At 46.3% G+C, this 72,089-nt stretch overlaps 1 long non-coding RNA gene across 1 annotated transcript; it reads right to left on the bottom strand.

Moving 5' to 3' along the window:
- Positions 1 to 21,088: 21,088 nt before the first annotated feature.
- LOC149982713 (uncharacterized) lies at positions 21,089 to 57,769 on the bottom strand. Its single transcript, XR_016496482.1, has 3 exons — positions 57,653 to 57,769; positions 57,458 to 57,523; positions 21,089 to 21,414 (listed from the first exon to the last, which is right to left on the bottom strand). It is a non-coding gene; the product is annotated as an uncharacterized LOC149982713 (long non-coding RNA).
- Between the last annotated feature and the right edge of the window lie 14,320 nt (positions 57,770 to 72,089).

Consider the following 72,089-nt stretch of genomic DNA (forward strand, 5'->3'; position numbering starts at 1 on the left):
CCCTCCTCTCCCATCCCTTCCTCTGCTCTCCCCTCCCTTCCCCTCCCTCTCCTCTCCACTCCCCTTCTCTCCTCTGCTCTCCCCTCCCTTCCCGCCCCCTCCTCTCCCTTCCCCACCCCTCCTCTGCTATCCCCTCCCTTCCCCTCCCCCTCCTCTCCCCTCCCTTCCCCTCCTCTCCCTCCCCTCTTCTGCTCTCCCCTCCTCTGCCACCCCCTCCTCTGCTCTCCTCTCCCCTCCCTTCCCTCTCCCTCCTCTCCCACCCCCTCCTCTGCTCTCCCCCTCCCCTCCCTTCCCCTCCCCCTCCTCTCCCACCCCCTCCTCTGCTCTCCCCTCCCCTCCATTCCCCTCCATTCCCCCCCTCTCCTCTCCCATCCCCTCCCCCTCTCCTCTCCCTTCCCCTCCCCCCTCCTCTCCCATCCCCTCCTCAACCTCCTCTCCCCTCCCTTCCCCTCCCCACCTCTGCTCTCCCCTCCCCTCCCCCCTCTCCCCTCCCTTCCCCTCCCCCTCCTCTCCCACCCCCTCCTCTGCTCTCCCCTCCATTCCCTTCCCCTCCCCCTCCTCTCCCATCCCATCCCCTCCCCCTCCTCTCCCATCCCCTCCCCCTCTCCTCTCCCTTCCCCTCACCCCTCCTCTCCCATCCCTTCCCCCCTCTTCTCCCATCCTCTCCTCCCCCTCCTCTCCCTTCCCCTCTCCCTCCTCTCCCCTCCCCTCCTCTGCTCTCCCCTCCCTTCCCCTCCCCTCTACCCTCCCCTCCTCTGCTCTACCCTCCCCCTCCTCTGCTCTCCCCTCCCTCCCCCTCCTCTCCCACCCCCTCCTCTGCTCTCCCCTCCCTTTCGCTCCCCCTCCTCTCCCACTCCCTCTCTCTCCTCTGCTCTCCCTTCCCGCCCCTCCCCTCCCCTCCCTTCCCCTCCTCCCTCCTCTCCCACCCCCTCCTCTGCTCTTCCCTCTCCCCTCCTCTGCTCTCCCCTCCCTTCCACTCCCCCTCCTCTCCCATCCCCTCCTCTGCTCTCCCCTCCTCTGCTCTCCCCTCCTCTCCCACCCCCTCCTCTGCTCTCCTCTCCCCTCTCTTCCCCTCCCCCCCCTCTCCCACCCCCTCCTCTGCTCTCCCCTCCCCTCCCTTCCCCGCTCCCCTCCTCTCCCACCCCTTTCCTCTATCCTCTCCTATCCTCTGGATTCCATCTAAACAGGGTGGGATTCAAGTCAAAACAACATGGAACATGGAAATACACAGAAAAACATGGAAATACACAGAAAAACATGGAAATACACAGATAAACATACACAGATAAACATGGAAATACACAGATAAACATGGAAATACACAGATTAACATACACAGATAAACATGGAAATACACAGATAAACATGGAAATACACAGAAAAACATGGAAATACACAGAAAAACATGGAAATACACAGATAAACATGGAAATACACAGATATACACAGAAAAACATGGAAATACACAGACTGTATTTACATCAGTGTTTTATTATAATTTATTTTATTTTAATAATGACGTACATTCATTACACACAAAAGCAACAACAGAAAAACAACTATAGAAATACACAGTTTTATTCAAACATAAGATGTCGATTTGTCGCTAATATATTATCACCCACATTGATTTCATTACTTTGGTCCATTATAAGTCATTGTAATATACTGTATATATTGTTTCACCTCTGCAAAGCTGGCATCGCTCTCAGTCCAGTGTGTGTGTGTGTGTGTGTGTGTGTGTGCGCGCGCACAAAAGAGGGCAGGGGGTTTGGGAGAGGGCCAGCTGACTCTCGGGTAGAGAGAGTGAGAGAGAGGGGGGGGGGGAGGTAGTTTTCTAGCTGAGAGAGAGAGAGCGAAAGAGAGAAAGAGACAGAGAGAGAGCGAAAGAAAGAGAGAGCGAGGGGGGGGGGTAGTTTTCTAGCTGAGAGAGAGAGAGCGAGGGAGGGGGGGGTAGTTTTCTAGCTGAGAGAGAGAGAGCGAAAGAGAGAAAGAGACAGAGAGAGAGCGAAAGAAAGAGAGAGCGAGAGAGGGGGGGGGGTAGTTTTCTAGCTGAGAGAGAGAGAGCGAGGGAGGGGGGGGTAGTTTTCTAGCTGAGAGAGAGAGAGCGAAAGAGAGAAAGAGACAGAGAGAGAGGGGGTGGTCTTTCTCTAGCTGTCACACTCTCTACTGTTCAGCAAATGTACTGTAGGGTTCATTTAACCCTCAGTTGTGATACCTGACAGAGCAGCTACATCAGGGCTCTCCAACCCTGTTCCTGGAGAGAGACCCTCCTGTAGGTTTTAACTCCAACCCTGTTCCTGGAGAGAGACCCTCCTGTAGGTTTCAACTCCTACCCTGTTCCTGGAGAGAGACCCTCCTGTAGGTTTCAACTCCAACCCTGTTCCTGGAGAGAGACCCTCCTGTAGGTTTTAACTCCAACCCTGTTCCTGGAGAGAGACCCTCCTGTAGGTTTCAACTCCAACCCTGTTCCTGGAGAGAGACCCTCCTGTAGGTTTTAACTCCAACCCTGTTCCTGGAGAGAGACCCTCCTGTAGGTTTCAACTCCAACCCTGTTCCTGGAGAGAGACCCTCCTGTAGGTTTCAACTCCAACCCTGTTCCTGGAGAGAGACCCTCCTGTAGGTTTCAACTCCAACCCTGTTCCTGGAGAGAGACCCTCCTGTAGGTTTTAACTCCAACCCTGTTCCTGGAGAGAGACCCTCCTGTAGGTTTTAACTCCAACCCTGTTCCTGGAGAGATACCCTCCTGTAGGTTTTAACTCCAACCCTGTTCCTGGAGAGAGACCCTCCTGTAGGTTTCAACTCCAACCCTGTTCCTGGAGAGAGACCCTCCTGTAGGTTTTAACTCCAACCCTGTTCCTGGAGAGAGACCCTCCTGTAGGTTTCAACTCCAACCCTGTTCCTGGAGAGAGACCCTCCTGTAGGTTTTAACTCCAACCCTGTTCCTGGAGAGAGACCCTCCTGGAGGTTACGTTCCTGTACCAGGGTTGGAGAGCCCTTGGCTACAGTATGACAGCAACACACACACACACACACACACACACACTTTATATGTGTGGGAGAGCGATGGGGATCAGTTAGCTATTGTTTTTGGGAACAAGCTGAAGTAGATTGTATATGGTAGTGAGTCTACCTCTTTGTGAAATTAGACTAATGAATCTAATTATAGTTACGGTGATTACAATTTATTAAAATGAAGTGATTGGAGAATTACCCAGGTTGCAAGGTGGGATTTAATTTTGATTACTGTGAGTTCCTGCCCACCTCTGGAAGACAAATGCATATGTACTGAACTCAGCGAATGCAATGAAGACTAATGAGGTTGTTGGGAAAAACAGGAAGTGCAAACAACCATAGCATATGGTGAAAAGGAAGCATTGGCTTGTGTGTGTGTGTGTGTGTGTGTGTGTGTGTGTGTGTGTGTGTGTGTGTGTGTGTGTGTGTGTGTGTGTGTGTGTTGTGTGTGTGTGTGTGTGTGTGTGTGTGTGTGTTGTGTGTGCGTCTGTCTGTCTTTCTGTGTGTGTGTCTGTGGCATTGGGAGCTATTTTAACCATGCCTCCCAGACAGCAGTCTGAGAGCTGACACTGGTCTTCACACAGTAAATTATTGAGTGCACACAGAAACGTATGGAGCGAGAGCTGGAGGGAGGGAGGGAGGGAGGGAGGGAGGGAGGGAGGGAGGGAGGGAGCGAGAGCTGGAAGGAGGAAGGGAGGGAGGGAGCTGGTGGGTGGGGGTGGGGGGTGTTTACAGGGGAACTGAGTATACCAACCAACCAACCAACCAACCAAACTTGTCATAGTGCTCGACGACTTCAAAAAATTAGTCAGAGTGCTCATCATCCCTGTGTGTTCCAGAGGACAGACACCCTCGGCTATTACAACACACCCTCGGCTATTACAACACACCCTCGGCTATTACAACACACCCTCGGCTATTACAACACACCCTCGGTTATTACAACACACCCTCGGCTATTACAACACATCCTGAGGCTATTACAACACACCCTCGGCTATTACAACACACCCTCTGCTATTACAACACACCCTCGGCTATTACAACACACCCTCGGCTATTACAACACACCCTCGGCTATTACAACACACCCTGGGATATTACAACACACCCTCGGCTATTACAACACACCCTCGGCTATTACAACACACCCTGCGGCTATTACAACACACCCTCGGCTATTACAACACACCCTCGGCTATTACAACACACCCTCGGCTATTACAACACACCCTGGGATATTACAACACACCCTCGGCTATTACAACACACCCTCGGCTATTACAACACACCCTCGGCTATTACAACACACCCTCGGCTATTACAACACACCCTCGGCTATTACAACACACCCTCGGCTATTACAACACACCCTCGGCTATTACAACACACCCTCGGCTATTACAACACACCCTGGGATATTACAACACACCCTCGGCTATTACAACACACCCTCGGCTATTACAACACATCCTGAGGCTATTACAACACACCCTCGGCTATTACAACACACCCTCGGCTATTACAACACACCCTCGGCTATTACAACACACCCTCGGCTATTACAACACACCCTGGGATATTACAACACACCCTCGGCTATTACAACACACACTCGGTTATTACAACACACCCTTGGCTATTACAACACACCCTGGGATATTACAACACACCCTCGGCTATTACAACACACCCTCGGTTATTACAACACCCTCGGCTATTACAACACACCCTCGGCTATTACAACACACACTCGGTTATTACAACACACCCTCGGCTATTACAACACACCCTCGGCTATTACAACACACCCTCGGCTATTACAACACACCCTCGGTTATTACAACACACCCTCGGCTATTAAAACACACCCTCGGCTATTACAACACACCCTCGGCTATTACAACACACCCTCGGCTTTTACAACACACCCTTGGCTATTACAACACACCCTTGGCTATTACAACACACCCTTGGCTATTACAACACACCCTCGGCTATTACAGCACACCCATGGCTATTACAGCACACCCTCGGATATTACAATACACCTTCGGCTATGACAACACATGTTGCTATGTTGGCTATTACAACACACCTTTGTTTATTAGAACACACCCTTGGTTATTACAACACACCCTTGGTTATTACAACACACCCTGGGATGTTACAACACACCCTGGGATGTTACAACACACCCTCGGCTATTACAACACACCTTTGTTTATTAGAACACACCCTTGGTTATTACAACACACCCTTGGTTATTACAACACACCCTGGGATGTTACAACACACCCTGGGATGTTACAACACACCCTCGGCTATTACAACACACCCTTGGTTATCACAACACCCCCTCGGCTATTACAACACACCCTGGGATATTACAACACACCCTCGGCTATTACAGCACACCCTTGGTTATTACAACACACCCTCGGCTATTACAACACACCCTCGGCTATTACAACACACCCTCGGCTATTACAGCACACCCTTGGTTATTACAACACACCCTTGGTTATTACAACACACCCTGGGATGTTACAACACACCCTGGGATGTTACAACACACCCTCAGCTATTACAACACACCCTCGGTTATAACAACACACCCTCGGCTATTACAACGCACACTTGGTTATTACAACACACCCTTGGGTTGTGTGGATTACTGTCTCTGGAACTATTCCCTGTACACATCTGTCACTGCTCCTCTTCTCCGCTCTTCTCCTCCGCCCCTCTCCTCCTCCCGCGCCTCTCTTCGTGTCTCTCGGTGTCTGCATTAAAGTTTCAGGTGGCATGGGCCGAGGGCCTGATGTGTCTGCTGTGTGTGGCTGCTGTTAAACACGGGTCTGCCTCGTAGGACGACGCACGCTGTCGCAGCTGGAAGGGAGCCATGGGCAACAGCATGTTAGAGACATTGGACTCCCGGTCTCCTGGTGCCGCTGTGGAAGATACAAGTGTTCAATTAGTGCCACGGGGACGCAGGTACACGCTAACATTGGCAGCTAACATAGCACGGGGACGCAGGTACACGCTAACATTGGCAGCTAACATAGCACGGGGACGCGGGTACACGCTAACATTGGCAGCTAACATAGCACGGGGACGCAGGTACACGGTATCATTGGCAGCTAACATAGCACGGGATGCAGGTACACGCTAACATTGGCAGCTAACATAGCACGGGGACGCAGGTACACGCTAACATTGGCAGCTAACATAGCACGGGATGCAGGTACACGCTAACATTGGCAGCTAACATAGCACGGGGACGCAGGTACACGCTAACATTGGCAGCTAACATAGCACGGGGACGCAGGTACACGCTAACATTGGCAGCTAACATAGCACGGGATGCAGGTACACGCTAACATTGGCAGCTAACATAGCACGGGGACGCAGGTACACGCTAACATTGGCAGCTAACATGGCACAGGATGCAGGTACACGCTAACATTGGCACCTAACATAGCACGAGATGCAGGTACACGCTAACATTGGCAGCTAACATAGCACGGGGACGCAGGTACACGCTAACATTGGCAGCTAACACAGCACGGGGACGCAGGTACACGCTAACATTGGCAGCTAACATAGCACGGGGACGCAGGTACACGCTAACATTGGCAGCTAACACAGCACGGGGACACAGGTACACGCTAACATTGGCAGCTAACATAGCACGGGGACGCAGGTACACGCTAACATTGGCAGCTAACACAGCACGGGGACGCAGGTACACACTAACATTGGCAGCTAACATAGCACGGGGACACAGGTACACGCTAACATTGGCAGCTAACATAGCACGGGGATGCAAGGGAAACTGTTTCTGCTGTGACGATTAGAACTTCTCCAACCCAAAAAACCCTGGATAGATGCCAGCATTCACACCAACTGAAAGCGTGAACCACGGTATGGTGGTGAAGCTAGGTAACAACACCTCGGCAACGCTGACCCTCGACCCTCAACACGGGGGCCCCACAAGGGAGTGTGCTCAGCCCCCTTCTGTACTCCCTGTTCACCCATGACTGCGTTGCCACGGAAGGAAAAAGGTGAAGGCCCTGGCTGAGTGGTGCCAGGAAAATAACGTCTCCCTCAACGTCAACAAAACGAAGGAGCTGATCGTGGACTTCAGGAGACAGAAGAAGGAGCAGGCCCTCATCCACTTCGACAGGGCAGCAGAGAGGGTGAAAAGCTTCCCTCGGTGTGCAGACAACCTGACATGGTCCAGCCACACAGACAGTGTGGTAAAGAAGGAGAAACACCGCCTCTTCAACTTCAGCCGGCTACATTTTTTTGGGGCTTGCCCTCTAACACCCTCACGAATGTCTACAGATGCACCATCGAGAGCATCCTGTCGGGCTTTATCACCACCTGGTATGGCACCGTCCACAGCCGCCTCCTGACAGAGCTGGTGTAACTGAGTCAGGTTTGTAGGCCTCCTTGCTCTCACACGCTTTTTCAGTTCTGCCAACAAATTATCTATAGGATTGAGGTCAGGGCTTTGTGATGGCCACTCCAATACCTTGACTTTGTTGTCCTTAAGGCATTTTGCCACAATTTTGGAAGTATGCTTGGGGTCATTGTCCATTTGGAAGACAAGCTTTAACTTCCTGACTGATGTCTTGAGATGCTGCTTCAATATATCCACATCCTTTTCCTACCTCATGATGCCATCTATTTTGTGAAGTGCACCAGTCCCTCCTGCAGCAAAGCACCTCCACAACATGATGCTGCCACCCCCGTGCTTCACTGTTGGGATGGTGTTCTTCGGCTTGCAAGCCTCCCACTTTTTCATCCAAACATAAAAATGGTGATTATGGCCAAACAGTTCTATTTTTGTTTCATCAGACCATAGGACATTTCTCCAAAAAGTACGATCTTTATCCCCATGTGCAGTTGCAAACCATAGTCTGGCTTTTTCATGGCGGTTTTGGAGCAGTGGCTTCTTCCTTGCTGAGCAGTCTTTCAGGTTATTTAAAAAATATATATATATTTCACCTTTATTTAATCAGGTAGGCTAGTTGAGAAGAAGTTCTAATTTGCAACTGCGACCTGGCCAAGATAAAGCAAAGCAGTGTGACACAGACAACAACACAGAGTTACACATGGAGTAAACAATAAACAAGCCAATAACACAATTAACAAGTCAATGACACAGTAGAAAAAAGAAAGTCTATATACAGTGTGTGCAAAAGGCATGAGGAGGTAGGCAATAAATAGGCCATAGGAGTGAATAATTACAATTTAGCAGATTAAAACACTGGAGTGATAAATGAGCAGATGATAATGTGCAAGTAGAGATACTGGTGTGCAAAAGAGCAGAAAAGTAAATAAAATAAAAACAGTATGGGGATGAGGTAGGTAGATTGGGTGGGCTATTTATGTCGATATAGCACTAATTTTACTGTGGATATAGATACTTTCGAACCCGTTTCCTCCAGCATCTTCACAAGGACCTTTGCTGTTGTTTTGGGATTGATTTGCACTTTTTGCACCAAAGTACGTTCATCTCTAGGAGACAGAATGCGTCTCCTTCCTGAGTGGTATGACAGCTGCGTGGTTCCATGGTGTTTATACTTGAGTACTATTGTTTGTACAGATGAACGTGGTACCTTCAGGCGTTTGGAAATTGCTCCCAAGGATGAACCAGACTTGTGGAGGTCTAAAAAGCGTTTTTTTTCTGAGGTCTTGGCTGATTTCTTTAGATTTTCCCATGTTCTCAAGCAAAGAGGCACAGCGTTTGAAAGTAGGCCTTGAAATCCATCCACAGGTACACCTCCAAAAGACTCAAATTATGAAAATCAGAAGCTTCTAAAGCCATGACATCATTTTCTGGAATTTTCCAAGCTGTTTAAAGGCAGCAATTTAGTGTATGTAATCTTCTGACCCACTGGAGTTGTGATACAGTGCATTTTAGTGAAATAATCTGAAAGTGAAAAATGACTTGTGTCATACACAAAGTAGATGTCCTAACCAACTTGCCAAAACTATAGTTTGTTAACAAGAAATTTGTGGAGTGGTTGAAAAACGAGTTTTAATAAACAACGTGACATAGTGCTTGGTTGTCATACACACGTTTTAATAAACAACATGACATAGTACATGCTACTTTTAATCACAAAGAGAGACAGTATCTTCAGAAAGTACACACACTCCTTGACTATTTCCATATTTTGTTGTGTTTCAAAAGTTGTCAATTTTTTTGTCAACGATCTAAACAAAATACTCTGTAATGTCAAAGTGGAAATAAATAACATAATAACGTTAAAAAAAAGTATCTATCAAATTAGTTGTGGGTTTTTTAAATGTAACTTGGACACTCAGGAATATTTACTGTCTTCTTGGTAAGTAACTCCAGTGTAGATTCGGCCTTGTGTTTTAGGTTATTGTCTTGCTGAAAGGGGATTTCATCTCCTAGCGTCTGGTGGAAAGCAGACTGAGACAGGTTTTCCTCTAAGATTGTGCCTTTGCTTAGGTCCATTCCGTTTCTTTTTATCCTGAAAAACTCCCCAGTTCTTAACAAGTACAAGCATACTCATAACATGATGCAGCCACTGCTATGGTTGAAAAAAAATGGAGTGATACTCAGGAATGTTTTGTATTGTATTTGCCCCAAACATAACACTTTGTATTCAGGACAAAAAGTTAATTGCGCTGCTAGATTTGTTTCAGTATTATGTTAGTGCCTTGTTGCAAACAGGATGCATGTTTTGGAATATTTTTATTCTGTACAGGCTTCCGTCTTTTCACTCTGTCATTTAAGTTAGTATTGTGGAGTAACTACAATGTTGTTGATCTATCCTCAGTTTTCTCCTATCACAGCCATTAAAAATAAATATTCTTAGGGCTAGGTGTCCCCCTGTCGACAACTTCCGGTGAAATTGGAGGGCGCGCAATTCAAAAAATAATCATACAAATTATGGATATTAAACATGTAGGTACATTCAAGGGTGTTATATCGGTTAAAAGCTTAAATTCTTGTTAATCTAACTGCATTGTCCGATTTACAATAGGCTTTACAGCGAAAGCATGCCATGCGATTGTTTGAGGACGGCACCCCACATCAAAATATTTTTCAATCAACACAGGCTTCATAAAATCACAAATAGCGATTAAATATTCACTTACTTTTTAAAAATCCTCTGATTTGCAATCCAAAGGGTCCCAGCTACAACATGCATGGTCGTTTTGTTAGATAAAATCATCCTTTATATCCCAAAAAGTTAGTTTAGTTGGCACCATTGATTTGAGTAATCCACTCGTTCAACATGCAGACAAAAGAATCCAAAAGCTACCGCTAAACTTTGTTAAAAGAAGTCAAAATACTTTTCTATTTAATCATCATCCTAAAATGTAGTTAAACTATAATATTTCATACGGAAAGAAGTATGTTCAATAGAAAAGTAAAATTAGCAGGTGCGTGTCCTCTTCGTCGCCCGCCCACAGACTGATTTCCAACTCTGACTCTCAAAACTCAAAATTCTTCCTCGTTTGAGAAGAAACAAGCCTGAAACCTTGAACAAAGACTGTTGACATCTCTTAGGAATTGCAATCTGGGAGCTGGAATTGCATAGCTTCCCATTGTAAGAGCATGGGCTCTCTCTCTCAAAAAAAATCCAGGTGGTTTTTCTTTGGATTTTCTCCTACCGAATCAATTGTGTTTTAGTCTCATACATTATTTCTACAAACTTCAAAGTGTTTTCTATCTAATGGTACCAATTATATGCATATCCTGGCTTCTGGGACTGAGTAACAGGCAGTTTACTTTGGGCACGTCAGTCAGACAGGAAGTGGAGAAAAATAGACCCTTGCCTGTATATGTAACTGCTGTAAAGTCACCATGTATGGTTGTAGTGACTGTGTGTATTGATACAACGGCCAAAGTGTATTTAATAACTTCCGCAATTAATTAAAAAAACACTGTGGAAATATTGTACAATCCAGGTGTGCAAAGCTCTTAGAGACTTACCCAGAAAGACTCACAGCTGTAATCACTGCCAAAGGGAGTCAAACATGTATTGACTCATGTGTGTGAACACTTAAGTAAATTAGATATTTCTGTATTTAATTTTCAGTAAATTTGGAAACATTTCTGTAAGCATTTTCACTTTGTCATTATGGGGTTTTCCGTCTACACTATATTCCTTCTACACTCTATTCTATTCACACTCTATTCCATTTACACTCTATTCCATCCACAATCTACTCAATCTACCCTCTACTCTATTCCATCTACACCCTACTCTATTCCATCTACTCTCTACTCTATTCCATCTACATTGTACTATATTCCGTCTACATTCTACTATATTCCATCTACACAATACTCTATTCCATACACACTCTACTATATTCCGTATACACTCTACTATATTCTATATACACTCTATTATATTACATCTACACTCTACCATATTCAATCTACACTCTACTATGTTCCATCTACACTCTATTCCATCTACACTCTACTCAATTCCACCTACACTCTATTCCATCTACACTCTATTCCATCTACACTTTACTCTATTCCATCTACACTCTATTCCATCTACACTCTACTTTGTTCCATCTACACTCTATTCCATCTACACTCTACTTTGTTCCATCTACACTCTATTCCATCTTCACTCTATTCCATCTACACTCTACTCTGTTTTATCTTCACTCTATTCCATCTACACTCTATTCCATCTACACTCTACTCTATTCCATCTACACTCTGTTCCATCAACAGCCTAGTCAATCTACACTCTACTCTATTCCATCTTCACTCTATTCCATCTACACTCTACTCTATTCCATCTACACTCTACTCTATTCCATCTACACTCTTCCATCTACACTCTACTCTATTCCATCTACACTCTACTCTATTCCATCTACACTCTATTCCATCTACACTCTACTCTGTTTTATCTTCACTCTGTTCCATCTACACTCTACTCTATTCCATCTACACTCTACTCTATTCCATCTACACTCTGTTCCATCTACCCTCTGGTCCAGCTGGGCCATTATCCTGCTAACACATCTCATGTCTGACTAACTGGTACCAACAACACCAAGCTTCAGGTTTGAACACACACACACACACACACACACACACACACACACACACACACACACACACACACACACACACACACACACACACACACACACACAGACACACACACACACACACACACAGACACACACACACACACACACACACACAGGAGGAGGAGTGCATAAAAATATGAATTCTATGTGTTCATTAAATAATCATCATTGTAAAAGCAGAATAGCAGGCTTGGTGAATAGGTCTCCCACTGCCCACCCCTGCACTAACCAAACCTATCTAATGAAACCAGATTGAAAACACACAGAAATACCACAGGCCCGGAACAGCTACTTCACTCCCTCCAAGAGCTCTGAAGTGGTGTTTTCATCCAATTTTGGCCAAAATAAATGTGTATTTTTATAATGTCGGGAGGGTCGCTAATGGATTTTGAATAAAAGGAAACATTGTGTGTGATGTGAGGTGCCGGGTGTCCGCGGCACATATACCTTTCTCCCCCCCCCCCCCCCCCCCCCCTCCGAGCTCATTTAAAAGCCCTCGCTGCCTTGTTGTGCTTGCCTTGGGTTAGCCGTTCCACACGCCGTTGCCTCTCCTCTCCCCCCTATCATTGGTTGAATGAGTCAAAGATGACGACCCGTCCATGTTTTAATGCTTTGTCTGCCCGGTTGCAAGTGATTCCCTGACGGGAACAACAACACACACAAAAAAAAAACCTGGCTGGCTGATGTTGCCTCTATTCAGAGCTGTGTGAAAGGAAGAGTACTGCTCTACTTCCTGTGTTCTGGATCATATGCCAAAGACATTCACTTGCAGGGATGGGTATGGCACGAAGGCTGGTTTCTCTTATCTTCTTCCCGTGTATCTGAAGTCGTGTGTCCCCCCCCAAAAAAATATGTATATACAGAAAACACGGTTAAACGTTTGACACTGGATTTTTTTTTTTTTTATCTTTCTTCTTCTCTATCGTTGAGTTGCAAATATTTAAATGTTTGAATGAGCCTGGACTAATATCTACCAACCAATCACAATTCAGATGAAATCACTTTCAATTATTTAGAATTACAACACCATTTTTTTAAAATTAGAATTACGTTATAATAACGTCAACATTATAACCACAAATACAACTATGTCCTATACAGCGTTTTATGTAATTTTACATTGTCGACTGGAGGCAGTTTGTTTCTGTTTTGTTTATTAAAATTTGTTTTTTTGTTGTGTTGCTCCGTTTAAACAAATGCATAAGGCAAAGAGCAAGGTAACAGGATGGGGCAAAATATTCATCAAATCTGCAGCCTGCGGGACATCAAAGCCACCCCCCCCCCCCCCCCAGCAGTTGATTTACTAGGCTGTTGTTACATTACAATGCATAATGGTTAGAAAGAGAGGCCAATATAATAGAGTTGGCAGAGAAAAGCTCCATTCTCTAGCCAGGGGTTTGTTGTTATCAACCAATGTTAGTATGTCAACAAAAGCTACTTCAATGAGGTTGGACATTTGTTGGCAAGGTCAGAGACATGTTTTTTTATTATTAGGTCTGGGATTTGCATGATTTGAGGCGTATGTTGACATGTTAACAAAAGCTTGTATTTACACGAATTAGAAGGTGTTGGTGTCTTTTTTTGTGTGTGTGTGGGTATTGTGTATATATGTGTGTGTACATTTTGTTTTCTCTACATTGCCAATATATTGTTACGTGTGCAAGAGACAATTGAAACAATTGTAACGTCGGCAAAAAATGTAGCTTCCTGAATCTGACTGGCGTTTGTGAGTTGATGTGCCTTTGGTTAAAGACTCTAATTCCACAAATACATAGTACATACACATCACAATACAACCGAATAAAATATGATAAAACTTCCATGGTGAAATATGTTTCCTCCAACCAGAGACCGTATTTATGCCTCTCTATCCCCCTAAAGGGGTGAGAAGTGTCAGTCTCAGCGTAGGAGAAAGATAGACAGGCATAGTCCCCTAATCATTATCTTAACATTTCCCCTGGCCATCAAAACCAACAATAGTTCTATAGAGGGAACATTAACAATGTCACTACGTTTCCAGTGTGACGAACCTGACCTCTATATTTCTGGGACCTGCAGAGACTGACCGTGAACTATAAGATGTTAAGATGCGTGTGTGAACTAGGAGATGTTTAGGATGTGTGTGAACTTGGAGATGTTTAGGATGTGTGTGTGAACTAGGAGATGTTTAGGATGTGTGTGTGAACTAGGAGATGTTTAGGATGTGTGTGAACTAGGAGATGTTTAGGATGTGTGTGTGAACTAGGAGATGTTTAGGACGTGTGTGTGAACTAGGAGATGTTTAGGATGTGTGTGTGAACTAGGAGATGTTTAGGATGTGTGTGTGAACTAGGAGATGTTTAGGATGTGTGTGTGAACTAGGAGATGTTTAGGATGTGTGTGTGAACTAGGAGATGTTTAGGATGTGTGTGTGAACTAGGAGATGTTTAGGATGTGTGTGTGAACTAGGAGATGTTTAGGATGTGTGTGTGAACTAGGAGATGTTTAGGATGTGTGTGTGAACTAGGAGATGTTTAGGATGTGTGTGTGAACTAGGAGATGTTTAGGATGTGTGTGTGAACTAGGAGATGTTTAGGATGTGTGTGTGAACTAGGAGATGTTTAGGATGTGTGTGTGAACTAGGAGATGTTTAGGATGTGTGTGTGAACTAGGAGATGTTTAGGATGTGTGTGTGAACTAGGAGATGTTTAGGATGTGTGTGTGAACTAGGAGATGTTTAGGATGTGTGTGTGAACTTGGAGATGTTTAGGATGTGTGTGTGAACTAGGAGATGTTTAGGATGTGTGTGTGAACTAGGAGATGTTTAGGATGTGTGTGTGAACTAGGAGATGTTTAGGATGTGTGTGTGAACTAGGAGATGTTTAGGATGTGTGTGTGAACTAGGAGATGTTTAGGATGTGTGTGTGAACTAGGAGATGTTTAGGATGTGTGTGTGAACTAGGAGATGTTTAGGATGTGTGTGTGAACTAGGAGATGTTTAGGATGTGTGTGTGAACTAGGAGATGTTTAGGATGTGTGTGTGAACTAGGAGATGTTTAGGATGTGTGTGTGAACTAGGAGATGTTTAGGATGTGTGTGAACTAGGAGATGTTTAGGATGTGTGTGAACTAGGAGATGTTTAGGATGTGTGTGTGAACTAGGAGATGTTTAGGATGTGTGTGTGAACTAGGAGATGTTTAGGATGTGTGTGAACTAGGAGATGTTTAGGATGTGTGTGAACTAGGAGATGTTAACAAGGGCATTTGTTTTGCAGGTGCTTAACATAAACGATGGGGTCAAACCTTAACCCTAACCATAACCCTAACCCTAACCCTAACCCTAACCTTCCTTTAATTTTACTGTAGTACAGATCGCAAACAACGTTGTTTTTTTTTGCAAGTCACTAAAGTGCAGTGCAGTTAAAAATATATATAGTGTAATTAAAAAAGACACCATTTGAACCACAAAATTATTTCAATATAAACATAAATCCTGAGACAGTGCTGCATTTAAAAACAATATATGTTGTGTATGTTGTCTCTGTTATATCCCGATGGATCAATACAGATACCAACTGTATGTTGTCTCTGTTATATCCCGATGGATCAATACAGATACCAACTGTATGTTGTCTCTGTTATATCCCGATGGATCAATACAGATACCAACTGTATGTTGTCTCTGTTATATCCCGATGGATCAATACAGATGTATTGAATACAGAAAAATGACATTGTTGAGGACACTAGCTTGTGATCCTCCCTGTCATGTCCTATCCCCTGGTCAGGAATAGTGGGTGTAGTGGGTGTAGTGTGTAGTGTGTGTGTGTGTGTGTGTGTGTGGGTGTGGGGGGGGGGGGGGGGAATTCATACCAGTCCATCTGTCTTTTCACAATCCGTCCGTGGCCCAGTTCACAAAGCAGCACAGCTCTAACACAGCTCTACAGCATCTAACACAGCTCTAACAGAGCTCTACAGCATCTAACACAGCTCTAACACAGCTCTACAGCATTTAACACAGCATCTAACACAGCATCTAACACAGCTCTAACACAGCTATACAGCATCTAACACAGCTCTACAGCATCTAACACAGCTCTACAGCATCTAACACAGCTCTAACACAGCTCTACAGTATCTAACACAGCTCTAACACAGCTATACAGCATCTAACACAGCATCTAACACAGCATCTAACACAGCTCTAAACACAGCATCTAACACAGCATCTAACACAGCTCTAACACAGCATCTAACACAGCACTAACACAGCCCTATCACAGCTCCAACCTCAGACTGCGTGTCATACTCTAATTTCTGTGTGTGTGTGTGTGTGTGTGTGTATTGTTTTTCTGTGTAACTCTCAGAGGATAGCCCAGTCTGTCTCATGTTATAACAGGAGATGACATGCAGTCTATTGTAATCAGTGTTATGTTAGACCAGCCAGATTGCTGAGGCCTGGGCTTGACACTGCATGTCACTGTGTGTGTTTCTTTCACCAGAGACCCACTAGCAACACGATTGCTGCCACACATGATGCCCTCAACATTTTTTATTCAAACATAAAATCAGGAAAAAGAGGAGGAGAGGCTGAGAGGTGGAGAGGATGAGAGGTGGAGAGGATGAGAGGTGGAGAGGATGAGAGGTGGAGAGGCTGAGAGGTGGAGAGGATGAGAGGAATGGAAGGAGGAGAGATTGAGAGGATGAGCGGAATGGAAGGAGGAGAGATTGAGAGGCTGAGAGGATGAGAGCCGGAGAGGATGAGTGGCTGAGAGTTTTAAAGGAGGAGAGGCTGAGAGGTGGAGAGGCTGAGAGGATGAGAGGCGGAGAGGATGAGAGGAATGGTAGGAGGAGAGATAAAGAGGATGAGAGGATGAGAGGAATGGAAGGAGGAGAGATTGAGCGGCGGAGAGGCTGAGAGGCGGAGAGGGGGAGAGGGGGAGAGGCTAAGAGGCTGAGAGGCGGAGAGGGGGAGAGGCTAAGTGGCTGAGAGGCTGAGAGGGGGAGAGGAGAAGAGGCTGAGAAGCAAAGAGGAGAAGGGGATGAGAGGCTGAGAGGCTGAGAGGAGAAGAGGTTGAGAAGCGAAGAGGAGAAGGGGATGAGAGGCTGAGAGGCTGAGAGGAGAAGAGGTTGAGAAGCGAAGAGGAGAAGGGGATGAGAGGCTGAGAGGCTGAGAGGAGAAGAGGTTGAGAAGCGAAGAGGAGAAGGGGATGAGAGGCTGAGAGGCTGAGAGGAGAAGAGGTTGAGAAGCGAAGAGGAGAAGGGGATGAGCGGCTGAGAGGCTGAGAGGGGAAGAGGTTGAGAAGCGAAGAGGAGAAGGGGATGAGAGGCTGAGAGGAGAAGAGGCTGAGAAGCGAAGAGGAGAAGGGGATGAGAGGCGGAGAGGCGGAGAGGCTGAGAAGCGAAGAGGAGAAGGGGATGAGAGTCTGAGAGGCTGAGAGGCGGAGAGGCGGAGAGGCTGAGAAGCGAAGAGGAGAAGGGGATGAGCGGCTGAGAGGCTGAGAGGCGGAGAGGCGGAGAGGCTGAGAGGCTGAGAGGAGAAGAGGTTGAGAAGCGAAGAGGAGAAGGGGATGAGAGGCTGAGAGGCTGAGAGGAGAAGAGGTTGAGAAGCGAAGAGGAGAAGGGGATGAGAGGCTGAGAGGCTGAGAGGAGAAGAGGTTGAGAAGCGAAGAGGAGAAGGGGATGAGCGGCTGAGAGGCTGAGAGGGGAAGAGGTTGAGAAGCGAAGAGGAGAAGGGGATGAGAGGCTGAGAGGAGAAGAGGCTGAGAAGCGAAGAGGAGAAGGGGATGAGAGGCGGAGAGGCGGAGAGGCTGAGAAGCGAAGAGGAGAAGGGGATGAGAGTCTGAGAGGCTGAGAGGCGGAGAGGCGGAGAGGCTGAGAAGCGAAGAGGAGAAGGGGATGAGCGGCTGAGAGGCTGAGAGGAGAAGAGGTTGAGAAGCGAAGAGGAGAAGGGGATGAGAGGCTGAGAGGCTGAGAGGAGAATAGGTTGAGAAGCGAAGAGGAGAAGGGGATGAGAGGCTGAGAGGAGTAGAGGCTGAGAAGCGAAGAGGAGAAGGGGATGAGCGGCTGATGTCTCTGGTGACCGAATGGAACCCACTGGAGAATACCCACCCGCCTTTCCTGCCTAGCGAACCTCAGCTAAATGCACTCTCATATTAATATTTTACAATGCCATAATGCATCTGGAATAAACCTCAGAGGAGAGATACATCAATTTACGAAGGTCTCTTGCTTTACTCCTCTCTCTTTTTTGGGGGGGAGGGGTAATTTAGCAAACACTCTTATCCACAACCCTGGCGTTGCAAGCGCCATGCTCTACCAACTGAGCCACTCCTCTCTCTCTCTCTCTCTCTCTCTCTCTCTCTGTCTCTCTCTTGCTCTCTCTCTCTCTCTCTCTCTCTCAGAAACTGGAGGATAATTTGCCATTAGAAGAAATAGTTAATCATGCCGCTTGGGAGCACCATAAACCCAGCTGCCTCCCCTTATTCACTTAAGGAGCAAAGACACACTTTCAAGTGGATGATCTGCATTCCAAAAGGTACCCTATTCCCTGTATAGTGCACTAATATTGACCAGAGTCCATATGACTGGACTAGTGGACTACATAGGGAATAGGGTGCCTTTTGGGACACGCTCATGTAAAATATTGACCAGGAGCCTTAACTGTCCCTGGGCTGATTAGCACAGAAAGCTTTCCTGAGGTATTAAACCTGCAGCATGTTGCAGAGATCAATCAACATAAAGGGAGCTTCCCACTAAAGCCCTATCGGGGGGTCATAAATAAATCAGCTAACCCTAACTCACTAAGGCCTGATCAGGGGTTAGCATCAGCTAACCCTAACTCACTAAGGCCTGATCAGGGGTTAGCATCAGCTAACCCTAACTCACTTAGGCCTGATCAGGGGTTAGCATCAGCTAACCCTAACTCACTAAGGCCTGATCAGGGGTTTAGAATCAGCTAAGCCTAACCCACTAAGGCTTGATCAGGGGTTAGCATCAGCTAAGCCTAACTCACTAAGGCCTGATCAGGGGTTAGCATCAGCTAAGCCTAACTCACTAAGGCCAGATCAGTGGTTAGCATCAGCTAAGCCTAACTCACTAAGGCCAGATCAGTGGTTAGCATCAGCTAAGCCTAACTCACTAAGGCCAGATCAGTGGTTAGCATCAGCTAAGCCTAACTCACTAAGGCCTGATCAGGGGTTTAGAATCAGCTAAGCCTAACCCACTAAGGCCTGATCAGGGGTTAGCATCAGCTAAGCCTAACTCACTAAGGCCAGATCAGGCGTTAGAACACACAATGGATCCACAATACCTAAGGTTATCCCATCCCAATTAGCCTCAGAGATCAGGACGGATCCTTCTTGAAGAACTTTCTGGCACCTCAGTGGATCCACAGTCCAAACATAAAATTTACACTAAAATCCTTAAGTAATATTTTGACAAACGTATGACAATGTAATTACATTAACTATAATACTAATATGAATAATTTAAATCCATGTGATGATCATCAGTAATATTACTAATATTTGTAATTTTAACAGATAGGTCTAACCTGTCAATCAGTCACTCAATTCTGTATATAGTCGACATCTCAAATAGCACCCTATTCCTTACGTAGTGCACTACTGGAGTCCTACGAGCCCTGGTCAAAATGAATGCACCACATAGGGAATAGTGTGCCATTTGGGACACAGACCTCTTCTACCTCCATCGCCAGTGTCTATTGACAGCTCTGCTTTAGTGTTGTAGGGTCTGTTCACCTTCATTGAGAGTTACTTTTCCGTATGTTTTATGCGTTACTCATTAGCATATCATTGACTGTGACCGTAATTGCTTAACGAGCCGTTAACGAGCCACACAATAATTAGCATCAGTGGAGTAATTATGTGTAGTGTTTGAACATTTGCTTTCAATAATTATTGCCGTAGCTGGCCTTATCACAAACACCAAAACAGAGTGTCAAGAGAATATGTAAACACATGGAAAACCATATAAGAACAGACATTATTATTATTATATGAATTATATAACAAACATAACTATAGTTAATATCTATTGGAGCACACGTCACACTGAACAGAAATACAATCACACCATGTAAAGTGTTGTTCCCATGTTTCATCAGCTGAAATAAAAGATACCAGAAATGTTACAAACGCATTAAAAAGCTTTATTTTGCTCAGATTTTGTGCACAAATGTGTTTCTGTCCCTGTTTGTGAGCATTTATCCTTTGCCAAAAGACAGTGGGGTTATGGTATGGGGAAGACATAAGCTACGGACAACGAATACAATTGCATTTTTTCGATGTCAAATTGAATACACAGAAATACCCGTGAGGCCCGTATTTAAGGTACTGTGACCAACAGATCCATATCTGTATTCCCAGTCATGTGAAATCCATAGATTAGGACCTAATGAATTTATTTAAATTGACTGATTTCCTTATATGAACTTTAACTCAGTAAAATCTTTGAAGTCTTTGATTTTTGTTCAATATATATTAAACTTGCACTACATATAAATACAGACAAAATTGACAGATAAGTTGAAAATATATTTTAGAGCAAAAACTCCTCCACTCTCCCTCTTGGGGCGGCAGGTAGCCGAAAGGTTGCTGGATCGAATCCCCGAGCTGACCAAGGTAAAAAAAAAAATCTGTCGTTCTGCCCCTGAACAAGGCAGTTCAACCCACTAGTTCCTAGACCGTCATTGTAAATAAGAATTTGGTTCTTAACTGACTTGGCTAGTTAAATAAAAGGTTCAATCAAAAAATAGAAATCCTTCTATCACCATGGCTAACAGAAGTTTTATTTGGGTAGATACTTTATAAAGCAAACAGATTTCATTTTTAATGCTACCTACAGTTCATACTGCCAACAGACCAATACAAACAAACCACGTTGGCTTAGGCACTTAGGGAGCTCCAGTACCCCCCCCCCCCCCCCCCCCCCCCCCCCACACACACACACACACACACACACACTACCACCCCACCCCCAGTCCCAGTCCCCAGACAAAGGCATTGGAAAACATTATAAAACCGTACCACTTCACCAGACCCCGCCGAGCGTGCCCGCTATCTGCCAGCTTTCCCCAGACAACACAATTATGTGGCCCGTAGACAAACAGTGACCCACTAAACTGGTCCGTTTCTTCTATCCCAACACCAGATGGTTCCATTGAGAGAGGGGAGAATCCCGAGCACGGCTGTCTGCCCGTCGCATGCTGGGCGTGTGCTGGTCTTGTTTACCTTCCACTCAGGGTTGTAATGGAGTCGCCAATGATAATAAAACACCTGCTCTGCAAATAAAACAAACAAAACATGACTTTTAGTGGGGCTTAGAGCTAAATACCTCTGTGATCAGGTTGAGAAGAGGATGGCCCTCTGCTCGGGGCTCGGGGCCTGGTGCTCGGAGCCTGGCGTTCGCCACTTGACAAACAGGAAGCCTCAGCAGATGTCCTTTGCTAACCTCACTCCACCAGCCCTAGGGTTTGACCTCTCGCCACCAGCCCCAAGGTTTGACCTCTCGCCACCAGCCCCAGGGTTTGACCTCTCGCCACCAGCCCCAAGGTTTGACCTCTCGCCACCAGCCCCAGGGTTTGACCTCGTCACACCAGCCCTAGGGTTTGACTCCACGCCACCAGCCCTAGGGTTTGACCTCACGCCACCAGCCCTAGGGTTTGACCTCACTCCACCAGCCCTAGGGTTTGACCTCACTCCGCCAGCCCAGGGGTTGACCTCACTCCACCAGCCCAGGGTTTGACCTCACTCCACCAGCCCTAGGGTTTGACCTCACTCCACCAGCCCTAGGGTTTGACCTCACTCCACCAGCCCTAGGGTTTGACCTCACTCCACCAGCCCAGGGTTTGACCTCACTCCACCAGCCCAGGGTTTGACCTCACTCCACCAGCCCTAGGGTTTGGCCTCACTCCACCAGCCCTAGGGTTTGACCTCACTCCACCAGCCCAGGGTTTGACCTCACTCCACCAGCCCTAGGGTTTGACCTCACTCCACCAGCCCTAGGGTTTGACCTCACTCCACCAGCCCAGGGTTTGACCTCACTCCACCAGCCCTAGGGTTTGACCTCACTCCACCAGCCCCAGGGTTTGACCTCTCGCCACCAGCCCCAAGGTTTGACCTCTCGCCACCAGCCCCAGGGTTTGACCTCGTCACACCAGCCCTAGGGTTTGACTCCACGCCACCAGCCCTAGGGTTTGACCTCACGCCACCAGCCCTAGGGTTTGACCTCACTCCACCAGCCCTAGGGTTTGACCTCACTCCGCCAGCCCAGGGGTTGACCTCACTCCACCAGCCCAGGGTTTGACCTCACTCCACCAGCCCTAGGGTTTGACCTCACTCCACCAGCCCTAGGGTTTGACCTCACTCCACCAGCCCTAGGGTTTGACCTCACTCCACCAGCCCAGGGTTTGACCTCACTCCACCAGCCCAGGGTTTGACCTCACTCCACCAGCCCTAGGGTTTGGCCTCACTCCACCAGCCCTAGGGTTTGACCTCACTCCACCAGCCCAGGGTTTGACCTCACTCCACCAGCCCTAGGGTTTGACCTCACTCCACCAGCCCTAGGGTTTGACCTCACTCCACCAGCCCAGGGTTTGACCTCACTCCACCAGCCCTAGGGTTTGACCTCACTCCACCAGCCCCAGGGTTTGACCTCACTCCACCAGCCCCAGGGTTAGACCTCACTCCACCAGCCCCAGGGTTTGACCTCACTCCACCAGCCCTAGGGTTTGCCCTCACTCCACCAGCCCAGGGTTAGACCTCACTCCACCAGCCCCAGGGTTTGACCTCACTCCACCAGCCCAGGGTTAGACCTCACTCCACCAGCCCCAAGGTTTGACCTCACTCCACCAGCCCCAGGGTTTGACCTCACTCCACCAGCCCAGGGTTTGACCTCACTCCACCAGCCCTACGGTTTGACCTCACTCCACCAGCCCCAGGGTTAGACCTCACTCCACCAGCCCCAGGGTTTGACCTCACTCCACCAGCCCCAGGGTTTGACCTCACTCCACCAGCCCTAGGGTTTGACCTCACTCCACCAGCCCTACGGTTTGACCTCACTCCACCGGCCCAGGGTTTGACCTCACTCCACCAGCCCTAGGGTTTGACCTCGTCACACCAGCCCCAGGGTTTGACCTCACTCCACCAGCCCCAGGGTTTGACCTCACTCCACCAGCCCCAGGGTTTGACCTCACTCCACCAGCCCCAGGGTTAGACCTCACTCCACCAGCCCCAGGGTTTGACCTCACTCCACCATCCCAGGGTTTGACCTTAACCCACCATTCCACCAGATACTGTATGGACTTTTCTGTTCAGGTAGCTTTTTCCTCAAGTTCGTTTGGTGGCAGATAAATGGGTCTATTTATTTAGCTCAATTTTAGTCTCATTTAACCAGAGTACCTTCTTCCATATGTTTGGGGGAGTCTCCCACATGCCTTTTGGCGAACACCAAATGTGTTTGCTTATTTTTTTCTTAATAATGCAGTGTCTTTTCTCTTGACACTCTTCTGTAAAGCCCAGCTCTGTGGAGGGTAAGGCTTAATGAGGTCCTACGGACAGATACTCCAATCTCCGCTGTGGAGCTTTACAGCTCCTTCAGGGTTATCTTTGGTGTCTTTGTGGCCTCTCTGATTAATGCCCTCCTGCCTGATCCGTGAGTTTTGGTATGCGGCCCTTTCTTGACATGTTTGATGTTGTGCCAAATTCTTTAAATTTTTAATAATGGATTTAATGGTGCTCCGTGGGATGTTCAAAGTTTCTGATATTTTTTTATAACTCAACCCTGATCTGTACTTCTCCACAACTTTGTCCCTGACCTGTTTGGAGAGCTCCTTGGTCTTCATGGTGCCGCTTGCTTAGTGGTGCCGCTTGCTTAGTGGTGCCGCTTGCTTAGTGGTGTTGCAGACTCTGGGGCCTTTCAGAACAGGTGTATATATATACTGAGATCATGTGACAGATCATGTGACACTTAGATTGCACACAGGTGGACTTTCTTTAACTAATTATGTGACTTCTGAAGGTAATTGGTTGCACCAGATCTTATTTAGGAGCTTCATAGTAAAGGGGGTGAATACATATGCACACACCACTTTTCAGTTTTTAATTTATTTAATGTTTTTGAAACAAGTAATTTATTTAATTTCACTTCACCAATTTGGACTATTTTGTGTATGTCCATTACATGAAATCCAAATAAAAATCCATTTAAATTACAGGTTGTAATGCAACAAAATAGTAAAAACGCCAAGGAGGGTGAATACTTTTGCAAGGCACTGTAGTGCACTACTGGAGTCCCTACAAACCCTGGTCAAAATGAATGCACCACATAGTGAATAGTGTGCCATTCAGGACACAACAGACCTACTTCCATCACTAGTGTCTATTGACAGCTCTGCTTTAGTGTTGTAGGGTCTGTTCACCTTCATTGAGAGTTACTTTTACGTATGTTTTATGCGTTACTCATTAGCATATCATTGACTGTGACCGTATTTGCTTAACGAGCCGTTAACGAGCCACACAATAATTAGTATCCAGGAGCCAACTTACGTAGCAGGTTAGGAGAAATGGGTTATGGTTTTGAAAAGGGTTAGGGTTAGTTAAGATGCAAAAACAATCACCAGATACTACTGGAATATGCAACCTTTGGCATCACTTTGACATTGGCTGCATCTCTTCTAGCCGTGACCCTGACGGCTATGCATTTCAATAGTGTACACTTTTTCCTGAAGTGTGCACTTGTCCACTATCCACATGGTGGTCCTCTGTAGCTCAGTCTGAAGAGCACGGAGCATTCAACTTCAAATTGGAGATTGCCTCATTTGTGCTGTCTCTGCTGTCACAGGTGTGGTGGCAAGGTAGACTCGTGGTTAGAGCATTGGACTAGTAACCGAGGAGTTGCAAGGCAGTTAACCCACTGTTCCTAGACCAGTTAACCCACTGTTCCTAGACCAGTTAACCCACTGTTCCTAGACCAGTTAACCCACTGTTCCTGGACCAGTTAACCCACTGTTCCTAGACGAGTTAACCCACTGGACCAATTAACCCACTGTTCCAAGACCAGTTAATCCACTGTTCCTAGACCAGTTAACCCACTGTTCCTAGACCAGTTAACCCACTGTTCCTAGACCAGTTAACCCACTGTTCCTGGACCAGTTAACCCACTGTTCCTAGACGAGTTAACCCACTGGACCAATTAACCCACTGTTCCAAGACCAGTTAATCCACTGTTCCTAGACCAGTTAACCCACTGTTCCTGGACCAGTTAACCCACTGTGCCTAGACCAGTTAACCCACTGTTCCTAGACCAGTTAACCCACTGTTCCTAGACCAGTTAACCCACTAGACCAGTTAACCCACTGTTCCTAGGCCAGTTAACCCACTGTGCCTAGACCAGTTAACCCACTGTTCCTAGACCAGTTAACCCACTGTTCCTAGACCAGTTAAACCACTAGACCAGTTAACCCACTGTTCCTAGACCAGTCAACCCACTGTTCCTAGACCAGTTAACCCACTGTTCCTAGACCAGTTAACCCACTGTTCCTAGACCAGTTAACCCACTGTTCCTAGACCAGTTAACCCACTGTTCCTAGGCCATTATTGAAAATAAGAATTTGTTCGTAACTGACTTACCTTGCTTAAATAGAAGGTAAAAGTTTTTTAAAAAAAGAAAAAAAGATGCCATAATGACACAGATACAAAGATGAGACCTCTATATATCTCTATGGTTTCGATTGTGACCGTCTCGGTCTGGACAATTTTTGACTGATTTTGTACTTTAAGAATCCCTATAGCTGTAGTGTAAGAGAGCCAAGTTCTACACTAACTAATGGCAAGCTGTGCAGTAGTAGTACTAAAGACATATGGCTGCCTATCTTTCATTTGAACAGATCCAAGTAAACATACATTTTAATATTTAAAAAAAAAACATACTTTACATATTTCTAAATATATTAGACTATATTAAACTATTAACAGGAAGATGTTTCCAACTTGCTAGTTCATTTTCTCCAAAATGTTTGTAGACAGACGGGTCACCATGTGGCCATGATGGAGAGACTATTTGCCATGTGGCCATAATGTAGAGACTAGTCACCATGTGGCCTTGATGGAGAGACTAGTCACCATGTGGCCATGATGGAGAGACCAGTCACCATGTGGCCATGATGTAGAGACTAGTCACCATGTGGCCTTGATGGAGAGACTAGTTGCCATGTGGCCTTGATGGAGAGAATAGTTGCCATGTGGCCATGATGGAGAGACTAGTCACCATGTGGCCTTGATGGAGAGACTAGTCACCATGTGGCCATGATGTAGAGACTAGTCACCATGTGGCCTTGATGGAGAGACTAGTTGCCATGTGGCCATGATGGAGAGACTAGTCACCATGTGGCCATGATGGAGAGACTAGTCACCATGTGGCCATGATGGAGAGACTAGTCACCATGTGGCCATGATGGAGAGACTAGTTACCATGATGGAGAGATGAGTCACCATGTGGCCATGATGGAGAGACTAGCCACCATGAGGCCATGATGGAGAGACTAGTCACCATATGGCCTTGATGGAGAGACTAGTTACCATGTGGCCTTGATGGAGAGACTAGTAACCATGATGGAGAGACTAGTCACCATGTGGCCATGATGGAGAGACTAGTCACCATGTGGCCTTGATGGAGAGACTAGTAACCATGATGGAGAGACTAGTCACCATGTGGCCATGATGGAGAGACTAGTCACCATGTGGCCATGATGGAGAGACAAGTCACCATGATGGAGAGACTAGTCAGCATATGTCCATGATGGAGAGACTAGTCACCATGATGGAGAGACAAGTTACCATGTGGCCATGTTTGGAGAGACGAGTCACCATGTGCCCATGATGGAGAGACTAGTCACCATGTGGCCATTTTTGGTTAGACGAGTCACCATGTGGCCATGATGGAGAGACTAGTTGCCATGATGGAGAGACTAGTCACCATGTGGCCTTGATGGAGAGACTAGTCAACATGTGACCTTGATGGAGAGACAAGTCACCATGTGGCCTTGATGGAGAGACTAATCACCATGTGGCCTTGATGGAGAGACTAGTTACCATGTGGCCATGACGGAGAGACAAGTCACCATGTGGCCATGTTTGGAGAGACGAGTCACCATGTGCCCATGATTGAGAGACTAGTCACCATGTGGCCTTGATGGAGAGACTTGTCACCATGATGGAGAGACTAGTTACCATGTGGCCATGATGGAGAGACTAGTCACCATGTGGCCTTGATGGAGAGACTAGTTACCATGTGGCCATGATGGAGAGACAAGTCACCATGTGGCCATGTTTGGAGAGACGAGTCACCATGTGGCCATGATAGAGGGACTAGTCACCATGATGGAGAGACAAGTATCCATGATGGAGAGACTAGTCACCATATGTCCATGATGGAGAGACTAGTCACCATGTGGCCATGATGTAGAGACTAGTCACCATGTGGCCTTGATGGAGAGACTAGTTGCCATGTGGCCATGATGGAGAGACTAGTCACCATGTGGCCATGATGGAGAGACTAGTCACCATGTGGCCATGATGGAGAGACTAGTCACCATGTGGCCATGATGGAGAGACTAGTTACCATGATGGAGAGATGAGTCACCATGTGGCCATGATGGAGAGACTAGCCACCATGAGGCCATGATGGAGAGACTAGTCACCATATGGCCTTGATGGAGAGACTAGTTACCATGTGGCCTTGATGGAGAGACTAGTAACCATGATGGAGAGACTAGTCACCATGTGGCCATGATGGAGAGACTAGTCACCATGTGGCCTTGATGGAGAGACTAGTAACCATGATGGAGAGACTAGTCACCATGTGGCCATGATGGAGAGACTAGTCACCATGTGGCCATGATGGAGAGACAAGTCACCATGATGGAGAGACTAGTCAGCATATGTCCATGATGGAGAGACTAGTCACCATGATGGAGAGACAAGTTACCATGTGGCCATGTTTGGAGAGACGAGTCACCATGTGCCCATGATGGAGAGACTAGTCACCATGTGGCCATTTTTGGTTAGACGAGTCACCATGTGGCCATGATGGAGAGACTAGTTGCCATGATGGAGAGACTAGTCACCATGTGGCCTTGATGGAGAGACTAGTCAACATGTGACCTTGATGGAGAGACAAGTCACCATGTGGCCTTGATGGAGAGACTAATCACCATGTGGCCTTGATGGAGAGACTAGTTACCATGTGGCCATGACGGAGAGACAAGTCACCATGTGGCCATGTTTGGAGAGACGAGTCACCATGTGCCCATGATTGAGAGACTAGTCACCATGCGGCCTTGATGGAGAGACTTGTCACCATGATGGAGAGACTAGTTACCATGTGGCCATGATGGAGAGACTAGTCACCATGTGGCCTTGATGGAGAGACTAGTTACCATGTGGCCATGATGGAGAGACAAGTCACCATGTGGCCATGTTTGGAGAGACGAGTCACCATGTGGCCATGATAGAGGGACTAGTCACCATGATGGAGAGACAAGTATCCATGATGGAGAGACTAGTCACCATATGTCCATGATGGAGAGACTAGTCGCCATGATGGAGAGACAAGTCACCATGTGGCCATGTTTGGAGAGACGAGTCACCATGTGCCCATGATGGAGAGACTAGTCACCATGTGGCCATGTTTGGAGAGACGAGTCACCATGTGCCCATGATGGAGAGACTAGTCACCATGTGGCCTAGATGGAGAGACTAGTCACCATGAAGGATAGACTAGTCACCATGTGGCCATGATGGAGAGACTAGTCACCATGATGGAGAGACTAGTCACAATGTGCCCATGATGCAGAGACTAGTCACCATGTGGCCTTGATGGAGAGACTAGTAACCATGATGGAGAGACTAGTCACCATGTGGCCATGATGGAGAGACTAGTCACCATGTGGCCTTGATGGAGAGACTAGTAACCATGATGGAGAGACTAGTCACCATGTGGCCATGATGGAGAGACTAGTCACCATGTGGCCATGATGGAGAGACAAGTCACCATGATGGAGAGACTAGTCACCATATGTCCATGATGGAGAGACTAGTCACCATGATGGAGAGACAAGTTACCATGTGGCCATGTTTGGAGAGACGAGTCACCATGTGCCCATGATGGAGAGACTAGTCACCATGTGGCCATTTTTGGTTAGATGAGTCACGATGTGGCCATGATGGAGAGACTAGTTGCCATGATGGAGAGACTAGTCACCATGTGGCCTTGATGGAGAGACTAGTCACCATGTGGCCTTGATGGAGAGACGAGTCACCATGTGGCCATGATGGAGAGACCAGTCAACATGTGGCCATGATGGAGAGACTAGTCGCCATGTGACCTTGATGGAGAGACGAGTCACCATGTGGCCTTGATGGAGAGAATAGTCACCATGTGGCCTTGATGGAGAGACTAGTTACCATGTGGCCATGATGGAGAGACAAGTCACCATGTGGCCATGTTTGGAGAGACGAGTCACCATGTGCCCATGATTGAGAGACTAGTCACCATGTGGCCTTGATGGAGAGACTTGTCACCATGATGGAGAGACTAGTTACCATGTGGCCATGATGGAGAGACTAGTCACCATGTGGCCTTGATGGAGAGACTAGTTACCATGTGGCCATGATGGAGAGACAAGTCACCATGTGGCCATGTTTGGAGAGACGAGTCACCATGTGGCCATGATAGAGGGACTAGTCACCATGATGGAGAGACAAGTATCCATGATGGAGAGACTAGTCACCATATGTCCATGATGGAGAGACTAGTCGACATGATGGAGAGACAAGTCACCATGTGGCCATGTTTGGAGAGACGAGTCACCATGTGCCCATGATGGAGAGACTAGTCACCATGTGGCCATGTTTGGAGAGACGAGTCACCATGTGCCCATGATGGAGAGACTAGTCACCATGTGGCCTAGATGGAGAGACTAGTCACCATGAAGGATAGACTAGTCACCATGTGCCCATGATGGAGAGACTAGTCACCATGTGGCCATGTTTGGAGAGACGAGTCACCATGTGCCCATGATGGAGAGACTAGTCACCATGTGGCCTAGATGGAGAGACTAGTCACCATGAAGGATAGACTAGTCACCATGTGGCCATGATGGAGAGACTAGTCACCATGATGGAGAGACTAGTCACAATGTGCCCATGATGCAGAGACTAGTCACCATGTGGCCTTGATGGAGAGACTAGTAACCATGATGGAGAGACTAGTCACCATGTGGCCATGATGGAGAGACTAGTCACCATGTGGCCTTGATGGAGAGACTAGTAACCATGATGGAGAGACTAGTCACCATGTGGCCATGATGGAGAGACTAGTCACCATGTGGCCATGATGGAGAGACAAGTCACCATGATGGAGAGACTAGTCACCATATGTCCATGATGGAGAGACTAGTCACCATGATGGAGAGACAAGTTACCATGTGGCCATGTTTGGAGAGACGAGTCGCCATGTGCCCATGATGGAGAGACTAGTCACCATGTGGCCATTTTTGGTTAGATGAGTCACGATGTGGCCATGATGGAGAGACTAGTTGCCATGATGGAGAGACTAGTCACCATGTGGCCTTGATGGAGAGACTAGTCACCATGTGGCCTTGATGGAGAGACGAGTCACCATGTGGCCATGATGGAGAGACCAGTCAACATGTGGCCATGATGGAGAGACTAGTCGCCATGTGACCTTGATGGAGAGACGAGTCACCATGTGGCCTTGATGGAGAGAATAGTCACCATGTGGCCTTGATGGAGAGACTAGTTACCATGTGGCCATGATGGAGAGACAAGTCACCATGTGGCCATGTTTGGAGAGACGAGTCACCATGTGCCCATGATTGAGAGACTAGTCACCATGTGGCCTTGATGGAGAGACTTGTCACCATGATGGAGAGACTAGTTACCATGTGGCCATGATGGAGAGACTAGTCACCATGTGGCCTTGATGGAGAGACTAGTTACCATGTGGCCATGATGGAGAGACAAGTCACCATGTGGCCATGTTTGGAGAGACGAGTCACCATGTGGCCATGATAGAGGGACTAGTCACCATGATGGAGAGACAAGTATCCATGATGGAGAGACTAGTCACCATGTGGCCTAGATGGAGAGACTAGTCACCATGAAGGATAGACTAGTCACCATGTGGCCATGATGGAGAGACTAGTCACCATGATGGAGAGACTAGTCACAATGTGCCCATGATGCAGAGACTAGTCACCATGTGGCCTTGATGGAGAGACTAGTAACCATGATGGAGAGACTAGTCACCATGTGGCCATGATGGAGAGACTAGTCACCATGTGGCCTTGATGGAGAGACTAGTAACCATGATGGAGAGACTAGTCACCATGTGGCCATGATGGAGAGACTAGTCACCATGTGGCCATGATGGAGAGACAAGTCACCATGATGGAGAGACTAGTCACCATATGTCCATGATGGAGAGACTAGTCACCATGATGGAGAGACAAGTTACCATGTGGCCATGTTTGGAGAGACGAGTCGCCATGTGCCCATGATGGAGAGACTAGTCACCATGTGGCCATTTTTGGTTAGATGAGTCACGATGTGGCCATGATGGAGAGACTAGTTGCCATGATGGAGAGACTAGTCACCATGTGGCCTTGATGGAGAGACTAGTCACCATGTGGCCTTGATGGAGAGACGAGTCACCATGTGGCCATGATGGAGAGACCAGTCAACATGTGGCCATGATGGAGAGACTAGTCGCCATGTGACCTTGATGGAGAGACGAGTCACCATGTGGCCTTGATGGAGAGAATAGTCACCATGTGGCCTTGATGGAGAGACTAGTTACCATGTGGCCATGATGGAGAGACAAGTCACCATGTGGCCATGTTTGGAGAGACGAGTCACCATGTGCCCATGATTGAGAGACTAGTCACCATGTGGCCTTGATGGAGAGACTTGTCACCATGATGGAGAGACTAGTTACCATGTGGCCATGATGGAGAGACTAGTCACCATGTGGCCTTGATGGAGAGACTAGTTACCATGTGGCCATGATGGAGAGACAAGTCACCATGTGGCCATGTTTGGAGAGACGAGTCACCATGTGGCCATGATAGAGGGACTAGTCACCATGATGGAGAGACAAGTATCCATGATGGAGAGACTAGTCACCATATGTCCATGATGGAGAGACTAGTCGACATGATGGAGAGACAAGTCACCATGTGGCCATGTTTGGAGAGACGAGTCACCATGTGCCCATGATGGAGAGACTAGTCACCATGTGGCCATGTTTGGAGAGACGAGTCACCATGTGCCCATGATGGAGAGACTAGTCACCATGTGGCCTAGATGGAGAGACTAGTCACCATGAAGGATAGACTAGTCACCATGTGGCCATGATGGAGAGACTAGTCACCATGATGGAGAGACTAGTCACAATGTGGCCATGATGGAGAGACTAGTCACCATGACGGAGAGACTAGTCACCATGTGGCCATGATGGAGAGACGAGTCACCATGTGGCCATGATGGAGAGACTAGTCACCATGTGGCCATGATGGAGAGACTAGTCACCAAGTGGCCATGTTTGGAGAGACAAGTCATCATGTGTCCATGATGGAGAGACTTGTCACCATTTGTCCATGATGGAGAGACTAGTCACCATGTGGCCCTGATGGAGAGACTAGTCAACTTGTGTCCATGATGGAGAGACTAGTCACCATGTGGCAATAATGGAGAGACTAGTAACCATGTGGCAATGATGGATAGACTAGTCACCAAGATGGAGAGACGAGTCACCATGTGGCCATGATGGAGAGACTTGTCACCATGTGGCCGTGATGGAGAGACTAGTCACCATGTGGCCATGATGGAGAGACTAGTTACCATGATGGAGAGACTAGTCACCATGATAGAGAGACTAGTCACCATCTGGCCATGTTAGAGAGACAAGTCACCATGTGGCCATGATGAAGAGACGAGTCACCATGTGGCCATGATGGAGAGACTAGTTACTATGATGGAGAGTCCAGTCACCATGATGGAGAGACAAGTAACCATGTGGCCATGATGGAGAGACTAGTCACCATGATGGAGAGAATAGTCACCATGAAGGATAGACTAGTCGCCATGTGGCCATGCTGGAGAGACTAGTCACCATGTGGCCATGATGGAGAGACTAGTCACCATGTGGCCATGATGGAGAGACAAGTCACCATGATGGAGAGACTAGTCACCATATGTCCATGATGGAGAGACTAGTCACCATGATGGAGAGACAAGTTACCATGTGGCCATGTTTGGAGAGACGAGTCACCATGTGCCCATGATGGAGAGACTAGTCACCATGTGGCCATTTTTGGTTAGATGAGTCACGATGTGGCCATGATGGAGAGACTAGTTGCCATGATGGAGAGACTAGTCACCATGTGGCCTTGATGGAGAGACTAGTCACCATGTGGCCTTGATGGAGAGACGAGTCACCATGTGGCCATGATGGAGAGACCAGTCAACATGTGGCCATGATGGAGAGACTAGTCGCCATGTGACCTTGATGGAGAGACGAGTCACCATGTGGCCTTGATGGAGAGAATAGTCACCATGTGGCCTTGATGGAGAGACTAGTTACCATGTGGCCATGATGGAGAGACAAGTCACCATGTGGCCATGTTTGGAGAGACGAGTCACCATGTGCCCATGATTGAGAGACTAGTCACCATGTGGCCTTGATGGAGAGACTTGTCACCATGATGGAGAGACTAGTTACCATGTGGCCATGATGGAGAGACTAGTCACCATGTGGCCTTGATGGAGAGACTAGTTACCATGTGGCCATGATGGAGAGACAAGTCACCATGTGGCCATGTTTGGAGAGACGAGTCACCATGTGGCCATGATAGAGGGACTAGTCACCATGATGGAGAGACAAGTATCCATGATGGAGAGACTAGTCACCATATGTCCATGATGGAGAGACTAGTCGACATGATGGAGAGACAAGTCACCATGTGGCCATGTTTGGAGAGACGAGTCACCATGTGCCCATGATGGAGAGACTAGTCACCATGTGGCCATGTTTGGAGAGACGAGTCACCATGTGCCCATGATGGAGAGACTAGTCACCATGTGGCCTAGATGGAGAGACTAGTCACCATGAAGGATAGACTAGTCACCATGTGGCCATGATGGAGAGACTAGTCACCATGATGGAGAGACTAGTCACAATGTGGCCATGATGGAGAGACTAGTCACCATGACGGAGAGACTAGTCACCATGTGGCCATGATGGAGAGACGAGTCACCATGTGGCCATGATGGAGAGACTAGTCACCATGTGGCCATGATGGAGAGACTAGTCACCAAGTGGCCATGTTTGGAGAGACAAGTCATCATGTGTCCATGATGGAGAGACTTGTCACCATTTGTCCATGATGGAGAGACTAGTCACCATGTGGCCCTGATGGAGAGACTAGTCAACTTGTGTCCATGATGGAGAGACTAGTCACCATGTGTCAATAATGGAGAGACTAGTAACCATGTGGCAATGATGGATAGACTAGTCACCAAGATGGAGAGACGAGTCACCATGTGGCCATGATGGAGAGACTTGTCACCATGTGGCCGTGATGGAGAGACTAGTCACCATGTGGCCATGATGGAGAGACTAGTTACCATGATGGAGAGACTAGTCACCATGATAGAGAGACTAGTCACCATCTGGCCATGTTAGAGAGACAAGTCACCATGTGGCCATGATGAAGAGACGAGTCACCATGTGGCCATGATGGAGAGACTAGTTACTATGATGGAGAGTCCAGTCACCATGATGGAGAGACAAGTAACCATGTGGCCATGATGGAGAGACTAGTCACCATGATGGAGAGAATAGTCACCATGAAGGATAGACTAGTCGCCATGTGGCCATGCTGGAGAGACTAGTCACCATGTGGCCATGATGGAGAGACTAGTCACCATGTGGCCATGATGGAGAGACAAGTCACCATGATGGAGAGACTAGTCACCATATGTCCATGATGGAGAGACTAGTCACCATGATGGAGAGACAAGTTACCATGTGGCCATGTTTGGAGAGACGAGTCACCATGTGCCCATGATGGAGAGACTAGTCACCATGTGGCCATTTTTGGTTAGATGAGTCACGATGTGGCCATGATGGAGAGACTAGTTGCCATGATGGAGAGACTAGTCACCATGTGGCCTTGATGGAGAGACTAGTCACCATGTGGCCTTGATGGAGAGACGAGTCACCATGTGGCCATGATGGAGAGACCAGTCAACATGTGGCCATGATGGAGAGACTAGTCGCCATGTGACCTTGATGGAGAGACGAGTCACCATGTGGCCTTGATGGAGAGAATAGTCACCATGTGGCCTTGATGGAGAGACTAGTTACCATGTGGCCATGATGGAGAGACAAGTCACCATGTGGCCATGTTTGGAGAGACGAGTCACCATGTGCCCATGATTGAGAGACTAGTCACCATGTGGCCTTGATGGAGAGACTTGTCACCATGATGGAGAGACTAGTTACCATGTGGCCATGATGGAGAGACTAGTCACCATGTGGCCTTGATGGAGAGACTAGTTACCATGTGGCCATGATGGAGAGACAAGTCACCATGTGGCCATGTTTGGAGAGACGAGTCACCATGTGGCCATGATAGAGGGACTAGTCACCATGATGGAGAGACAAGTATCCATGATGGAGAGACTAGTCACCATATGTCCATGATGGAGAGACTAGTCGACATGATGGAGAGACAAGTCACCATGTGGCCATGTTTGGAGAGACGAGTCACCATGTGCCCATGATGGAGAGACTAGTCACCATGTGGCCATGTTTGGAGAGACGAGTCACCATGTGCCCATGATGGAGAGACTAGTCACCATGTGGCCTAGATGGAGAGACTAGTCACCATGAAGGATAGACTAGTCACCATGTGCCCATGATGGAGAGACTAGTCACCATGTGGCCATGTTTGGAGAGACGAGTCACCATGTGCCCATGATGGAGAGACTAGTCACCATGTGGCCTAGATGGAGAGACTAGTCACCATGAAGGATAGACTAGTCACCATGTGGCCATGATGGAGAGACTAGTCACCATGATGGAGAGACTAGTCACAATGTGCCCATGATGCAGAGACTAGTCACCATGTGGCCTTGATGGAGAGACTAGTAACCATGATGGAGAGACTAGTCACCATGTGGCCATGATGGAGAGACTAGTCACCATGTGGCCTTGATGGAGAGACTAGTAACCATGATGGAGAGACTAGTCACCATGTGGCCATGATGGAGAGACTAGTCACCATGTGGCCATGATGGAGAGACAAGTCACCATGATGGAGAGACTAGTCACCATATGTCCATGATGGAGAGACTAGTCACCATGATGGAGAGACAAGTTACCATGTGGCCATGTTTGGAGAGACGAGTCACCATGTGCCCATGATGGAGAGACTAGTCACCATGTGGCCATTTTTGGTTAGATGAGTCACGATGTGGCCATGATGGAGAGACTAGTTGCCATGATGGAGAGACTAGTCACCATGTGGCCTTGATGGAGAGACTAGTCACCATGTGGCCTTGATGGAGAGACGAGTCACCATGTGGCCATGATGGAGAGACCAGTCAACATGTGGCCATGATGGAGAGACTAGTCGCCATGTGACCTTGATGGAGAGACGAGTCACCATGTGGCCTTGATGGAGAGAATAGTCACCATGTGGCCTTGATGGAGAGACTAGTTACCATGTGGCCATGATGGAGAGACAAGTCACCATGATGGAGAGACTAGTTACCATGTGGCCATGATGGAGAGACTAGTCACCATGTGGCCTTGATGGAGAGACTAGTTACCATGTGGCCATGATGGAGAGACAAGTCACCATGTGGCCATGTTTGGAGAGACGAGTCACCATGTGGCCATGATAGAGGGACTAGTCACCATGATGGAGAGACAAGTATCCATGATGGAGAGACTAGTCACCATATGTCCATGATGGAGAGACTAGTCGACATGATGGAGAGACAAGTCACCATGTGGCCATGTTTGGAGAGACGAGTCACCATGTGCCCATGATGGAGAGACTAGTCACCATGTGGCCATGTTTGGAGAGACGAGTCACCATGTGCCCATGATGGAGAGACTAGTCACCATGTGGCCTAGATGGAGAGACTAGTCACCATGAAGGATAGACTAGTCACCATGTGGCCATGATGGAGAGACTAGTCACCATGATGGAGAGACTAGTCACAATGTGGCCATGATGGAGAGACTAGTCACCATGACGGAGAGACTAGTCACCATGTGGCCATGATGGAGAGACGAGTCACCATGTGGCCATGATGGAGAGACTAGTCACCATGTGGCCATGATGGAGAGACTAGTCACCAAGTGGCCATGTTTGGAGAGACAAGTCATCATGTGTCCATGATGGAGAGACTTGTCACCATTTGTCCATGATGGAGAGACTAGTCACCATGTGGCCCTGATGGAGAGACTAGTCAACTTGTGTCCATGATGGAGAGACTAGTCACCATGTGGCAATAATGGAGAGACTAGTAACCATGTGGCAATGATGGATAGACTAGTCACCAAGATGGAGAGACGAGTCACCATGTGGCCATGATGGAGAGACTTGTCACCATGTGGCCGTGATGGAGAGACTAGTCACCATGTGGCCATGATGGAGAGACTAGTTACCATGATGGAGAGACTAGTCACCATGATAGAGAGACTAGTCACCATCTGGCCATGTTAGAGAGACAAGTCACCATGTGGCCATGATGAAGAGACGAGTCACCATGTGGCCATGATGGAGAGACTAGTTACTATGATGGAGAGTCCAGTCACCATGATGGAGAGACAAGTAACCATGTGGCCATGATGGAGAGACTAGTCACCATGATGGAGAGAATAGTCACCATGAAGGATAGACTAGTCGCCATGTGGCCATGCTGGAGAGACGAGTCACAATGTGCCCATGATGGAGAGACTAGTCACCATGTGGCAATGATGGAGAGACTAGTTGCCATGTGGCCATGATGGAGAGACTAGTCACCGTGATGGAGAGACTAGTCACCATGATGGAGAGACTAGTCACCATGCTGGAGAGACTAGTCACCATGCTGGAGAGACTAGTCACCATGTGGCCATGATGTAGAGACTAGTCACCATGTGGCCTTGATGGAGAGACTAGTTGCCATGTGGCCTTGATGGAGAGAATAGTTGCCATGTGGCCATGATGGAGAGACAAGTCACCATGTGGCCATGTTTGGAGAGACGAGTCACCATGTGGCCATGATAGAGGGACTAGTCACCATGATGGAGAGACAAGTCACCATGATGGAGAGACTAGTCACCATATGTCCATGATGGAGAGACTAGTCACCATGATGGAGAGACAAGTCACCATGTGGCCATGTTTGGAGAGACGAGTCACCATGTGCCCATGATGGAGAGACTAGTCACCATGTGGCCTTGATGGAGAGACTAGTCACCATGAAGGATAGACTAGTCACCATGTGGCCATGATGGAGAGACTAGTCACCATGATGGAGAGACTAGTCACCATGTGGCCATGTTTGGAGAGACGAGTCACCATGTGCCCATGATGGAGAGACTAGTCACCATGTGGCCTTGATGGAGAGACTAGTCACCATGAAGGATAGACTAGTCACCATGTGGCCATGATGGAGAGACTAGTCACCATGATGGAGAGACTAGTCACAATGTGGCCATGATGGAGAGACTAGTCACCATGACGGAGAGACTAGTCACCATGTGGCCATGATGGAGAGACGAGTCACCATGTGGCCATGATGGAGAGACTAGTCACCATGTGGCCATGATGGAGAGACTAGTCACCAAGTGGCCATGTTTGGAGAGACAAGTCATCATGTGTCCATGATGGAGAGACTTGTCACCATGTGTCCATGATGGAGAGACTAGTCACCATGTGGCCCTGATGGAGAGACTAGTCAACTTGTGTCCATGATGGAGAGACTAGTCACCATGTGGCAATAATGGAGAGACTAGTCACCATGTGGCAATGATGGATAGACTAGTCACCATGATGGAGAGACGAGTCACCATGTGGCCATGATGGAGAGACTTGTCACCATGTGGCCGTGATGGAGAGACTAGTCACCATGTGGCCATGATGGAGAGACTAGTTACCATGATGGAGAGACTAGTCACCATGATAGAGAGACTAGTCACCATCTGGCCATGATGGAGAGACAAGTCACCATGTGGCCATGATGAAGAGACGAGTCACCATGTGGCCATGATGGAGAGACTAGTTACTATGATGGAGAGACCAGTCACCATGATGGAGAGACAAGTAACCATGTGGCCATGATGGAGAGACTAGTCACCATGATGGACAGAATAGTCACCATGAAGGATAGACTAGTCGCCATGTGGCCATGCTGGAGAGACGAGTCACAATGTGCCCATGATGGAGAGAATAGTCACCATGTGGCAATGATGGAGAGACTAGTTGCCATGTGGCCATGATGGAGAGACTAGTCACCGTGATGGAGAGACTAGTCACCATGATGGAGAGACTAGTCACCATGCTGGAGAGACTAGTCACCATGCTGGAGAGACTAGTCACCATGCTGGAGAGACTAGTCACCATGTGGCCATGATGGAGAGACGAGTCACCATGTGCCCATGATGGAGAGACTAGTCACCATGTGGCAATGATGGAGAGACTAGTTGCCATGATGGAGAGACTAGTCACCATGTGGCAATGATGGAGAGACTAGTTGCCATGATGGAGAGACTAGTCACCATGTGGCCATGATGGAGAGACTAGTTGCCATGTGGCCATGATGGAGAGACTAGTCACCATGTGGCCATGATGGAGAGACTAGTTGCCATGATGGAGAGACGAGTCACCATGTGGCCATGCTGGAGAGACGAGTCACCATGTGGCCATGCTGGAGAGACTAGTCACCATGTCACCATGATGGAGAGACTAGTCACAATGTGGCCATGATGGAGAGACTAGTCACCATGACGGAGAGACTAGTCACCATGTGGCCATGATGGAGAGACGAGTCACCATGTGGCCATGATGGAGAGACTAGTCACCATGTGGCCATGATGGAGAGACTAGTCACCAAGTGGCCATGTTTGGAGAGACAAGTCATCATGTGTCCATGATGGAGAGACTTGACACCATGTGTCCATGATGGAGAGACTAGTCACCATGTGGCCCTGATGGAGAGACTAGTCAACTTGTGTCCATGATGGAGAGACTAGTCACCATGTGGCAATAATGGAGAGACTAGTCACCATGTGGCAATGATGGATAGACTAGTCACCATGATGGAGAGACGAGTCACCATGTGGCCATGATGGAGAGACTTGTCACCATGTGGCCGTGATGGAGAGACTAGTCACCATGTGGCCATGATGGAGAGACTAGTTACCATGATGGAGAGACTAGTCACCATGATAGAGAGACAAGTCACCATCTGGCCATGATGGAGAGACAAGTCACCATGTGGCCATGATGAAGAGACGAGTCACCATGTGGCCATGATGGAGAGACTAGTTACTATGATGGAGAGACCAGTCACCATGATGGAGAGACAAGTAACCATGTGGCCATGATGGAGAGACTAGTCACCATGATGGAGAGAATAGTCACCATGAAGGATAGACTAGTCGCCATGTGGCCATGCTGGAGAGACGAGTCACAATGTGCCCATGATGGAGAGACTAGTCACCATGTGGCAATGATGGAGAGACTAGTTGCCATGTGGCCATGATGGAGAGACTAGTCACCGTGATGGAGAGACTAGTCACCAAGATGGAGAGACTAGTCACCATGCTGGAGAGACTAGTCACCATGCTGGAGAGACTAGTCACCATGCTGGAGAGACTAGTCACCATGTGGCCATGATGGAGAGACGAGTCACCATGTGCCCATGATGGAGAGACTAGTCACCATGTGCCCATGATGGAGAGACTAGTCACCATGTGGCAATGATGGAGAGACTAGTTGCCATGATGGAGAGACTAGTCACCATGTGGCAATGATGGAGAGGCTAGTTGCCATGATGGAGAGACTAGTCACCATGTGGCCATGATGGAGAGACTAGTTGCCATGTGGCCATGATGGAGAGACTAGTCACCATGTGGCCATGACGGAGAGACTAGTTGCCATGATGGAGAGACGAGTCACCATGTGGCCATGCTGGAGAGACTAGTTGCCATGATGGAGAGACGAGTCACCAGGATGGAGAGACTAGTTGCCATGGGGCCATGATGGAAAGACTAGTCACCATGATGGAGAGACTAGTCACCATAATGGAGAGACTAGTCACCATGATGGAGAGACTAGTTACCATGATGGAGAGAATAGTCACCATGATGGAGAGACGAGTCACCATGATGGAGAGACGAGTCACCATGATGGAGAGACTAGTCACCATGTGGCCATGATGGAGAGACGAGTCACCATGATAGAGAGACTAGTCACCATGTGGCCATGATGGAGAGACCTGTCCCCATGTGGCCATGATGGAGAGACTAGTCACCATGATGGAGAGACTAGTCACCATGATGGATAGACTAGTCACCATGTGGTCATGATGGAGAGACCTGTCACCATGTGGCCATGATGGAGAGACTAGTCACCATGATGGAGAGACTAGTTGCCATGTGGCCTTGATGGAGAGACTAGTCACCATGTGGCCATCATGAAGAGACTAGTCACCATGATGGAGAGACGAGTCACCATGATGGAGAGACAAGTCACCATGATGGAGAGACTAGTCACCATGATGGAGAGATGAGTCACCATGATGGAGAGACGAGTCACCATGATGGAGAGACGAGTCACCATGATGGAGAGACTAGTCACCATGTGGCCATGATGGAGAGACGAGTCACCATGATAGAGAGACTAGTCACCATGTGGCCATGATGGAGAGACCTGTCCCCATGTGGCCATGATGGAGAGACTAGTCACCATGATGGAGAGACTAGTCACCATGATGTATAGACTAGTCACCATGTGGTCATGATGGAGAGACCTGTCACCATGTGGCCATGATGGAGAGACTAGTCACCAGGATGGAGAGACTAGTCACCATGATGGATAGACTAGTCACCATGTGGTCATGATGGAGAGACGAGTCACCATGATGGAGAGACGAGTCACCATGATGGAGAGATGAGTCACCATGATGGAGAGACGAGTCACCATGTGGCCTTGATGGATAGACAAGTCACCATGTGTCCTTGATGGAGAGACGAGTCACCATGTGGCCATGATGGAGAGACTAGTCACCATGTGGCCTTGATGGAGAGACGAGTCGCCATGTGGCATTGATGGAGAGGCTAGTCACCATGATGGAGAGACTAGTCACCATGTGGCCATGATGGAGAGACTAGTTACCATGTGGCCATGATGGAGAGACTAGTTACCATGTGGCCATGATGGAGAGACTAGTCACCATGTGGCCATGATGGAGAGACTAGTCACCGTGATAGAGAGACTAGTCACCATTATGGAGAGACTAGTCACCATGCTGGAGAGACTAGTCACCATGTGGCCATGATGGAGAGACGAGTCACCATGTGCCCATGATGGAGAGACTAGTCACCATGTGGCAATGATGGAGAGACTAGTTGCCATGATGGAGAGACTAGTCACCATGTGGCAATGATGGAGAGACGAGTCACCATGATGGAGAGACGAGTCACCATGTGGCCATGATGGAGAGACTAGTTGCCATGATGGAGAGACGAGTCACCATGATGGAGAGACGAGTCACCATGTGGCCATGATGGAGAGACTAGTTGCCATGATGGAGAGACGAGTCACCATGATGGAGAGACTATTTGCCATGTGGCCATGATGGAGAGACTAGTCACCATGTTGCCATGATGGAGAGACTTGTCACCATGATGGAGAGACGAGTCACCATGTGGCCATGATGGAGAGACTAGTTGCCATGATGGAGAGACGAGTCACCATGATGGAGAGACTAGTCACCATGATGGAGAGACTAGTCACCATGTGGCCATGATGGAGAGACTATTTGCCATGTGGCCATGATGGAGAGACTAGTCACCATGTTGCCATGATGGAGAGACTTGTCACCATGATGGAGAGACGAGTCACCATGTGGCCATGATGGAGAGACTAGTTGCCATGATGGAGAGACGAGTCACCATGATGGAGAGACTAGTTGCCATGGGGCCATGATGGAAAGACTAGTCACCATGATGGAGAGACTAGTCACCATGATGGATAGACTAGTTACCATGATGGAGAGACTAGTCACCATGATGGAGAGACTAGTCACCATGTGGCCATGATGGAGAGACTAGTCACCATGTGGACATGATGGATAAACTAGTCACCATGTGGCCATGATGAAGAGACTATTCACCATGATGGAGAGACGAGTCACCATGATGGAGAGATGAGTCACCATGATGGAGAGACTAGTCACCATGTGGCCATGATGGAGAGACGAGTCACCATGATAGAGAGACTAGTCACCATGTGGCCATGATGGAGAGACCTGTCACCATGTGGCCATGATGGAGAGACTAGTCACCATGATGGAGAGACTAGTCACCATGATGGATAGACTAGTCACCATGTGGTCATGATGGAGAGACCTGTCACCATGTGGCCATGATGGAGAGACTAGTCACCATGATGGAGAGACTAGTTGCCATGTGGCCTTGATGGAGAGACTAGTCACCATGTGGCCATCATGAAGAGACTAGTCACCATGATGGAGAGACGAGTCACCATGATGGAGAGACGAGTCACCATGATGGAGAGACTAGTCACCATGATGGAGAGATGAGTCACCATGATGGAGAGACGAGTCACCATGATGGAGAGACGAGTCACCATGATGGAGAGACTAGTCACCATGTGGACATGATGGATAAACTAGTCACCATGTGGCCATGATGGAGAGACTAGTCACCATGATGGAGAGACTAGTCACCATGATGTATAGACTAGTCACCATGTGGTCATGATGGAGAGACCTGTCACCATGTGGCCATGATGGAGAGACAAGTCACCATGATGGAGAGACTAGTCACCATGATGGATAGACTAGTCACCATGTGGTCATGATGGAGAGACGAGTCACCATGATGGAGAGACGAGTCACCATGATGGAGAGATGAGTCACCATGATGGAGAGACGAGTCACCATGTGGCCTTGATGGATAGACGAGTCACCATGTGTCCTTGATGGAGAGACGAGTCACCATGTGGCCACTAGTCACCATGATGGAGAGACTAGTCACCATGTGGCCATGATGGAGAGACTAGTCACCATGTGGACATGATGGATGAACTAGTCACCATGTGGCCATGATGGAGAGACTAGTCACCATGATGGAGAGACTAGTCACCATGATGTATAGACTAGTCACCATGTGGTCATGATGGAGAGACCTGTCACCATGTGGCCATGATGGAGAGACTAGTCACCATGATGGAGAGACTAGTCACCATGATGGATAGACTAGTCACCATGTGGTCATGATGGAGAGACGAGTCACCATGATGGAGAGACGTGTCACCATGATGGAGAGATGAGTCACCATGTGGCCTTGATGGAGAGACGAGTCACCATGTGGCCTTGATGGAGAGACGAGTCACCATGTGTCCTTGATGGAGAGACGAGTCACCATGTGGCCATGATGGAGAGACTAGTCACCATGTGGCCTTGATGGAGAGACGAGTCACCATGTGGCCTTGATGGAGAGGCTAGTCACCATGATGGAGAGACTAGTCACCATGTGGCCATGATGGAGAGACTAGTTACCATGTGGCCATGATGGAGAGACTAGTTACCATGTGGCCATGATGCTTATTTTGTGTTTACATCCCTGTTAGTGAGCATTTTTCCCTTGCCAAGATAATCCTTCCACCTGACAGGTGTGGCATATCATGAAGCTGATTAAACCGCACGATCATTACACAGGTGCACCTTGTGCAGGGGACAATAAAAGGCCACTAAAATGTAAAAGTTTTGTCATTCAACACAATGCCACAGATCTCTCAAGTTTTGAAGGGAACGTGCAAATTGGCATGCTGACTGCATGAATGTCAACCAGGGCTGTTGCCAAATAATTTAATGTGAATTTCTCTACATTAAGCAGCCTCCAACGTTGTTTTAGAGAATTCGGCAGTACGTCCAACCGGCCTCACAACTGCATGTATGTGTGACGCTGTGTGAGCTAGCGGTTTGCTGATGTCAACGTTGTGAACAGAGTGCCCCATGGTGGCGGTGGTTATGGTACGGGCAGACATAAGCTACGGACAACGAACACCAATTGCATTTTATCTATGGCATGAATTTAAAATATTGATGGGAGACTATGTTACAGAGGAGTGTAAATGCTTTTTAAAAAAAATGCTGGATCATGTTGTATTGTATTGTTGTATGTTTTAATTCTGTAATGTATTGATTGTTGATGCCTTCTTGGTCAGGTCTCCCTTGAAAAAGAGACTCTGGATCTCAGTGTGCTTTTCTTGGTTAGATAAAGGTTAAAAAAAAAAAAAATATATATATATATATATATATATATATATATATATATATATATATATATATATATATATATATATATATATATATATGAATGCACAAAAATACCATAACATGATCCTGAGGCCCCCCCCCCCCCAAAAAAAAAGAAATTCTCCATTCACCCAAGTCACAGACTGTTTTCTCTGCTACCGCACGGCAAGCGGTACCGGAGTACCAAGTCTAGGTCCAAGAGGCTCCTTTTAACAGGTTCTACCCCCAAACCATAAGACTGCTGAACAATTAATCAAATGGCCACCCGGACTATTTACATTCACACCCCCCCCCCCCCCCCCTCCCCTCCATTATGATTTGACAATGTTTCTTATCTGTGCATAGTTACTTTAGCCCTACGTGCACAAGTTATCTTAACTAACCTGTACCCCTGCACCTTTACTCGGCACCTGTTCCCCCTGTATATAGCCCCGTTATTGTTATTTTATTGTGTTACTTTTATTACATTTTAGCTTTAGTTTATTTAGTAAATATTTGATTTAACTCTATTTCTTGAACTGCACTGTTGGTTAAAGGGCTTGTAAAGTAATCATTTCACTGTGAGGTCTACTACACCTGTTGTATTCATCATTTCACTGTGAGGTCTACTACACCTGTTGTATTCAGCATTTCACTGTGAGGTCTACTACACCTGTTGTATTCAGCATTTCACTGTGAGGTCTACTACAACTGTTGTATTCAGCATTTCACTGTAAGGTCTAGTACACCTGTTGTATTCATCATTTCACTGTAAGGTCTACTACACCTGTTGTATTCAGCATTTCACTGTAAGGTCTACTACACCTGTTGTATTCAGCATTTCACTGTAAGGTCTACTACACCTGTTGTATTCATCATTTCACTGTAAGGTCTACTACACCTGTTGTATTCAGCATTTCACTGTGAGGTCTACTACACCTGTTGTATTCAGCATTTCACTGTGAGGTCTACTACACCTGTTGTATTCAGCATTTCATTGTGAGGTCTACTACACCTGTTGTATTCAGCATTTCACTGTGAGGTCTACTACACCTGTTGTATTCAGCATTTCATTGTGAGGTCTACTACACCTGTTGTATTCAGCATTTCACTGTGAGGTCTACTACACCTGTTGTATTCAGCATTTCACTGTAGGGTCTACTACACCTGTTGTATTCATCATTTCACTGTGAGGTCTACTACACCTGTTGTATTCATCATTTCACTGTGAGGTCTACTACACCTGTTGTATTCATCATTTCACTGTAAGGTCTACTACACCTGTTGTATTCAGCATTTCACTGTGAGGTCTACTACACCTGTTGTATTCATCATTTCACTGTAAGGTCTACTACACCTGTTGTATTCATCATTTCACTGTAAGGTCTACTACACCTGTTGTATTCAGCATTTCACTGTAAGGTCTACTACACCTGTTGTATTCAGCATTTCACTGTAAGGTCTACTACACCTGTTGTGTTCAGCATTTCACTGTAAGGTCTACTACACCTGTTGTATTCAGCATTTCACTGTAAGGTCTACTACATCTGTTGTATTCAGCATTTCACTGTAAGGTCTACTACACCTGTTGTATTCAGCATTTCACTGTGAGGTCTACTACACCTGTTGTATTCAGCATTTCACTGTAAGGTCTACTACACCTGTTGTATTCAGCATTTCACTGTGAGGTCTACTACACCTGTTGTATTCAGCATTTCACTGTAAGGTCTACTACACCTGTTGTATTCAGCATTTCACTGTAAGGTCTACTACACCTGTTGTATTCAGCATTTCACTGTAAGGTCTACTACACCTGTTGTATTCAGCATTTCACTGTCAGGTCTACTACACCTGTTGTATTCAGCATTTCACTGTAAGGTCTACTACACCTGTTGTATTCAGCATTTCACTGTAAGGTCTACTACACCTGTTGTATTCAGCATTTCACTGTAAGGTCTACTACACCTGTTGTACTCAGCATTTCACTGTAAGGTCTACTACACCTGTTGTATTCAGCATTTCACTGTAAGGTCTACTACACCTGTTGTATTCAGCATTTCACTGTAAGGTCTACTACACCTGTTGTATTCAGCATTTCACTGTAAGGTCTACTACACCTGTTGTATTCAGCATATCACTGTACGGTCTAGTACACCTGTTGTATTCAGCATTTCACTGTGAGGTCTACTACACCTGTTGTATTCAGCATTTCACTGTAAGGTCTACTACACCTGTTGTATTCAGCATTTCACTGTACGGTCTAGTACACCTGTTGTATTCAGCATTTCACTGTGAGGTCTACTACACCTGTTGTATTCAGCATTTCACTGTAAGGTCTACTACACCTGTTGTATTCAGCATTTCACTGTGAGGTCTACTACACCTGTTGTATTCAGCATTTCACTGTGAGGTCTACTACACCTGTTGTATTCAGCATTTCACTGTACGGTCTAGTACACCTGTTGTATTCAGCATTTCACTGTGAGGTCTACTACACCTGTTGTATTCAGCATTTCACTGTAAGGTCTACTACACCTGTTGTATTCAGCATTTCACTGTGAGGTCTACTACACCTGTTGTATTCAGCATTTCACTGTGAGGTCTACTACACCTGTTGTATTCAGCATTTCACTGTAAGGTCTACTACACCTGTTGTATTCAGCATTTCACTGTGAGGTCTACTACACCTGTTGTATTCAGCATTTCACTGTAAGGTCTACTACACCTGTTGTATTCAGCATTTCACTGTGAGGTCTATTACACCTGTTGTATTCAGCATTTCACTGTAAGGTCTACTACACCTGTTGTATTCAGCATTTCACTGTAAGGTCTACTACACCTGTTGTATTCAGCATTTCACTGTGAGGTCTACTACACCTGTTGTATTCAGCATTTCACTGTAAGGTCTACTACACCTGTTGTATTCAGCATTTCACTGTGAGGTCTATTACACCTGTTGTATTCAGCATTTCACTGTAAGGTCTACTACACCTGTTGTATTCAGCATTTCACTGTAAGGTCTACTACACCTGTTGTACTCATCATTTCACTGTAAGGTCTACTACACCTGTTGTATTCAGCATTTCACTGTGAGGTCTACTACACCTGTTGTATTCAGCATTTCACTGTAAGGTCTACTACACCTGTTGTACTCATCATTTCACTGTAAGGACTACCTACACCTGTTGTTCTCATCATTTCACTGTAAGGTCTACTACACCTGTTGTACTCATCATTTCACTGTAAAGACTACCTACACCTGTTGTACTCGGCGCATGTGACAAATAAAGTTTGATTTGTTTTGAAATCCATAGAGCCTAATGGTTTAAAATGACTGATTTCTTCATATGAACTGTAACTCAGTAAAATCAATGAAATGGTTTGCTTGTTGTGTCAGTATACTAATTAGATTAATAAATATATTTCAACATAATAATCAAACAACTCAAGGTATTTTATTCAAATAATATAGTGGTACAGAAATTCACAAAATCATTAAATCGCTTTATTTTATAACATAATGTTTAGGAGTCGGGATTTGGGACAGCCACCTCTCCAGAGAAATAGTTGTATAAACGATGTACTGATATTAATTGAACAATATGTTATTGTTATTGCATTAGAACATATGATTATTGTAAATAGATGTCCCAATTTTGGAGAATTAAAGATCTGGGATCCTAACCACTTACAAATTCACAAAATGTTGAATTTGTAATATATCGTACGAATTGGATGACGCAGTACACCATTTTACACATATTTGGGCTTGTGAGCACTACTTTAAAAACGACTGACTAAAATTATACTCTTTAAGCATCACTTTAACTGTTAAAAAAAATATATATATATTTTGGGGGGGGGGTGGTAGTTGGACTGCAATTTGCACCACTTCAGTAGAATCACCCAGATAGGGAATAGGGTGGTATTTGTGACCCAGTAGACAGTGATGGACATCCATTCACTGCCAGCGTGACCTCTGGGTAATTATGTTATACAGACCAGCTCACAGCTAACATCTATACAATGGCTGCCTGCTGGCCTCCTATCCTCCGCCCTCCTCTCTCCCAGCAGACCTAGGTTCAAATACGATAAAAAAAAAGGGTTTGCTTTAGCCTGCCTGGTGTGTCAGGTGTGGCACTTTTGGGGACTTTTCAATCGATTCTGTTGCAACAGGTAAACTCTATGAAGAATACCTGTAGTATCTGAAATGATTTAGGATTGTACTTGCACCCAGGTGTGTACTGGCCTTCCTCCCTCTAGTCGATACTCTGACAGACTAGATAGAGCAAATTAGTTTGGTTTTGTAAAGGGTGTGACCGAAGACCCTTTTCAACACCCCCTTTAAAAAAAAAAATCAATACAAAGAATCCAATGAAAAGAAATGAAAAAAACACAATGTTGAGTTTTTTTTTTTATGATCTTTTTTCTCTCCTTCCTGCGGTGTCTTGCATAACTTCCTTCTCACAGGATGTCGTGCCTTTCGGTTCACCTCCCCCCCGTTCTGTTCTTTATCCGCCGAACACCTCAGAGTTCAGATGAGAGGTTAAAATGGCTGTCGGCTGGTCGCCGGGTCACTGGGCCCAGAGGGACTGACTGACTGTCTCATCGTGATTTCACCCCCGTGTTAACAACGTCTGCGTAAACGCTAACACGCCAACGGCTCCGGACACCGGTTGTGGCAGGGATGGGCGGGATTGATTTTCAGACTAGGACTGAATAAAAAAATAATAGGGACAATCATTCTCCTGATCAACTTATTTTAATAACGGTCACTGATTAATCAAAAGTAAACAACTAAACTGTCAAACAGAAAAATATTATGTCTTAGAAACCTGAATATTATTTATTTCAGTCAACATTTTACAGTTATTTGTATGAACATTGAAAGGGAAAGTGGTTGTAGCCTTGTAGTGGATAATATTAAAACCAACTATTTTATTGGCCCGATCACTGGGGGGCATAAGGGGCCATCCAATAAAAACCTCATACTGTCTTTTGCATGTTAATTCCTCTACCACTTCCTCCTCTCCTCTTCTTCCCCCTCTCTCCTCTCTTCTTCCCCCTCTCTCCTCCTCCTCTTCCCCCTCTCGCTCCTCTCTCCTCCTCCTCTTCCCCCTCTCTCCTCCTCCTCTTCCCCCTCTCTCTCTCTCCTCCTCCTCTTCCCCCTCTCTCTCCTCTTCTTCCCCCTCTCTCTCCTCTTCTTCCCCATCTCTCTCCTCTTCCCCTCTCTCTACTCTCTTCTCCTTCTCTTCTCCTTCTCGTCCCCCTCTCGCTCCTCTCCTCTTCCCCCTCTCTTCCCCTCTCTCTCTCTCCTCTCTTCTCCTCCTCTTCCCCTCTCTCTCCTCTCTTCTCCTCCTCTTCCCCCTCTCTTCTCCTCTCTTCTCCTCTCCCTCTTCTCCTCCTCTCTTCCCCCTCTCTTCTCCTCCTCTTCCCCCTCTCTTCTCCTCTCTTCTCCTCTCCCTCTTCTCCTCCTCTCTTCCCCCTCTCTTCTCCTCCTCTTCCCCCTCTCTTCTCCTCCTCTTCCCCCCTCTCTTCTCCTCCTCTTCCCCTTCTCTTCCCCTCTCTCCTCTCTCTTCTCTCCTCCTCTTCCCCCTCTCTTCTCTCCTCCTCTTCCCCCTCTCTTCTCCTCTCCTCTTCCCCCTCTCTTCTCCTCTCCATTCGCTCAATTAAAAAAAAAAAAAAAAATATGGACAAAATATAACCCAGAATAAATTAAAGCTGTCATTGTACCAAATTAAGGGCTGTTTTTTTTTCTCTCTCTCTCTAAAATTCCACACGTTGGTGCTATTTTCTTGGCGAGGAGGTATCACACCATGTTTAAGTAACATTAATTGTACCCAGCATATGTAACCGACCCAACCCTTTCAGCACTACCAGCCAGCTATAATTGGACATTTGTAAGTGTAGTGCATGCATCGTTCTACTTGGCGAGCAGGCAAATAGCACTCTATCAATTATCATCACAGCTGTTGCTGCAGGGACATTTTTTTTTCTGTTATTTTGTTCTTAATTAACCCTTGTTTTAAATGTGTGAAACGCTGCCTGCCATCACCGCACAGACCGACAAAAAAGGGAGGGAAGTTGGTTTTTCTGAGGAAAGGGACAAAAAAAAACATTAGTGTTTACATTTGAGGAAAAGCTACTGCACGTTGAATTAGAGTGATGATACGTAAAGAGCAGCAAAGGACAACACTATGTTTTCACTTCGGTTGTCTTACAACAAAAATCTAATTGCACTTATCTTTGGTGGCATTTGATTTTGATGTGGACTTGAATAATACAACAGGGTTCCAGGCTGAATAATACAACAGGGTTCCAGTCTTATAGTCTGAATAATACAACAGGGTTCCAGTCTGCATAATACAACAGGGTTCCAGTCTGCATAATACAACAGGATTCCAGTCTGAATAATACAACAGGGTTCCAGTCTGAATAATACAACAGGGTTCCAGGCTGAATAATACAACAGGGTTCCAGGCTGAATAATACAACAGGGTTCCAGTCTGAATAATACAACAGGGTTCCAGACTGAATAATACAACAGGGTTCCAGACTGAATAATACAACAGGGTTCCAGACTGAATAATACAACAGGGTTCCAGGCTGAATAATACAACAGGGTTCCAGACTGAATAATACAACAGGGTTCCAGTCTGAATAATACAACAGGGTTCCAGGCTGAATAATACAACAGGGTTCCAGTCTGAATAATACAACAGGGTTCCAGGCTGAATAATACAACAGGGTTCCAGGCTGAATAATACAACAGGGTTCCAGTCTGAATAATACAACAGGGTTCCAGACTGAATAATACAACAGGGTTCCAGTCTGCATAATACAACAGGATTCCAGTCTGAATAATACAACAGGGTTCCAGTCTGAATAATACAACAGGGTTCCAGTCTGAATAATACAACAGGGTTCCAGACTGAATAATACAACAGGGTTCCAGACTGAATAATACAACAGGGTTCCAGACTGAATAATACAACAGGGTTCCAGTCTGAATAATACAACAGGGTTCCAGTCTGAATAATACAACAGGGTTCCAGACTGAATAATACAACAGGGTTCCAGTCTGAATAATACAACAGGGTTCTAGACTGAATAATACAACAGGGTTCCAGACTGAATAATACAACAGGGTTCCAGACTGAATAATACAACAGGGTTCCAGTCTGAATAATACAACAGGGTTCCAGTCTGAATAATACAACAGGGTTCCAGTCTGAATAATACAACAGGGTTCCAGTCTGAATAATACAACAGGGTTCCAGTCTGAATAATACAACAGGGTTCCAGTCTGAATAATACAACAGGGTTCCAGACTGAATAATACAACAGGGTTCCAGTCTGAATAATACAACAGGGTTCCAGTCTGAATAATACAACAGGGTTCCAGACTGAATAATACAACAGGGTTCCAGTCTTCTAGTCTGAATAATACAACAGGGTTCCAGGCTGAATAATACAACAGGGTTCCAGACTGAATAATACAACAGGGTTCCAGTCTGAATAATACAACAGGGTTCCAGTCTGAATAATACAACAGGGTTCCAGACTGAATAATACAACAGGGTTCCAGTCTTCTAGTCTGAATAATACAACAGGGTTCCAGTCTGAATAATACAACAGGGTTCCAGTCTGAATAATACAGCAGGGTTCCAGTCTGAATAATACAACAGGGTTCCAGTCTGAATAATACAACAGGGTTCCAGTCTGAATAATACAGCAGGGTTCCAGTCTGAATAATACAACAGGATTCCAGTCTGAATAATACAACAGGATTCCAGTCTGAATAATACAACAGGGTTCCAGGCTGAATAATACAGCAGGGTTCCAGACTTCTAGTCTGAATAATACAACAGGGTTCCAGGCTGAATAATACAGCAGGGTTCCAGACTTCTAGTCTGAATAATACAACAGGGTTCCAGTCTTCTAGTCTGAATAATACAACAGGGTTCCAGTCTTCTAGTCTGAATAATACAACAGGGTTCCAGTCTGAATAATACAACAGGGTTCCAGACTGAATAATACAACAGGGTTCCAGTCTTATAGTCTGAATAATACAACAGGGTTCCAGTCTTCTAGTCTGAATAATACAACAGGGTTCCAGTCTTCTAGTCTGAATAATACAACAGGGTTCCAGTCTGAATAATACAACAGGGTTCCAGTCTGAATAATACAACAGGGTTCCAGTCTGAATAATACAACAGGGTTCCAGACTTCTAGTCTGAATAATACAACAGGGTTCCAGTCTGAATAATACAGCAGGGTTCCAGACTTCTAGTCTGAATAATACAACAGGGTTCCAGGCTGAATAATACAGCAGGGTTCCAGACTTCTAGTCTGAATAATACAACAGGGTTCCAGTCTTCTAGTCTGAATAATACAACAGGGTTCCAGTCTTCTAGTCTGAATAATACAACAGGGTTCCAGTCTGAATAATACAACAGGGTTCCAGGCTGAATAATACAACAGGGTTCCAGGCTGAATAATACAACAGGGTTCCAGACTAAATAATACAACAGGGTTCCAGTATGTGTGAGGCTCACATTGTCATACGTCTCTAAAATTGATAACCAAAATCTATCAGGAAGCACTAACATCACTCATAACCTTAATGTCAACTATAATCCCTTTTATTGAGTCTGTGAGAACTAAGTTGCTTAAACAGAACCATAATTTCATTGAAGAGGCTAAAATCGATGTGAATCCTTTCGTTACTACTCTTAATGTCTGGGTCACTGCACATTGCCTTTGTCTCCATTGAATACGATGAGGATGAAGAGGCTGTGACGGAAATGACCAAACAACTCGGTCCTTGACATGGTGAATTGATGACATTCCGGTGTGGCCATTACAATTACTTTCAGTTGGCTGACACTTTTATGGCTCTCGGCTCCTCCCCTCCCTCTGTCCTCCCCTGTTGTCGTCCTTGTTGGTTCCTGAAAGATTTCCAAATCTCCAATATTCAATAATTCACAGCAGGTCCACGCTGGTCATGGGGGGTTGGCAGGGTGGGGCTTATCCGATGGTATCTATTCAGGCATATGTTAGAGCAGCCAACAACAGGTCACTAGCTCATTCTCTATGTACCCCATTGTGACATCACTGCTCCAGATGACACCACATTAGCCTGGCTCAGCTAATCATTATGATTCAATGGGTGTTAGCCTCTTCGTTTCTGTAGTTCGCCATCTTGCTTCCCGTACAGTTCAGCTTCCTACACAGTGGAATCCTGCACAAGGTTGCAAGATTCCTGAAATATTTCACAAATTCCCTTGCTTTTTTTTTTCAGAGATTCCAGTTGAAGAATTCCAGGCTGTTAGATTCTCTCACAGCTTATTCCCTACTATTTCCCAAACTGGGAATTGTGGGTATAAGTGTTTATTGTACCTGTTCTCTAAACCTCCTGGTAAGATAGGATTCCCTATAGTGCACTACTTTAGACCAGAGCCCTATTCCCTATATAGTGCACTACTTTTGACCCCATAAAGGGAAGAGGGTGCCATTTGGGATTCACCCCTGGGTTGTGATAGGCTGAACAAATGTGCTCCCGAGTGGCGCAGAGGTTTTCTACAAATACATTTACTAACTAAATACATTTAAAAAAAAATAAAAACAAAAAACTGTAAATAAAAAAAAACATGAATAAGATGAAGAAATAAAAGTAAGAAGTAATTAAAGAATGACAGAGTTTTTAGCTTCCTAAAGTAAAATATCAATAGCGAGACTATATACAGGGGGTACCGGTTCAGAGTCAATGTGGAGGCTATATACAGGGGGTACTGGTACAGAGTCAATGTGGAGGCTATATACAGGGGGAACCGGTACAGAGTCAATGTGGAGGCTATATACAAGGGGTACCGGTACAGAGTCAATGTGGAGGCTATATACAGGGGGTACCGGTTCAGAGTCAATGTGGAGGCTATATACAGGGGGTACCGGTACAGAGTCAATGTGGAGGCTATATACAGGGTGTTACGGTACAGAGTCAATGTGGAGGCTATATACAGGGGGTACCGGTTCAGAGTCAATGTGGAGGCTATATACAGGGGGAACCGGTACAGAGTCAATGTGGAGGCTATATACAGGGGGTACCGGTACAGAGTCAATGTGGAGGCTATATACAGGGTGTTACGGTACAGAGTCAATGTGGAGGCTATATACAGGGGGTACCGGTACAGAGTCAATGTGGGGACTATATACAGGGTGAACCGGTACAGAGTCAATGTGGAGGCTGTATACAGGGGGTACCGGTACAGAGTCAATGTGGAGGCTATATACAGGGGGTACCGGTTCAGAGTCAATGTGGAGGCTATATACAGGGGGAACCGGTACAGAGTCAATGTGTAGGCTATATACAGGGGGTACCGGTACAGAGTCAATGTGGAGGCTATATACAGGGTGTTACGGTACAGAGTCAATGTGGAGGCTATATACAGGGGGTACCGGTACAGAGTCAATGTGGGGACTATATACAGGGTGAACCGGTACAGAGTCAATGTGGAGGCTGTATACAGGGGGTACCGGTACAGAGTCAATGTGGAGGCTATATACAGGGGGTACCGGTACAGAGTCAATGTGGAGACTATATACAGGTGGTACGGTACAGAGTCAATGTGGAGGCTATATACAGGGGGTACCGGTACAGAGTCAATGTGGAGACTATATACAGGGGGAACCGATACAGAGTCAATGTGGAGGCTATATACAGGGGGTACTGGTACAGAGTCAATGTGGAGGCTATATACAGGGGGTACCGATACAGAGTCAATGTGGAGGCTATATACAGGGGGAACCGATACAGAGTCAATGTGGAGGCTATATACAGGTGGTACGGTACAGAGTCAATGTGGAGGCTATATTTATTTTATTTTTTATTTCGCCTACCTGGTTAAATAAAGGTAAGTTGAGAACAAGTTCTCATTTACAATTGCGACCTGGCCAAGATAAAGCAAAGCAGTTCGACACATTCAACGACCCAGAGTTACACATGGAGTAAAACAAACATACAGTCAATAATACAGTATAAACAAGTCTATATACGATGTGAGCAAATGAGGTGAGATAAGGGAGGTAAAGGCAAAAAGGCCATGGTGGCAAAGTAAATACAATATAGCAAGTAAAACACTGGAATGGTAGATTTGCAGTGGAAGAATGTGCAAAGTAGAAATAAAAATAATGGGGTGCAAAGGAGCAAAATAAATAAATAAATTAAATACAGTAGGGAAAGAGGTAGTTGTTTGGGCTAAATTATAGGTGGGCTATGTACAGGTGCAGTAATCTGTGAGCTGCTCTGACAGTTGATGAATAGGAAGCCATTTGATTATCTGTTCAGGAGTCTTATGGCTTAGGGGGTAGAAGCTGTTTAGAAGCCTCTTGGACCTAGACTTGGCGCTCCGTTTGCCATGCGGTAGCAGAGGGAACAGTCCATGACTAGAGTGGCTGGAGTCTTTGACCATGTTTAGGGCCTATATGTGTTATTATGCCTGGTCTTGAGGTTTAGCCATCTGACAGTTGTTATCTTTCCCTTGTTGTGGACTTAAGCCCCTGGTACCGCCCAAGCAAAACAAGAACAAAAACACAAACGTCATGTGTTGGGTATTACTTTAATACCAGATCACACAACTGGGGATTTACATCACACATAAACGACTTATCCCACATAGCTCAAATCGAACGTACCTTTTTTTGTACCATAAAATGATCTGTCTTCAAAATCGGCTCAGCGTTTCCCTCTTGGTAGGAAGCCTGCTGATAAATAAATAAATAAATAAATGCAATGCGACTTAAAACATGGAAAATGTTATTGTCTGTCTGTCTCCGCGTGGCTAAATATGAAAATAATAATAATAATAATTGATGCTTGCTTTAACATACTATATTAGCTCATGGAGTGATGATGATCATGAAGATGAAGATGGACCCGTATTTAAATCCTTCAATATGGAGATGATATTTTCCAAAATACAGACCAGGAGTCCGAGGTTAGTTTACTGGAGGGAGGAACACACACAGACCAGGAGACCGAGGTTAGTTTACTGGAGGTAGGAACACAGACAGACCAGGAGACCGAGGTTAGTTTACTGGAGGGAGGAACACAGAGAGACCAGGAGAATGAGGTTAGTTTACTGGAGGGAGGAACACAGACAGACCAGGAGACCGAGGTTAGTTTACTGGAGGGAGGAACACAGACAGACCAGGAGACCGAGGTTAGTTTACTGGAGGGGGGGAACACAGACAGACCAGGAGAATGAGGTTAGTTTACTGGAGGTAGGAATACAGACAGACCAGGAGACCGAGGTTAGTTTACTGGAGGGAGGAACACAGACAGACCAGGAGACCGAGGTTAGTTTACTGGAGGGAGGAACACAGACAGACCAGGAGACCGAGGTTAGTTTACTGGAGGGGGGGAACACAGACAGACCAGGAGAATGAGGTTAGTTTACTGGAGGGAGGAACACAGACAGACCAGGAGACCGAGGTTAGTTTACTGGAGGGAGGAACACAGACAGACCAGGAGACCGAGGTTAGTTTACTGGAGGGGGGGAACACAGACAGACCAGGAGAATGAGGTTAGTTTACTGGAGGTAGGAATACAGACAGACCAGGAGACCGAGGTTAGTTTACTGGAGGGAGGAACACAGACAGACCAGGAGACCGAGGTTAGTTTACTGGAGGGAGGAACACAGACAGACCAGGAGACCGAGGTTAGTTTACTGGAGGGGGGGAACACAGACAGACCAGGAGAATGAGGTTAGTTTACTGGAGGTAGGAATACACAGAAGGGTTGAGCATCGCAGCATCGCAACATGAAGCCATTAGACCAGTACAGAGGGCAGTGAATGTCATTGGATTGATCTGTAGAACCTCCACACCGGCCACTTTGTCACAACAGATAAAAGGCACCTCTCTGTCAGGGCTGACTGAGTCTCAGGGGTGGAGTGGGCTTCCATGAGTCCCCAATGGCAGCCTAGGGCACTAATATAGAGAACAGGGTGCCATTTGGGATGTCGGCCTCTATGAACTCCTCGCTGAACTCTTCACTGGCTTAATCAGGAATCAATAGCACTCTCAGGCAGCTCACCAACCAGGGGGGCTGTATCTGTCACAGCTCTGTCATAGCCCAGCTTTTGTCCTGCATTAGCTAACGCTAGCGGCAGACCAGGGTTCAACTACAACACGAAATCGTTTCAAATACTTTATTTGTGCTGGATTTAGCCGGCCTGTCTTAATGGTACCAATAGAACAGTCCCAAAAAGCTGCAAACCACACCCATCATGCATGCCAAGCAGGCTTTAACAAACTCTCAAAGTATTTGAGAGATTTCGAATAGCATTTGAACCCAGGTCTGGTTAGAATTAGCTCCAGGTCTGGTTAGTGTTAGCTCCAGGTCTGGTTAGTGTTAGCTCCAGGTCTGGTCAGTGTTAGCTCCAGGTCTGGTCAGTGTTAGCTCCAGGTCTGGTCAGTGTTAGCTCCAGGTCTGGTCAGTGTTAGCTCCAGGTCTGGTCAGTGTTAGCTCCAGGTCTGGTCAGAGTTAGCTCCAGGTCTGGTCAGAGTTAGCTCCAGGTCTGGTCAGAGTTAGCTCCAGGTCTGGTCAGAGTTAGCTCCAGGTCTGGTCAGAGTTAGCTCCAGGTCTGGTCAGAGTTAGCTCCAGGTCTGGTCAGAGTTAGCTCCAGGTCTGGTTAGAGTTAGCTCCAGGTCTGGTTAGTGTTAGCTCCAGGTCTGGTTAGTGTTAGCTCCAGGTCTGGTTAGAGTTAGCTCCAGGTCTGGTTAGAGTTAGCTCCAGGTCTGGTTAGAGTTAGCTCCAGGTCTGGTTAGTGTTAGCTCCAGGTCTGGTTAGTGTTAGCTCCAGGTCTGGTTAGTGTTAGCTCCAGGTCTGGTCAGAGTTAGCTCCAGGTCTGGTTAGTGTTAGCTCCAGGTCTGGTTAGAGTTAGCCCCAGGTCTGGTTTTTAAATGTAATTTTACTGCTTGCGTTAGTTACTTGATGTGGAATAGAGTTCCATGTAGTCATGGCTCTATGTAGTACTGTGGAATAGAGTTCCATGTAGTCATGGCTCTATGTAGTACTGTAGGATAGAGTTCCATGTAGTCATGGCTCTATGTAGTGTAGCGGTAATTATTAGAGAGGGGTAAAGAAAGATTTTTTTAGGGCGCCAGGCAGGTATTAACCATGCCGAAAGGAAAAGAGTAGAATAGAGAGAACCACTACCAGACCCACACACATCAGCAGAAGAGACTGCCTAGAGTGTAGCCTGTTTACCAGATAGCCAGTGGAGAGAAAAGAGAATACACACCATATAAAACCCACATCACAGCACAGGGGTAACCCCAACAAGAATACCTAATACAATAATACTAATACTAATAATGGCAGAGCAATTCAACAGCAACTTCAGGAAAGAACGAACCCAGTCATCAACAGAGGATTTGCAATAATCTGTATTCCTTTCTAGTGGATGAGTGCAGAGGGTATGAATGTGGGGGGTGTTCATCGACACAACAAAGGCCTTAAAAATGTCCACAGTCTTCTCGGCCACATGTCATTAGTACATCTCAATACAGTTCACATAACAATACACAACTTGCAAACAACCTCCCTTTTAACTAAAATGTCCAAATACTTCTGGCAGGGCAATAATAGTCCAGCTCTAATGAACTTCAATGGGAAGTGCATTGGAAAAATAGAGAGTCTGTTGCAGGGTAAAGCACTGGAACGATAGAGGGAAGAGAAAAAGAGAAAGAGAACAAGAGAGATCTTAGCTGTGGTCTTCAGGCGTGCAGGTGTACTGTCTGACTGTCCGATGGTTTGTATGTTAAAGCTTCGCAACAATGTTGCTACTAATCCATGCGATCCATAACGGGCGCGGTCCCAAACGAAAACAACCACGACCTAGAGCGATTACACCGATGATTGAGTTAAATACTCTATAAACTACACACGCTGAAAATAAACAAAACTTCTGCAGCACAGCACACACAATCAAACTGTCGCGCCACCAAAGAGCTCCTCCCCAAAGAGCTGAATGAGCTCTCTTTATTTCCTCCTTCCTTACTGCTCATGCGCTCTTAAAGTGGCAGTGCACGGTGAAGGCTCCGTGCAGATTTCGCCACAGTAGTACTGTGGAATAGAGTTCCATGTAGTCATGGCTCTCTGTAGTACTGTAGGATAGAGTTCCATGTAGTCATGTCTCTATGTAGTACTGTGGAATAGAGTTCCATGTAGTCATGTCTCTATGTAGTACTGTGGAATAGAGTTCCATGTAGTCATGGCTCTATGTAGTACTGTGGGATAGAGTTCCATGTAGTCATGGCTCTATGTAGTACTGTGGAATAGAGTTCCATGTAGTCATGGCTCTATGTAGTACTGTGGAATAGAGTTCCATGTAGTCATGGCTCTATGTAGTACTGTGGGATAGAGTCCCATGTAGTCATGGCTCTATGTAGTACTGTGGAATAGAGTTCCATGTAGTCATGGCTCTATGTAGTACTGTGGGATAGAGTCCCATGTAGTCATGGCTCTATGTAGTACTGTGGGATAGAGTCCCATGTAGTCATGGCTCTATGTAGTACTGTGGAATAGAGTTCCATGTAGTTATAGCTCTATGTAGGACTGTGGAATAGAGTTCCATGTAGTCATGGCTCTATGTAGTACTGTGTGCCTCGCATAGTCTGTTCTGGACTAACCAGTTTATTGAACTAGCTCCTGGCTAGCTTGTGTGGAGGAAACACCGTACACCTGGATGGGTCAGAAACATTCCTGAAAGCCAAACCTTCCAGCCGCCCCATGAGTCTCCCGGTCGCAACAGAGACTGGACTCGAACCAGGTTCCCTAGTGGCACTGCGCCACTCGGGATGCTTAAACCTTATCTTAAACCTTGTCTTAAACCTTGTCTTAAACCTTGTCTTAAACCCTGTCTTAAACCTTATCTTAAACCTTGTCTTAAACCTTGTCTTAAACCTTGTCTTAAACCCTGTCTTAAACCTTATCTTAAACCTTGTCTTAAACCTAATCCTTACTGTGTCTCTGGCAGAGTGTTTACTGAGTGGCAGAGGGTTTGCTGAGTGTCAGGGTTTACTGAGTGTCAGAGGGTTTACTGAGTGTCTATGGCAGAGGGTTTACTGAGTGGCAGAGTGAGAGAGAGAGAGAGAGAGAGAGAGAGAGAGAGAGAGAGAGAGAGAGAGAGAGAGAATACCACTCGGAGGCTGACTGGAGAAGATGGGGGGGAATAGTTAGTGGTCTGAATAAATGAATAAATGATGAAGAGACACTGTTGTGATTTTAGAAGCAAACACATTTCTATATAAAATGTATAGATACTAAAAAAACTGCTGTTCGTGAATTATCACTCAATATTTCTATTTACAGGGCCTTCGGCAAATTATTCTGCATCTTGACGTTTTCTACATTTTGTTGCATTGCAGTCTTATTCTAAAACCCGTAACGACATATTGAAAACAGGTTTTATAGACATTTTTGCAAATGTATAAAAAATAAAACAGAAATATCTTATTTAAGTAAGTATTCAGACTCTTTGCTATGAGATTCAAAATTGATCTCAGGTGCATCCTGTTTCCTTTGATCATCCTTGAGATGTTTCTACAACTTGTTTGGAGTCCACCTGTGGTAAATTCAATTGATTGGACATGATTTGGAAAGGCACACACCTGTCTATATAAAGCCTCACAGTTGACAGTGCATCCCAGATTAAAAACCAAGCCATGAGGTTGAAGGAAATGTCCGTAGAGCTCCGAGACAGGATTGTGTCGAGGCACAGATCTTGGGAAGGGTACCAAAACATTTCTGCAGTTTTGAAGGTCCCCAAGAACACAGTGTCCTCCATCATTCTTAAATGGAAGAAGTTTGGAAGCACCAAGACTCTTTCTAGAGCTGGCCGCCTGGTGGTGGCAGAATCATACTGTGGGGATGTTTTTCAGCAGCAGGGACTGGGAGACTAGTCAGGATCGAGACAAAGTACAGAGAGATTCTTGATGAAAACCTGCTCCACAGCGCTCAGGACCTCAGACTGGGGTGAAGGTTCACCTTCCAACAGGACAACAACCCTAAGCACACAGCCAAGACAACGCAGGAGTGGCTTGACGACAAGTCTCTGAATGTCCTTGAGTGGTCCAGCCAGAGCTCGGACTTGAACCCGTTCGAACATCTCTGGAGAGACCTGAAAATAGGTGGGCAGACAACGCTCTCCATCCAACCTGACAGAGCTTGAGAGAATCTGCAGAGAAGAATGTGAGACACTTCTCAAATATCTCAGCCCCAGCCCTAGACATATATCTCAGCCCCTGCCCTAGCCCTATACCTCAGCCCTATATCTCAGCCCTATACCTCAGCCCTATACCTCAGCCCTATAGCCCAGTCCTATACCCCAGCCCCAGCCCCAGCCTTACACCTCAGCCGTATCTATACCTCAGCCCTATACCTCAGCCCTATAACTCAGCCCTATAGCTCAGCTCTATAGCTCAGCTCTATACCTCAGTCCTATACCTCAGGCCTATACCTCAGTCCCATCCCTATCCCTCAGCCCCACCAGCCCCAAGGAGAGGAGGGGAGAGGGGGGGAGAGGGGGGGGAGAGGAGAGGAGGGGAGAGGGGGGGAGAGGGGGGCAGAGGAGAGGAGAGGAGGGGAGGGGGAGGGAGAGGGGGGGAGAGGAGAGGAGAGGAGGGGAGAGGGGGGGAGAGGGGGGAGAGGAGAGGAGAGATTCTCTATTTATTTATTTATTAAGATCCCCATTAGCCGATGTCAATGGCCACATTTTTTTTATTTCACCTTTATTTAACCAGGTAGACCAGATCACCTTTATTTAACCAGGTGGCTAGTGGAGAACACCTTTATTTAACCAGGTGGCTAGTGGAGAACACCTTTATTTAACCAGGTAGGTTGGTTGAGAACAAGTTCTCATTTACAACTGCGACCTGGCCAAGATAAAGCAAAGCACTGTGACACCAACAACAACACAGAGTTACACATGGAATAAACAAACTTACAGTCAATTACACAATAGATTAAGTCTATATACAGTGTGTGTAAATGGCGTGAGGAGGTAAGGCAATAAATAGGCCATAGTAGCAAAGTAATTACAATTTAGCAGATTAACACTGGAGTGATGATGAGCAGATGATGATGTGCAAGTAGATACCGGTGTGCAAAAGAGCAGAAAAGTAAATATAAACAGTATGGGGATGAGGTAGGTAGTTGGATGGGCTGTTTACAGATGGGCTGTATACAGCTTCAGCGATCGGTTAGCTGCTCAGAAAGCTGATGCTTAAAGTTAGTGAGGGAGATATGAGTCTCAAACTTCAGCGATTTTTGCAATTCGTTCCAGTCACTGACAGCAGAGAAATGGAAGAAAAAGCAGCCAAAGGAGGTGTTGGCTTTGGGGACGAACAGTGAGATATACCTGCTGGAGCGCGTGCTACGGGTGGGAGTTGTTATGGTGATCAGTGAGCTTTACCTAGCAAAGACTAAAAGATGAATATGTAGCGAGGGCCAGCCAATGAGAGCATACAGGTCGCAGTGGTGGGTGGTATGTGGGGCTTGGTGACAAAATGGATGGATGGCACTGTGATAGACTGCATCCATTTTGCTGAGTCAGTATAACATCAGACCAGCTGGATGGTGGTTAGTGTAACATCAGACTAGTTGGATGGTGGTCAGTATAACATCAGACCAGCTGGATGGTGGTCAGTATAACATCAGACCAGCTGGATGGTGGTCAGTGTTATGGTGATCAGTGAGCTGAGACAAGGCGGAGCTTTACCTAGCAAAGACTAAAAGATGAATATGTAGCGAGGGCCAGCCAATGAGAGCATACAGGTCGCAGTGGTGGGTGGTATGTGGGGCTTTGGTGACAAAATGGATGGATGGCACTGTGATAGACTGCATCCATTTTGCTGAGTCAGTATAACATCAGACCAGCTGGATGGTGGTTAGTGTAACATCAGACCAGTTGGATGGTGGTCAGTATAACATCAGACCAGCTGGATGGTGGTCAGTATAACATCAGACCAGCTGGATGGTGGTCAAGGTAACATCAGACCAGTTGGATGGTGGTCAGTGTAACATCAGACCAGTTGGATGGTGGTCAGTATAACATCAGACCAGCTGGATGGTGGTCAGTATAACATCAGACCAGTTGGATGGTGGTCAGTGTAACATCAGACCAGCTGGATGGTGGTCAGTGTAACATCAGACCAGTTGGATGGTGGTCAAGGTAACATCAGACCAGTTGGATGGTGGTCAGTATAACATCAGACCAGTTGGATGGTGGTCAGTATAACATCAGACCAGCTGGATGGTGGTCAGTATAACATCAGACCAGTTGGATGGTGGTCAGTATAACATCAGACCAGTTGGATGGTGGTCAGTATAACATCAGACCAGCTGGATGGTGGTCAGTATAACATCAGACCAACTGGATGGTGGTCAGTGTAACATCAGACCAGCTGGATGGTGGTCAAGATAACATCAGACCAGCTGGATGGTGGTCAGTATAACATCAGACCAGTTGGATGGTGGTCAGTATAACATCAGATCAGCTGGATGGTGGTCAGTATAACATCAGACCAGCTGGATGGTGGTCAGTATAACATCAGACCAGCTGGATGGTGGTCAGTATAACATCAGACCAGCTGGATGGTGGTCAGTATAACATCAGACCAGCTGGATGGTGGTCAGTGTAACATCAGACCAGCTGGATGGTGGTCAAGGTAACATCAGACCAGCTGGATGGTGGTCGGTATAACATCAGACCAGCTGGATGGTGGTCAGTATAACATCAGACCAGTTGGATGGTGGTCAGTATAACATCAGACCAGTTGGATGGTGGTCAGTATAACATCAGACCAGTTGGATGGTGGTCAAGGTAACATCAGACCAGCTGGATGGTGGTCAGTATAACATCAGACCAGTTGGATGGTGGTCAGTGTAACATCAGACCAGTTGGATGGTGGTCAGTATAACATCAGACCAGCTGGATGGTGGTCAGTATAACATCAGACCAGTTGGATGGTGGTCAGTATAACATCAGACCAGTTGGATGGTGGTCAGTATAACATCAGACCAGCTGGATGGTGGTCAGTATAACATCAGACCAACTGGATGGTGGTCAGTGTAACATCAGACCAGCTGGATGGTGGTCAAGATAACATCAGACCAGCTGGATGGTGGTCAGTATAACATCAGACCAGTTGGATGGTGGTCAGTATAACATCAGATCAGCTGGATGGTGGTCAGTATAACATCAGACCAGCTGGATGGTGATCAGTATAACATCAGACCAGCTGCATGGTGGTCAGTATAACATCAGACCAGCTGGATGGTGGTCAGTATAACATCAGACCAGCTGGATGGTGGTCAGTGTAACATCAGACCAGCTGGATGGTGGTCAAGGTAACATCAGACCAGCTGGATGGTGGTCGGTATAACATCAGACCAGCTGGATGGTGGTCAGTATAACATCAGACCAGTTGGATGGTGGTCAGTATAACATCAGACCAGTTGGATGGTGGTCAAGGTAACATCAGACCAGCTGGATGGTGGTCAGTATAACATCAGACCAGTTGGATGGTGGTCAGTGTAACATCAGACCAGCTGGATGGTGGTCAAGGTAACATCAGACCAGTTGGATGGTGGTCAAGGTAACATCAGACCAGCTGGATGGTGGTCAGTATAACATCAGACCAGTTGGATGGTGGTCAGTGTAACATCAGACCAGCTGGATGGTGGTCAGTATAACATCAGACCAGCTGGATGGTGGTCAGTGTAACATCAGACCAGCTGGATGGTGGTCAAGGTAACATCAGACCAGCTGGATGGTGGTCAGTAGAACATCAGACCAGCTGGATGGTGGTCAAGGTAACATCAGACCAGCTGGATTTTGGTCAGTGTAACATCAGACCATACTGGGTCAGTTTGTATTTGTTTAAAACCCTGTAAAAAAAGAAATGGTTAATCAGCTGGGTCCACTTTGAGTCGATGTGATGACGTGGGGAGTTTGTTATTGACTGGGCTCAGTGGGGCTGATTGGGGTTTGCAGGCACCAGGTCGGTCGCCTTGGAACAACGGATGGGTGAGGCGCATGGCAGCACAAAGCCATCTGGTGGTAATTACCACAAGGTATTCTCTAAAGGACCAGATGGGAAGAGGAGGGGGCACCAGGCTGTACTTGCAAAACCCCTCCCTAGAATCACCCCCAAAACGATGTACCCCTTCCTAGACCCCCACAATGCTGTTCTCCCCCTACCCTTCCCTAGACCCCCCTCCACCATACTGTACTCCCCCTACCCCTACCTAGACCCCCCAACACCACGCTGTTTTTCTTTATTTTTACTATTTTTCTACATTGTAGTTGACATTTCGTTTCCGAATGACATCACTAAGAGGTGTAATAAATAGTGAAAACAATAGTGGTCCTAAAACGGAACCTTGAGGAACGCCGTAATTTACAGTTGATTTGTCAGAGGACAAACCATCCACAGAGACAAACTGATGTCTTTCCTACAGATAAGACCTAATCCAGGCAACAACTTGTCCGTGTAGACCAATTTGGGTTTCTAATCTCTCCCCAAGAATGTGGTAATTGATGATAACAAAATCAGCACTAAGGCCTAGGAGCATGAGGACAGATGCAGAGCTTTGGTCTGACGCCATTATTAAAAGATAATTTACCACCTTCACGAGTGCAGTCTCAGTGCTATGATGGGGTCTAAAATTAGACAAGCGTTTACTGTACATTATTTGTCTTCAGGAAGGCAGTGAGTTGCTGCGCAACAGCTTTATCCCCAAAAATTGAGAGGAATTGGAAGATTCAAGAAACGCTTTATTACTGCCACTTTTAGTGAGTTTGGTACACATCTGGTGGATAGAGAGCCATTTATTTTGTTCAGCATAGGAGGGCCAAGCACAGGAAGCAGCTCTTTCAGTGTTTTAATTGTAATAGGGTCCAGTATGCAGACTGAAGGTTTAGAGAACATGATTATTTTCATGAATATGTCAAGAGATCCATTGATCCTGTGCAGTCTCAGGACAACTGAGCTTAGGAGAAATACGCAAATTCAAAGAGGAGTCTGTAATTTGCTTTCTAATTATCATGATCTTTTCATCGAAGAAGTTCATGAATTCATCTCGTGCACTGCTCACTTCTGAAGTGCATACCTACTCAACTAAACTGGAAAGGTTGGAGACAGGGGTGACTGCATCACCCGAAACAAAGCAAACTAAGCTAGAAGGGAAAATCTGTGTCCTAAAAAAGAAAACAGAATCACCCTAAAACCATTCCCATGAATTCAATGTGAGGGTCAAAGGACTTGAACATGGTGTGTAAGTGGACTTGAACCTGGTGTGTACATGGGCTTGAACCTGGTGTGTACTTGGGCTTGAACCTGGTGTGTACGTGGGCTTGAACCTGGTGTGTACGTGGGCTTGAACCTGGTGTGTACGTGGGCTTGAACCTGGTGTGTACGTGGGCTTGAACCTGGTGTGTACTTGGGCTTGAACCTGGTGTGTACGTGGGCTTGAACCTGGTGTGTACGTGGGCTTGAACCTGGTGTGTACGTGGGCTTGAACCTGGTGTGTACGTGGGCTTGAACCTGGTGTGTACGTGGGCTTGAACCTGGTGTGTACGTGGGCTTGAACCTGGTGTGTAAGTGCGCTTGAACCTTGTGTGTACGTGGGCTTGAACCTGGTGTGTACGTCGGCTTGAACCTGGTGTGTACGTGGGCTTGAACCTGGTGTGGACGTGGACTTGAACCTGGTGTGGACGTGGACTTGAACCTGGTGTGTACTTGGGCTTGAACCTGGTGTGTACGTGGACTTGAACCTGGTGTGTAAGTGGGCTTGAACCTGGTGTGTATGTGGGCTTGAACCTGGTGTGTACGTGGACTTGAACCTGGTGTGTAAGTGGGCTTGAACCTCGTGTGTACGTGGGCTTGAACCTGGTGTGTAAGTGGGCTTGAACCTGGTGTGTACGTGGACTTGAACCTGGTGTGTAAGTGGGCTTGAACCTGGTGTGTAAGTGGGCTTGAACCTGGTGTGTAAGTGGGCTTGAACCTGGTGTGTAAGTGGGCTTGAACCTGGTGTGTACGTGGACTTGAACCTGGTGTGTAAGTGCGCTTGAACCTGGTGTGTAAGTCGGCTTGAACCTGGTGTGTACGTGGACTTGAACCTGGTGTGTAAGTGGGCTTGAACCTGGTGTGTAAGTGGGCTTGAACCCAACTTCCGTCTATTCTATGAACTGTTTGGGCAGGAGAATCTAGATCCTATAACACTGATAAACATTGCGCACCGCACAGGTCCTCTCCGAAACGAATCTTGGTGTATGACTGTAGAATTCACAGTTTTGAAATCAAATGGCAAGAATTGGGGACTTTGACCGTTGCAGCGAGAAGATCAGCATCTACTGAGTGCTGAACTATTGAAACAGAGGTCCACCTATAACGAGGTGAGATCCCAGTCATGCAAAATAAACCTGAGATAAGGCTTCATCCACTAGGCAAAACTTATCTTGCCCATCCAGAATACAACATACAGTGACTTGCAAAAGAATTCATCCCCCTTGGCATTTTTAAGTGTGTGTGTGTGCATAACTATTCACCGCCTCATAAGTGTGAATAACTATTCACCCCCCCAAAGTCAATACTATGTAACCTTTTGCAGCAATTACAGCTGCAAGTCTCTTGGGGTATGTCTCTATAAGCTTGGCACATCTAGCCACTGGGATGTTTGCTCATTCTTCAAGGAAAAACTGCTCCAGCTCCTTCAAGTTGGATGGGTTCCGCTGGTGTAGCGCAATCTTTAAGTCATACCACAGATTCTCAACTGGATTGAGGTCTGGGCTTTGACTAGGCCATTCCAAGACATTTAAATGTTTCCCATTAAACCACTCAAGTGTTGCTTTAGCAGTATGCTTAGGGTCATTGTTCTGCTGGAAGGTGAATCTCTGTCCCAGTCTCAAATCTCTGGAAGACTGACACAGGTTTCCCTCAAGAATTTCCCTGTATTTCGCGCCATCCATTATTCCTTCAATTCTGACCAGTTTCCCAGTCCCTGCCCAAGAAAAACATCCCCCACAGCATGATGCTGCCACCACCGTGCTTTACTGTGGGGATGTTTATCATGTGCAGTGACTGGGAAACTGGTCAGAATTGAAGGAATGATGGATGGCGCAAAATACAGGGAAATTCTTGAGGGAAACCTGTGTCAGTCTTCCAGAGATTTGAGACTGGGACAGAGGTTCACCTTCCAGCAGGACAATGACCCTAAGCATGTTTTTCATGGGCAGGGACTGGGAAACTGGGGTTCTCGGACTGATGAGAGGTGTTGGGTTTGCACCAGACATAGCGTTTTCCTTGATGGCCAAAAAGCTCAATTTTAGTCTCACCTGACCGGAGTACCTTCTTCCATATGTTTGGGGCGTCTCCCACGTACCCTTTGGCTAACACCAAACGTTTTGCTTATTTGTGTCATTAAGCATTGGCTTTTTTCAGGCCTTCTGTAAAGCTCAGCTCTGTGGAGTGTACGGCTTAAAACCTCTTAAGGATCCGCACCTTTTTATTTTCTTTGTCTAAAATGACATACCATACAAATCTAACTGCCTGTAGCTCAGGACCTGAAGCAAGGATATGCATATTCTTGGTACCATTTGAAAGGAAACACTTTGAAGTTTGTGGACATGTGAAAGGAATGTAGGAGAACGTAACACATTAGATCTAGTAAAAGATAATACAAAGAAAAAACAAATTGTTTGTTTGTATTTTTTTTTAACAATCATCTTTGAAATGCAAGAGAAAGGAAATAATGTATTATTCCAGCAAAGGTGAAAGTTAGATTTGGGCCACTAGATGGCAGAAGTGTATTTTCACAGTTTAATGCCCTCCTTGCCTGGTCAGTGAGTTTTGCTGGGCGGCCCTCTCTTGGCAGGTTTGTTGTGGTGCCATATTTTTTCAATTTTTAAAATCAAATCCAATCAAATCAAATGTTATTGGTCACATACACATGGTTAGCAGATGTTAATGCGAGTGTAGCGAAATTCTTGTGCTTCTAGTTCGGACCGTGCAGCAGTAACTAACAAGTTATCTAACAATTTCACAACAACTACCTTATACACACAAGTGTAACGGAATGAATAAGAATATGTGCATATTCGTGTGATGTTCAAAGTTCCGGATATTTTTTTTATCACCCAACCCTGATCTGTACTTCTCCACAACTTTGCTTAGTGATGTTGCTGACTATGGGGCATTTCAGAACAGGTATATGTATACTGAGATCATGTGACAGCTCACTTGACACTTGCACACGTGTGAACTTTATTTAACTAATGATGTGACTTCTGAAGGTAATTGGTAGCACCAGATCTTATTTAGGGGTTCATTGCGAAGGGGGTGAATACATATAGTTGAAGTCGCACCACTTTTAAGTTTTTTTTTGTTTTTGAAACAAGTAATTTTTTTCATTTCACTTCACCAATTTGGACTATTTTGTGTCCAATACATGAAATCCAAATAAAAATCCATTTAAATTACAGGTTGTAACAAAATAGGAAAAACACCAAAGGGGATGAATACTTTTGCAAGGCACTGTATGTACAGACTCGGTGAGCATAGCCTTGCTATTGAGAAAGGTTGCTATAGGCAGACATGGCTCTCTTGAGAAGAAAGGCTATATGCACACTGCCCACAAAATGAGGTGGAAACTGAGCTGCACTTCCTAACCTCCTGCCAAATGTATGACCATATTAGAGAGACATATTTCCCTAAGATTACACAGATACACAAAGATTTCGAAAAGGAACCCAATTTTGATTAATAAACTCCCATATCTATTGGGTGAAATACCACAGAGTGCAATTACAGCAGCAAGATTTGTGACCTGTTGCCACAAGAAAAGGGCAACCAGTGAAGAACAAACACCATTGTAAATACAACTCATATTTATGCTTATTTATTTCCCTTTTGTGCTTTAACTATTTGCACATAATATGACATTTGAAATGTTTTTATTATTTTGGAACGTTTGTGAGTGTAATGTTTACTGTTAATTGTTATTGTTTTTTTTTCTCACTTTTGCTTATTATCTAGTTCACTTGCTTTGGCAATGTTACCATGTTTCCCAATAAAGCCTTTACATTGAATTGAATTGAGAGAGGGGAGAGAGAGGAGAGAGAAAGAGAGAGAGAGGAGAGAGAGAGAGGAGAGAGAAAAGAGAGAGAGGAGAGAGAAAGAGAGAGAGAGGAGAGAGAAAGAGAGAGAGAGAGAGAGAGAGGAGAGAGAAAGAGAGAGAGAGAGAGAGAGAGGAGAGAGA

This window comes from Oncorhynchus mykiss, chromosome 6 (assembly GCF_057628025.1).
Source record: "Oncorhynchus mykiss isolate SJ-2025 chromosome 6, ASM5762802v1, whole genome shotgun sequence".
Taxonomy (NCBI): domain Eukaryota; kingdom Metazoa; phylum Chordata; class Actinopteri; order Salmoniformes; family Salmonidae; genus Oncorhynchus; species Oncorhynchus mykiss.